The 72,089-nt window shown below is 36.1% G+C and overlaps 3 protein-coding genes across 13 annotated transcripts; 1 reads left to right on the top strand and 2 right to left on the bottom strand.

Moving 5' to 3' along the window:
* The first annotated feature begins 12,735 nt into the window (after positions 1–12,735).
* Positions 12,736–15,951, top strand: LOC107827458 (trihelix transcription factor DF1). Of its 2 annotated transcripts, XM_016654598.2 has the most exons (3): positions 12,736–12,855; positions 12,939–13,200; positions 13,837–15,951. In XM_016654598.2, exons 2-3 carry the CDS (start codon positions 13,142–13,144, stop codon positions 15,455–15,457), a joined length of 1,680 nt encoding a protein of 559 aa, XP_016510084.1. In that variant the 5' UTR covers positions 12,736–12,855; positions 12,939–13,141; the 3' UTR covers positions 15,458–15,951. The 2 variants fall into 2 exon arrangements, with proteins under 2 accessions (XP_016510084.1, XP_016510083.1); XM_016654597.2 differs by having other exon boundaries at positions 12,780–13,200.
* Positions 15,952–29,731: 13,780 nt separating this feature from the next.
* Positions 29,732–32,638, bottom strand: LOC107762828 (actin-104). Of its 3 annotated transcripts, none has more exons than XM_075239852.1 (6): positions 32,514–32,638; positions 31,660–31,729; positions 31,157–31,550; positions 30,465–31,078; positions 30,276–30,342; positions 29,732–30,002 (listed from the first exon to the last, which is right to left on the bottom strand). In XM_075239852.1, exons 2-5 carry the CDS (start codon positions 31,717–31,719, stop codon positions 30,277–30,279), a joined length of 1,134 nt encoding a protein of 377 aa, XP_075095953.1. In that variant the 5' UTR covers positions 31,720–31,729; positions 32,514–32,638; the 3' UTR covers positions 29,732–30,002; position 30,276.
* Positions 32,639–35,446: 2,808 nt separating this feature from the next.
* Positions 35,447–57,803, bottom strand: LOC107762829 (DNA (cytosine-5)-methyltransferase DRM2). Of its 8 annotated transcripts, none has more exons than XM_075239904.1 (16): positions 57,671–57,803; positions 57,467–57,532; positions 56,506–56,555; positions 49,124–49,188; positions 43,796–43,842; positions 43,482–43,628; positions 43,246–43,345; positions 43,118–43,161; positions 42,447–42,593; positions 41,663–41,789; positions 41,267–41,358; positions 40,400–41,128; positions 39,760–40,211; positions 38,260–38,307; positions 38,048–38,151; positions 35,447–35,679 (listed from the first exon to the last, which is right to left on the bottom strand). In XM_075239904.1, the coding sequence occupies exons 5-13, from the start codon at positions 43,796–43,798 to the stop codon at positions 39,774–39,776; spliced, it is 1,827 nt and encodes a 608-aa protein (XP_075096005.1). In that variant the 5' UTR covers positions 43,799–43,842; positions 49,124–49,188; positions 56,506–56,555; positions 57,467–57,532; positions 57,671–57,803; the 3' UTR covers positions 35,447–35,679; positions 38,048–38,151; positions 38,260–38,307; positions 39,760–39,773. The 8 variants fall into 8 exon arrangements, with proteins under 8 accessions (XP_075096005.1, XP_075096006.1, XP_075096011.1 ...); XM_075239905.1 differs by lacking the exon at positions 56,506–56,555 and adding an exon at positions 38,786–38,852; XM_075239910.1 differs by lacking the exon at positions 56,506–56,555 and adding an exon at positions 38,786–38,852 and having other exon boundaries at positions 38,048–38,146.
* Between the last annotated feature and the right edge of the window lie 14,286 nt (positions 57,804–72,089).

Raw genomic sequence — 72,089 nt, 5'->3', positions numbered from 1 at the left:
ACAAAATAATTTTTTCCATTGTTTGCAATTTTGTGGATTTTTGTGACATTTTTTGTCAATTGTTTGCATTTGTCTCGGTATGTGTATTTGGTTTAATTAACGAAAAATACAAAAACATGTTGCATTTGCATTTAGGTTTTTACTTTGCATTTTTAAGAATTAATTAGTAATTAAATTGCTTTACAAAAATGAAAAATTACAAAAATAGTTTATTTTGCTTTTTAGTTTTAATTTTGATTTTTGGTAATTCTCCCTTTAATTTGGTATTTAATTTAGTTGTGATAATTATAATTTAGAGCTCCATTAATTTAATGTGGTAGGATAATTTGTTTTAGAAATTAATTTTTGTCTTATTTTTAGTTTTAATTTTTAAAAAAAGAAGAAGAAAGAAAGAAGAAATGAAAAGAAAGAATACAAAGGAGGGAAGCCTAATTTGGGTGAAGTTATTTCAATCTTCCCAAGCCCAAACCATTTGTCCCTGATACCCGCCCAAAATCTGCCCCAGCCCAAGCCATAACCCGGCCAGCGCCCATTCTCTACCAAACGACCCCGTTTTACTTAGGGGACTGATCTGGGCCGTCAAGGTTTCTTAATCGAACGGTCGAGAACATGGGGGCCTTTAGTACTTATATGTCCGAAATTACTTACCCCCCCCCCCCCATCGTTACTCATCTCTCCCAACTCAGCCCCTCAAAGACCCCATCAACCCTAATTCACCGCCCCTCTTTTCCCCATCTCAAACCTGGTGGCCCCATCTTTAAACGTCACCAAAATCACACCCTAGAGCCTCCTCACTCCCCTCTTTCCAAAACCCCACCTTGTACCCTTCGAATGAGGCCAGAACTCGTCGAATCTCAAAATTAGGGTTCGAGCTTTAGAAGCCAAGTCGGAGTTATGCAGGCAAGAATCTTCCTCCAATGTTTCCTCAGTGTTCAAAGTCGATTTGCTCTCAAAATGACGTTGGTCATTTGTTCTTGGCAAAGAACAAGCGAGTGACGCCATTTGGAGATCGAATCAAGGTCAGTCGAGTTCAAGCCGAGTCGGTAAGTTTATTCTTTCATTTTGCTTTCTTTATTTTTCTTTTCTTCTTCTCCTGGGTTAATTCAGTCGAAAGTCGACCAAATTTCAGGCCAAGCCAAAACCCCGTCCATCTGTTCTCTTTCAGTTGTTCTGTTCCAGGTTTAGTCGCTGATTGTGTTTTGTTTGTTCCCCTTTTGTTAAATGGCTTAATTCACAGTCTTAATTTTTTTTTTGATTTAACTTAATTAAAGTGATGTGATAATTTAGTTTAATTCTACATTAACGGGTAAATTAGTGTTGGTTTAAATTTCTTTGTTTTAGTTTTTGGGCCGTGTTGAGTTTTTTTTCACATTTTTGTTTGGGAATCCAAATTATTTCTCTTGTTTTCTTATTTTTCATGACTGGCAGGGTTGGACCTGGGCATAAGAAAAGGTTTCAGCCCAGATCTTGCCAGAGTTAACTTATTTTGAGCCTTTGGGTACAACTGGACTCATTCTGGGTAGGCTAAAGTAAAAATAGGGGTATGGGGGGTAATTTGGGTAGTCTGCTTAGGAAAATCTTTGTATAACTGAAATGGAAGCTTCCTAGAAGCTGGGGTAGGGACTTAAGGGGAAAATCTGATAATTGCCTAGGGATATCTAAGCTATATTGAAAATTTAAAAAGGGCTGAAATGCAAATCTGATCTCTCTATTGCTGCCCTATTTCCTTGCCTATAAAAGCACACTTCCTTGCTATTCAAGGGAGGTTTTTTTCAGAGAAAAAATTCAGAAAAAAACAAAGACGGCTAAAATTTGAGTGAAACTTACTGTTTTATTGAACTCTTTCTGTGATTTCTTAAGTTTCTAATTCCTGAAATGATTTCTGATTTATCTGGGGGCTGAAATGGTTTGAGTTTGGTGGTTTAAAAGTTTGGTTTGAAGTTTTGGTCGATATTTTGTTGATTGGTGCATATCATTTCTTAGTTTAAAGCTGGTTCTCTTGGTTATCTCGGCTGCTGACCACTGTTCTTGCTACTGGCTTACTGTTGATCCTCTCACCTCTCTCTTATTTTGCTTTCCAGGTAGCTGTCCTTAAAATTGTAGAGTTGATGCTCAAATTGGAGTTGAAATGGAAATGGAAGTTGTTTTTTTAGCTTAACATTAAGTTGTGATTCATAATATAGCTTTACTTTCATGGGTCTCTCTGTTTCATGCTTTCATAATTAGGTTCTTCATGTGTAATTGAATATGACATTAGATACTGTCTTTTATATGTAGGACTTTAATTGGTTTTGCTTGAATGTAAGAGGCTCAGAGACATTTTAGACTTTATGGATCATCAATCGTTGGACTCTATGCTTAATTATGTAAACTGAGTAACGGGAAATTGTGTGTCACAGGTTATCCCATTGAATGTTGTTTCAAGCTATGATCATCTTTCTTTTTCTTGTAAGCTATGTTTGAACATGAACCATTAATAATATATAGAGTTTTTGGGTATATTAATTATGGGTGGGATTGAGATTTATTCAGTCGTGTTTGAGTACAAAATGCTGATTTAATATGGTTCAATGTGGTTTCTGGATAATTTTAAACAATTGGTTTTTAGTCGTTCATGAAAATGTTTGGGTTCTGAGACCTGGGCCTAGTACTGACCCAATCAATAAAAAGTAAAGACCAATCGGAATAAGTATGACATCCATGTTGTTAAGGAAATTAGGATCATGTCAGCACTTCATTAATTTGATATTTTGTGTGCTTAGGGGTTCAACCTCGAATCCCACCCCTGCCTGACGCTCAACCCTTAGCATTTTGGGACTCACATTGGGATGGATTGGAAAGCAAGCCGAATTTCTTTATGTACAAGGCTGTGTAGTCAAGCCCAATAGTTTGCTCTCATGCGTCCGCTATATGTTCATCTCGTCTAGTGCTGGTTCATTAAATTTTGAAATCGGTTCAAATGCTTAACCCAAATTTAGTGACAATCTTTCCTGCTCCTTTGATTAGTTAGTGGAGGTGAGCCATACTAGACAACACCAATAGCTTATGGCCCTCCGAGTTTAATGTGAATTCTTTTAAAATTAGATTGGAGGTGTGCCATGCCAAATAAAACCATAAATTTCACGGCCCTCATTTAATTAATATTTTTATCCTTAGAACTCGAGGCGCGCCATTTAGCAAATTTCTCATGGCCCTCGCAAAGTTAAAAACGTGCAGTTGCTTTAGTCACGATATTTTAATAATTTACCTTCCTAAACTCGGGTGCGCATTTATGTGACCCAAAAATCCTAATAACGTTATATATAATATGTTGTGAATTGCGGGTGCATTTATGTGACACGGTTCAAAACGTATTTTATGTGACATTAAATTTTCTTAAAAATGATTAAAAGCGGTTATAAAGTTAAAATTGCACATAGGCTAAAACATGTTTAAAATCAGATTGAGCCGATTATAATAGTTGAGCGACCGTGCTAGAACCACGGAACTCGGGAATGCCTAACACCTTCTCTCGGGTTAACAGAATTCCTTACCCGAATCTCTGTGTTCGCGGACTGAAAAATAGAGTCGATCTTTCCTCGATTCGGGATTCTAAATCGGTGACTTGGGATACCATAAATTATCCCAAGTGGCGACTCTGAATTTTAAATAAAATAATCCTGTTTCGATTGTCACTTAAATTGAAAAAAACTCCCTCACAACCCTTCGGGTGGTGTGTAAAAAGGAGGTGTGACAATTATCATAATAATTTATGGTTTATTAATATTAGTTTGTTTACATAATAGTTATGTTTTCATTTCAAGAAGATTATTATAAAAGATTGGAAGAATGACAACAAACTCAATCTCCTTCAACTCAACCAACTCCTGATGATATGACTTCATTGTGGACAGAGGTAGCGGGTGGAGTAAATAAAGGCAGAGTCTACGAACTTGGTGTACGCCGACCTACATATCACTCAAACCCGCTCTTAGTCGATTCTTCTTCTTCGCAAAATCAAGAACAGATGGAAGATATGAGAAAAGAAATTCGAGATTTGAAGCAACAATTGGACTCACAATTTGAAACATTTGTTAAGAGGCAGAATACATGAGAAAAAACGGGCATGCTCTATCTGATGATGAGGATGAAGAAACTGAATATGATTTGTAGTAGTTTAGGTGTATGGTATTGGTTGATTGGTAAACTTGATTGTGAGAGACAAGTTTATGTTTTGTTTTAAAACTTGAATGTGGGCTATATTTGGATGTTGTTATGCCCAAAATTGTTAGGTTTAATAGATTTGTTGGTTTAGACTGTGTTAATGATTGGGTTTGTTAGTTTAGATGTTATATTTGTTGATATTTGTGATTGGTTGTTGGCGTTATTGTATTGTAATTATTTAACAGGTGGTGTAGCTCAAAATTGAGTGGAATTCTGCCCAGTTTTACAAAACACTTTGACTGATTTCCAACGAAAACAGTGGGACAGTTGCCTAGTTTTTTCCAAAAAAAAACACTTAGATTTTCGACCGATTCGGTCGGAAATGATAAAAAAATTAATTATTTTTGACAGTTTTCGACGGATTCTATCGGAAAGTTAAAGAAATTTTATTTTTAATTATTAATTTCTGATCAAATATGTCGGTAAATATTTATTTTTATTATTTAATTTTAAATAAATATTATTTTTATTTAAATTATTATGACTGATTCGGTCGGTAAAATTCTGACTACTCTGGTCGAAAATTTAAAAATAATTTGGTTGTCTGATCTTTTGAACGTTCCGACTATTTGGTCGGAAATCACGGACGGATTCGGTCGGAAATCAATTTCCGACCAACTGTTTTCCGACCGACCAATTTTGGTCGGAAAGTGTAAGAAATCTGTGATTTCCGACTGATATGACGGTCGGAATTCAGCCATTTTCTAGTAGTGCCATTTGGTATTTTGTGAAATTAAGTTCCACGACCCTATAACTATGTCGAATTTTCAATTAGATTCTTCATGTCTCACGATCTATTACCGTGAAAATTCCTTACACAATTATTTAGTTTGCTTTCTTATCGTTTCTTAAATTTTTGAAGATAAAGTAACATAATACAAGTTAACAAAGTTCCATCGCTGGTAAGATGCCGGTGACATGGAACCAACTCTTCTGATTTGTTTACTGGGGAATTATAACTTTGAATTTTCAAAGTTCAAAATAAGAGGTCGTGGTATGAAACTGTGAATCAACAACCAAAGCGTCACACCAATTATACATGGCAGTACTAATGCGACGTCAGAATTTAAAGTTTAGGGATTTCGATTTGTTATTGAACCCTTAGCTCCTTTTGTTAGTAGGTTCGCAATTAAAAATTACACATATTTAATAAATATTCTATTATAAATTTATGGTGTAAGTAAAAATTATTGGATTTGTCCGAACCCGTCAACAAACTCTCCCTCTGCCCCTGGATACTATTATTACCCTATAACAACATCAATCAAACTGAAAAATTGACCTAAAAAATTATTGCAAGATTAACGTGGGGATATATATTAATCAATTAAAACTAGGGTTTGAAAATAAAGCAATCAACAACAAGTGATTCGGTTAAAAATTAAAACAAAATTTGAACTACAACTGTACAAAAGATGTTTATCAAAGTGTCTTTGTAACAATTTAAAATATGGATGTTGACACATCATCTTCATCCAACTCATAGCATTAACTTCTTCAATAATATATTTATGGGGCTTGGAAGTTGGAATAGTATATTTATATTACAATGATTACAATCTCATATATGTATTATTATTACTAACATAAATACATCGCCTATTCCATTCTGTATTTTCTATAAGTATGCTAACAAGAGCCATTTTCACACTGTCATCAAGGATTTCTAATTCAGATTAAATCATAAATTAAATTAATTAATAATGTCACTTAGAAGAATCTTTTTTTGTTGCCAATAAATTGACAGTAAGTAGTGCTTGGCATCAATTATTTCAGTCTACCTTACACCTTTATCTACATAATACTATATCATATAATACATCATTTTCGTCATTAAATGCCAAGTTTATTAACCAATAGTGGGTGCGTGGATTAAAATTAATTTAGCAGCGTTTGCTCTCATGGAAACAGTCCGTTCAATCATAAAAAAAAAAGAACTGATTTTCTTTTTATGGTTAAAATCAAATGCCAGCGTTTGAAACATAAAGTTCGAAGTATCCAATCCTTAGTTTATAATTTTCTTTTTTTTTAAATGAGAATATATAATAAAGAATTGACGACTCGACTGGTCGTTTTGCTTTCTAGAATCCTGTTCCCCTAAATAAGACTTCCCGTACTTGCTTTTACTGATTTGTGACTTGGGGGATGGTTGGTTCAGGATTTGGAAGAGTTTGGGTTGAAATCGGAACACTTGGTTCCTTAAGGTTAGCTTAAAAGGCCAAGTTTGACTTTGGTCAACATTTTGAGTAAACGGCCTCAGAATCGGGTTTTGAAGGTTCCAACAGGTTCGTATAATGATTTGGGACTTGGGCGTATATCCGGATCGGGTTTTGGCAACAATAGTGAAAGTTGATTCTTAGAGGATTTTGGAGTTCTTTAAATTTGGTTTGGAGCGGGTTTTTGTGATATCGGGGTCCGAACGGGATTTCGAGACCGGAAATAGTTTCATAATGTCATTTAAGACTTGCACGCAAAATTTGGTATTATTCCGAGTAGTATAAGTACGTTTCGGCACAATGAAAGTAGATTGAAGAAGTTGAAGTTCATAAGTTTGATTCAATTGATTTTAGGGTGTGATTCTTAGTTTTAATGTTGTTTTGGGCATTCCGAGGGTTCGAGCGAGTCCGTTTTATGATTCAAAAATTATCGATATTTTCGGGAGGGGCCCCGAGCGCCAATCGGACGAGGCTCGAGCTAAGTTAAAAATTTGAGAAGGAGCTGAAGCTCTAGTTGCTGTCATAACCGCACCTGCACTTGGCCAGCCGCATGTGCGAGCTCGCAGATACGGTTGAAGCATCACAGATGCGGCCCAAGGAGGGGAGCCCAGGTTCCGCAGATGCGGCCCCTCTTCCGCAGAAGCGGAACCGCATGAGCAGTTACCAGTCCGCAAGTGCGGCCCCAGCTGGCCCGGCCCATTTCCGGAGAAGCGGACAATCATCCGCAGAAGCGAGACCGCATATGCGGTCAAGGCACCGCAGGTGTGGAAATCGCTGAAGGTAGTGGCCTTCATTTAATACGGGAGTTAGTCATTTTTTACTCATTTTCACTCCATTCTTGGACGATTTGGGAGCTTCAAAAGGGGAGATTTCAACCTAGCTTTGTGAGATAAGTAACTTCTACCTAATGTGCGTTTAATACATAATTTATGGGTAGACTACAACATGTAAAATATTGGAAATTTTGATTTAGAGTAAAACCTAGGTTTTTAATAAAAATGAGATTTAACCACGAAATTTGTTATGGAATGTAGTAGAAATCATATATTCTTGATCCCAACGTCATGGGTAACAACTTTCTTCAAACAATTTCGGGATCCGGGCCTGGGTCCGGTGATGAATTTTAGGAACCTTGCATTTAGGGTTGGAAAATTACTTTAAGAGTTAGAATATGAACTCTTGAGTATATATTGACTAGTTTTTACCCCATTTGAATAGTTTTGGATCGTTCGGCTCCGAATTGAGGGTTTGAGCGCATTCTTGAGTTTGGAAGTAAGTTGTGGGGCAAGGCAAGTCTCCTTTTTTAACCTTATAAGAGGGAATTAACCTCATAGGTCAATTAAATAAATGTATGTACCTATCTGTGGGGGCTACGTACACACGTGGTGACGAAAGTCCGTACGTAGCTACTATTATGCTAATTGTCCGGGTAGTTTAGGACTCATATCATACTATACTTGCAATGCTTGCGTCCTTACTTGTTACTATAATCACTTAAATCTTGCTGGAAATTGGTAAAACAAATATAGACGGTTGTACTCACTTATTCAAGAATTTGTATAAATTACTTGACGGTAAATAGGCAATGTGTGTTTTCTTGAAAATTAATTGTTGTTTGTGAATCGGGCCGAGCGCCTCGGTAATAAATAGATGTATCTATGGTCCGCACCATTCGACCATCTGGCAGTGCACAGTTTAATATTATATTGGACCGGACTGTACGATCTCGGCATAATCTGCGCATGTTATTTATTTGGAACTTCCTGTGATTTATACTGCTTAAATGCTTTGAAATATAAGTTGTTACATGATATGACTAAAATTGACATGTTGTTTATGAAATAATATCTTACTTCTCCATGTTCTTAAACTGTCATTATTATTCATACTATTTATGCTTAGCGTAACACTTAATTTATATTATTATTGGCCTTAGTAAGTGTTAAGTCGACCCCTCGTCACTGTTTCTTCGAGGTTAGACTGGATACTTACTGGATACATATTGTTTATGTACTGATACTATGCTTTTGTACTTAATTGTACAGGATCTGAGGCAGGTGCATTTAGTTATTCGCCAGGCGTGCATACTTGATTCGGACTGAGACTTATGGTGAGCTGCCCCCACCCTAGCCGTTCAACAGCATATCGGAGTTTTTCTCTTTTGCTTGTATTTGTCTACTTATTTCAGACAGTAAGGTAGTCTTCTTTTGTATATTCTACTAGTTGCCCACACACTTGTGACACTAGATCCTTGGCACTTATTAGTAGACTTGATTTTTTGGTGGTATTCCTATAATTATAATTTCTTTTAGTTATTTCCGTTTCAGTTGCCTTAAAAATTCATTACTCATCGAATGTTTTAAATTCAAGTTGAGTAAATGTTGGGATTGTTTAACAAAATAAATAAGAACCCACTAATTAATCAGTGTTGGCTTAACTAACAACGGTGTTGGACACTATCACGACCTATAATGGAATTTCGATCGTGACAGGAATGGCTTAAACAAGTTCGACCACTTAATCATATAATATGACTTTTGCAGTTTTCAGAAGTTCGTTTATTTAAGTTTTATAAATGTAGACTTTGATGTTTTATTTTAACTATCGATTAAAGTTACAACCGTTAGTTGAGCGTTTTTCACTATCATTTACTATATCATAAGTAAATTAAATCAGAATACTAAAATGTAATTCGAGTACAGTGAGAGAAGATTGCGGCTAGGGATGTACAAAGGAAACCGACAAACCGCATCAACCCGATAATCCGAGTCTAATCGAGAAAAAAAATCTGACTATGGTTTGGTGTTGGAAAAAAAACCGACCATAATTGGTTTGGTTTGGCTTTAACTAAAGAAAGTCAAAACGAAACCAAACCAACCCGACATTACATATATAGAAATTTTAGATATATTTAATAAATAAATATACTTAAAAGATTTCATAATTTTATCTTTTGAGGTATTATTTCAAGATTGGACTTAGAACTTTTAAATGTTCCAATAAGTTTTATAGCCATTAACATTAATAAATTAAATAGTGCTAACAAAAGCCCAAACCAAAATCAAATCAATAATAATGCTAACAAAAGACATTCAATTCAATACTACGAACGAGAATGTATTAAATATCTATTTTTTGTTTTGCAATAATTTAGATAAAAATGCATAACCTATTTTTATTTTTTCTTTAGCGTTTAGTCATGTAATTAATACTCCCTTGTTAGTCTACTTATTTTAGCATGACTTAGTACTTTTAGAGTATGTTTATTTTTATTATGGCTTTTTAACTAACAATATTTATATTACATAATTTTATTGTCTTTATTGTTGAATATTTTAGGATAATGTCATGACATATCTCATATTTTGTATTATTTTCTTGAAAAATACTTTATATAGTTGTATCTTACTAGGACTAAAGAAATACGTTGAGCACAATTTATATGTTTTGTTCTACGAAGATTTTATCGGAAAAAAACCTGAAAAACCGAGAGTGAAAAACCCGAATTTTATTGGTTTGATTTGGTCTTTAGATTTAATAACCCGACACAATTGGTTTGGTTTGGTAATTACAAAATCTGAACCAACCCGACGCCCCTAAATGCGGCTAGTCTTCTCATCATCAATTACGTGCCATTCACCTCTTTTTGCTGTCCTCTCCCTAAAAATATACTATGCAACAAAAGAACGGTGCCCCATTTTGCTTCTCATACTTAACAACCTTTTTGTATTTTCACTTTTATATCCTTTTGTCTACAATATCTTTTTATATTCTTATAATAATTCACTTTCTTAGTTTAAATGACCAATATAACACTAAAGCGCACTTTATCTTTTTAATAGGAATTTCCATCTTTTAACTCTCAGAATATACGTTAAACGGTTAAAGGGTGTTAATTCCTTTTCGATGTTTTATGTGATGGCCCTACTCTTCTCTTAAGGGTAAATGCTTGTGCACAGCATAATGTTATGTACCCTAAAGTTTGCAATTTGTTTTACAATTGTCTTCCATTTGCTTATTCCGTTCACCAAAGCCCTCATCATTATCTTTCGTCTCAAAAATACCCGTCCCGTAATGGTTCTCCACCGCAAGAGAACTATCAAATGATGGGAAAGTATGTGAAAAAGGAAAAACTTGAAAAAAGGAACTTATACCATCTTCTTGTTCTATTTTTTCTTTTTTTTTAAAAAAAGAACTTTGCTCCCTTTTTTCCCTTTAGGCTTAAAATAATTAGAAAAATAAATGATAAGAACGTTCTGTGTTTGACATTTTCTACCATTTATTACGGTAGGTTGCAGGCCTAACGGAATTGGACAGAATTTACTTGATTTCGATATGTTTGCCTATGACCTACATCTAACTAGTTTAATTTAATTCCATATAAATGGATCCCACTTTTTAAAAAGACCTCTCGTAAGTTCCACTTGAGTTTTTTTTTTCCTCTAGGTTTTTGGACAAATTACTACTTACTCCCTCCGATTCATAATAAGTGACTAATTTTTTTATTTTATTTTGGTCCAAAATAAGTGTCCATTTATATAATCAAGAAAAAATTCAATTTATTTTTCCAAAATTACCCTTATGTACGTATTCCTAAAAAGTCTTTTACTCCTCATATTAAATTATGATGCAACATTTAATTAAGGATAGTTTGGTCAAATTTAGTCACACTAACTATTTTTGTCTAGAATTTTGTATTTCCTTAACGGGTGTGTCTAATACAAATTGATTACTTATTGTGAATTAGAGGGAATATAACCAATTTTTTTCAAAGTCTTTAATTGTCATCCTCCAACTATAGGGTCCCTAACAAGTAACAACTACGTGGCTAAAACAAGCACCACGTTAGTCTTACAAATTTACTTGCTCAAGAAAAAGTAAAAAAATTCTCAAAAACTATTACTAGTCGGAAAGAGCTCTCTTTAACTTACAACTGACAATAATTCTCTGGATTTTTAATAGTGAAAAATATTTATATCAGTAGAAACGAATTCAAAATTAAAATTTGATGCTTTCATCATTTAGGTTTATTTAGAACATAATTTGATATTTTCGAAATTGCGGATCCAGATCTTAATAATTAATATATTTGCTGAAATTATTGCGATTTTTCATTTGAACCTGTTGAATAACACCTCATCCGTCTGTATACACAATCGTATAATTACAGATAAATTAATCTTTATAATGAAACATTATTTTTTACTGAAACAAGATAACATAAATCTTACTGTAATTAAATTATTTCTTTATCTTCTAAACAACCTTGAAGGATACTTTAGGAAATTCCCAGAATTAAACTAATCAAAGGATTTATAACAAAGGAATCTCACATATCATTCATCAAGTGAACTAATATAAAATTAGTCAGATTAGCATCTACATGATTTAAAAGGTCAATGGGATTCATGTTAGGGATACTTTTGCCTTTTCATAGCCCCCATCTACCTCTGTAAACACCCCCCCCCCCCTCCCCCCAACCATCTTTTTTCCTTTTTATTTGCCTTTTTTTACAAGTCTAGCCAACAGCCACTGAAATCCAAAATGCCTAAAAAGTAAAGATGACCTACTTGGAGGCCGGCTTTTAACTATATTTAGCTGGACAGACAAAAACCAACTTATTATCTCCATCGTCGCTATCTGCAGCTTTGCTGCTGCTTCTAAGAGATTAAAAAATAAATATGCATAAAAGATAAAGTAAATTTATTTAATATATATACATAAAAAAAATTGACCTTATTACTGTGGCATAAGTGAAAAGTTTAATAAGTGGTATTAATATTTAAAGATATAAGCAAATGAATAAATTACTATAACAGCAAGCAGTATTATTTTTTTATATTTATACTTAATTTTTAATTTTGTTATTGTTATAAAAAAATTAAACGAAGCGATATGACATGACATCGTTTGGACAAGGTGTCGATAACCCTAGTGTAATTTTCTAGCGAAGAAAGTCAGGATAACTCCCTTTCCACATCCTAGCTCCGCCACGTTCTTACTATTTATAGTTGCTGTATATATACTCCTTTTCCAATATATACCGAATATATGAGTATAAGCCAGCCTGTACATACACATTATTCATTATGTATTTTATATATATCACTAATATATCTTTGTTTAGAAACAATTATTTTATGATTTTTTTTTCCAATTTATATTTGTACCAGCTTGAATGAGCCAAAGTAACCCTTCTGGTTCATTATATGTTGATAATAATAAAGAAAATAAAATTCGCTTTTGTATTCTTTTTCTTTTTGTCTACACTTTTTCTTTGTATTTTAAGGGGTGTGAGATTGACAGACAGATCCCACCGAAATAAATTACTAACAAATTCACCACATCCCATCTTCATAAAACCCACAGAATTCACCATCTTTTTTTTGTTGCTGATATATTTTTATTATAATTTCAGCTGTAATAGAGAAGAGAGGTGACTCCTCTTTTTTTCTTTTTTTAGTTCTTTCAGAAAAGAAAGAAAGATGCTTGGTGGTCTAATGACTACTACTTCAGCAGGTGGTGGAGGTGCGGCCAGTATTTCAGCACCACCACCACCACCACCACCACAAGAAGCTCCGGAAAGTGGCGGAAGTAGTGAAGGTGGCGGTGGTGGTGATGTGGCAGCTGCAGGTGGCTTTAGTGAAGAAGGAGAAAGAAATTCAGGTGGAAACCGATGGCCAAGACAAGAAACTTTAGCTTTACTGAGAATTAGGTCGGAGATGGATGTTGTTTTCAGGGATTCAAGTCTAAAAGGACCCTTGTGGGAAGAAGTCTCCAGGTTCTTCATTTTTATTTTGTTATTAACTCCTTATCATTATCATGCATCAGATTCACAGTAACAGAATCTTTATTGGAAAAAATAAAATTAAAGATTTATTTTTTTGGGAAACTAAAAGAGATCCATTGAAGTATTGCTTTTTGATGTAAAGTGTCATTGTTTTCAGTTATTTATCAGGAATTCAGTAGTTTTTGGGGAATTCAGTGTCCAGTTTTTTTGGTTATTCAGTTTTGTTGTTATGCATTTTCCTGCCAATTTTTGCATCAAATTTAGCATGATTGGAATTCCAGTTCTTTTGTGTTTCTCTCTTTTCTTCAAAATTCAGCAATGATAGAAAAGAATTCTAGTATTTCATATATAGATCTTGGAAGATGACTGTATTCATTTTCTTTCTCCTAGTGTTTTAAATGGATTCTTTCCAGCTATATATATGGGATCTTTCATTTCTTATAATTTCTCGTTTGTTACATCTTAATTAATTAATTACCTTAGTATTGATTAATGATTTCTTAATCTTTATGTTTATTTTATGTGGTAAATACAAGTATGAGATGTTGTTTTATTAAGATGAGGTGTTAATTAGATTTGTATCATTGTTTAATTATTCCAATTGTTTTGATTGTTATATATCTGCAGGAAATTGGCTGACCTTGGTTATCATAGAAGTGGCAAGAAATGTAAAGAGAAATTCGAGAATGTTTACAAGTATCACAGGAGAACTAAAGATGGTCGTGCTTCTAAAGCAGATGGCAAAACTTATCGCTTCTTTGATCAGTTAGCCGCTTTCGAAAACACTCCATCTCACACTTGTTTACCACCACCACCACCTCCATTGGCAGCTACTCCATTAACAATGGCAATGCCAATGCCAGTGCGACGACCAAATTCTTCTGCAAATCCTCCAATTCCAATGTCACAAAACACATTCACTGTATCTCAGAATAACGCAGCAGCACCCACTGTTAATCATCCCTTGAACGCGTCCTCGCTGCCACCAACACAGCCGATAATTACAACAGTGAACCAGATAAATCGGCCTCAAGGTAACACCAGCAGCTTGCTGTCAAATTCGACATCTTCTTCATCAACTTCGTCAGATGAGGATATACAAAAGCGGCACGGGAAGAAGAGGAAATGGAAGGATTTCTTCGAGAGGTTGACGAAGGATGTCATTGAAAAGCAAGAGGAATTGCAAAACAACTTCTTGGAAACACTTGAGAAGCGGGAGAGGGAAAGGATGGTCAGAGAGGAGACTTGGAGAGTACAAGAGATGACCAGAATGAATCGCGAACATGATCTTTTAGTCCAAGAAAGATCAATGGCAGCCGCCAAAGATGCAACCATCATTGCCTTCTTGCAAAAAATTACCGAACAGAAAAACACACCAATCCCGAATATTACTAATGCTTCTCTAGCTCAAATACAGTTTCAATTGTCCGAAAAGTCCCCGAGTGTGCCACCACATTCCCAGCCACAAAAACAAACACAACAACCACCAGCACCACCAACAACAATACCAGCACCAGCGACAACACCAGCACCAGCTACTGCGGTATCACTACCGATGGCAATACATGCCCAAGTACAAACACAAGCACCGTCATTACCCTTTGAAGCGCCAAAAACTGATAATGGTGGCGAGAATTTGAGTCCAGCAAGCTCTTCAAGATGGCCAAAAGAAGAAATTGAAGCTTTGATTAGGCTTCGGACTAGCCTAGATCTGAAGTACCAAGATAATGGACCAAAAGGGCCACTGTGGGAGGAAATTTCAGCTGGTATGCGAAAACTTGGATACAACAGAAATGCCAAGAGATGCAAAGAGAAATGGGAGAACATCAACAAGTACTTCAAGAAGGTTAAGGAAAGCAACAAGAAAAGACCAGAAGATTCCAAAACATGCCCATATTTCCACCAGCTGGAGGCATTGTACAAGGAAAAAGCCAAGAACGAAGTTGTACCAAATACTGGCACCGGGTTTGGATTAAAACCCGAAAACAATAACCCAATGGTTCCCATTATGGCTGAGCCGGAGCAACAATGGCCATTTCCTTCAAATCAACCACAGCAGCAGCAACAACAACAACAACAAGGAATCATGAGTAATATTATTCAAGATCACGATAATGAAAGCGACAGCATGGAAGAAGATGATTACGACGATGATGAAGATGAAGGAAATGCTTATGAGATAGTGACAAACAAACAACCATCATCAATGGCGGCTGCCACGGCCACTGCTGCTACTACTGCAGTTTGAATAATTACGAAAACAAGAAAGGATAACAAATATAGAGAGAGAGAGAGAGAAAAGCAGCAGTAGTATTATGGAGTTAAAAAATGTTGGCAAGTGACTGTGCATTGGGAATGGTAAGTGGGTCAACAGATTTTGCAGAAATTTGGCGTATTTAGAAATTGCTGTTGGCGAGAGAAGACGGTGGCTGCAGTGAAAATATCATCTGGAAATGCAAAGGCATGTAATTTACACATTTGGGGTTTTACATATTTTCATTTTTCTTTTTTACTTTTGGTCCGTAAGGGGTATAGTTTTTGTGGTACAAGTTTATTTCATTTTCATTATTTATTTATTATTTGAGAAATAAAGTTTATTGAGGGATGGGCGGAAAGAGAAGTGAGACATAAAGGAATAAATGCAGGGATAGTGTTTGTACTTTTTTTTCTTCATTCTTATTTTGTTCATGGTTGTAAATGTGAGAAAATGGTTACTACATTTATAATTTTCTTCTCTTTTCTTTATTGTTGCCCTTTTATTTAAATGATTTAATCATATTACAAGTTCTTGATAATTTTTTTGAAGAAAAACCCGCAGCAGCTACATCCTCTGCCCTTCAAGTGAGCACTCTGTGCGCACTGGATAAACTCCACATTGTGTAATAGCTTGCAAACAACATAAGGGATGTAAACTGCGGCTTGACCCAGAAGGCATTGAAGGGGGATCGATGTCATTTGTATGGATCGGATGACCGCCCTCCAAACTAACTGGGTCATCCCCGAAGTGATAAGTTCTTGATAATTGCTTATGCAAGATACGAGCAGTGGCATATGGATGACCACCCTCCAAACTAACTGAGCCATCCTCGCAGCGATAAGTTCTTTATAATTGCTTATGCAAGATACGAGCAGTGGCGCAGGATTTTCACTTAATGAATTTAAAAAAAACACGTAGAAGCAAAACCAAGAGAATTTAACATTTAATATATATATATATATATATATATACATACATACATACATACATATATATATATACATATATAACTTAATCTTCTACTTAAGGGTGTATGCACCTTATATATTACGATGTCATGGGACGCCGCTTGGTCGAATTTTTTTACTAGACATGTAGAAGAAAATTGAAAATATTGGGAATACGTATAGAAAATGACACTACTTGTCATTTTACTGATTTATGTTTATTTTTCTATTTTTTTAAATTATGATATCGTTTATGTTAAATTCTGTATATGTCACTGCTTTCACCCCTAGCTCCGCCCCTGAATACGAGTTAAATCAGGAGGTGTACGTTGATACTTATTAAAAGAATTAAAAAAAATATATATATCTTCTTTAGTTCAATGAATGGAACATAAGTAAAGAACAAAGGCAACATAGAATAATTTTCATACACCAACTTGTGAGACACTAGAAAATATATTACCCAAGTTGCAAATACAGCTAGCGCCTAGCAGTAGAATTTCGTACATTGTGATTCTATCTCTAAACTAAAAAAGAAAGAGGAGAAAACAACAACAATAAATTAAACGGGATCACTGCTAATTATGGCTAGTGATTGTCAAGTTATTCTTGGTACTTGGTCGACTTATCACTTGTTCTTTTCATTTACTTATTATTTTTGCAATCTTAATTAGTAGTTTTTTTCAGTCCTGATCATATGATAGAATATAACTTGAGAGTTGAATAGCGTAACTTACTGATAGACTATACCTTGGTGTTGTACAGGTTACTACCTTCTATTTCTCTTAAAGATACACCAGCTTCCTCCATCCACCAAAAAGAAAAATCTTTTTAAAAAAAAAAAAAAGAGACTTATTTTACAGTATAAAATAAAAAATAAAAAATGGGCAGGCAAAAATTATCATAATCAACCTTGATCATGATCAGCAACAAATTTAGGAAATATCGGGTTTGTTTACACCTGTAACTGATGAGGACTAATTATGTTTTAAAATTGTATAATATTTCCACCATTATTGTCAGTGTAAATCTTTTAGGGATGGAAGTTATTAGAATATATAAGAAGGGGGCGAGCAGAACCTGTGCTCTGATACCAGTTGTTGGGAATAAACCCCTACCAAAATAATATTCACGATAATAAAAGCGGAATAATAATGTAGCACCGAGATACGGTAATTAACAAGAATAAAAGAGTAACAACGACACCAAGATTTTTACGTGGAAAACCCTTTTAATAAGGGAAAAAACCACGGCCCCGAGAGGAGCAACTGATATCACTATAGTAAGGAATTTTACACTTTGTAGGTCGGAGATAAATACTCCAAAGACCACTACAACACTCAAAAGAAATAACCCTCTTTTGATATTCCCACCTCACTACAATATCGCTCACTCTCTATTTTCCTCACAGACTATTTTCTTATACCTTGTCTGTGAAACCTCACTCTTTCTTTCTCTCTTTGTTGGTGTGTAGAAATGAGAGTTGAAGCTCTCCTTTTATAGCCAAAGTTTCACTCTCTAAAGCCTACCATATTTGACAATTTACACACACTTTTCACAATTCAACAAAGTTGGCTACCAAACCAAACTAATTCAATAAGGTTGGCTACCAACCAAACAAAGTCAACAAGGTTGGCTACCAAACCAAAGAAAACTTTTATTAGGCACATGTCTAATACTTCTTCAATGAGATGGACCTCATCAATCTCCCCCTCCAGTCTCATTCATCTAGAGGAGGTAGCACTGTCTTCTAGTTTGAGTGCATGCCGACAAGTTCTTTGCATAGCTCGAACTTGTTCCTTGGTACCACCTTGGTCAGCATATCTGCGGGATTCTCACTTGTAGAAATCTTCAAGACTTTTAGAGATTCATTATCTACCATTTCTCGAATCCAATGATATCTCACATCAATGTGTTTGGTCCTTGCATGGTACATAGAGTTCTTGCTAAGGTCTATTGCACTTTGACTGTCACAATAGACGACATACTCCTTCTGATGCAATCCAAGCTCTTGAAGGAACCGTTTGAGCCATACCATCTCCTTGCCAGTTTCTGTAGCGGCAATGTACTCTGCTTCAGTTGTTGAAAGTGCAACACACTTCTGCAACTTAGACTGCCATGATATAGCTCCCCCTGAAAATGTAAACAAATATCCAGTAGTAGATTTTCTGTTGTCAATGTCACCTGCCATATCAGCATCTGTATAGCCCTTCAAGATTGGATCAGATCCTCCAAAGCACAAACAATCTCCCGTGGTACCTCTCAGGTACCTGAGTATCCACTTGACTGCTTCCCAATGTTCCTTTCCAGGATTTTCAAGAAACCTGCTGACAACACCAACTGCGTGAGCAATATCAGGTCTAGTACATACCATTGCATACATCAAGCTTCCGACTGCTGAAGAATAAGGAACTTTAGCCATGTTCCCTTTCTCCTCCACTGTTGTAGGACACATCTTCTTACTCAACTTTAGATGACCAACAAGAGGTGTGCTGATTGGCTTAGCATTTTTCATGTTGAAGCGTTCTAGTACACGTTCAATGTACTTCTCCTGAGATAGCCACAACATTCTACTTGTTCTCTCTCGAACTATCTTCATCCCTAGAATTTGTTGTGCTGGGCCCAAGTCCTTCATATCAAATGACTTGGACAGATCTCCTTTCAACTTTGCTATCAACGCCTTGTCTTTTCCTACAATTAACATGTCATCCACATACAACAACAATATAATAAAGTTATTCTCAGAAAATCTTTTGAAGTATACACATGGATCAGAATAGGTCTTTAGATATGTTTGACTTTTCATGAATGAGTCAAACTTCATGTACCACTGCCTTGGTTCCTGCTTCAATCCATAAAGACTCTTATTCAATTTGCACACCATGTGTTTCTTTCCAGCTACTTCAAATCCTTCTGGCTGCTCCATATAAATCTCCTCTTCCAAATCTCCATGAAGAAATGCAGTTTTCACATCCAACTGCTCCACTTCAAGATCTAGGCTAGCTGCTAAGCTCAAAATTGTTCGAATAGAAGTCATTTTGACAACAGGTGAGAAAATTTCGTCAAAATCAATACCTTTCTTTTGTTCGAAGCCTTTAACCACCAATCGAGCTTTGTATCTGACCAGCTTGCCATTTCCATCTTTCTTGAGTTTAAAGACCCATTTGCATTTGAGTGGTCTTTTACCCTTTGGAAGTTCAACCAGCTTGTATGTGCCATTTTTCTGTAGAGATTCCATCTCTTCTTGCATAGCTTTCATCCACTGGTTCTTTTCTGGATGGGACATCACCTCCTTAAGACTTTCTGGCTCCCCCTCATCACTGATGAGGACATACTTTGTGGAAGGGTACCTGCATGACTCTACCCTTGGCCTCTCTGATCTCCTCAAAGGTTGAGGTTGTTCTTCTCCCTGAGTGGGGTGCTCCACTTCCTCGACACCTTCATCAAGTTGCTCCCCCTGCTCAATAACCTCACCAGGTTGCTCCCCCTGATCGGCAACCTCGTCGGTCGTACTTTCTGCACTTGTGGGATTGTTAGAAGTAGAAGGAATAGTAACAAAGTTAGGAATTATACCATTCTTCGCCTTTTCTGACATATCAGCAGCAGTTCCAACTTCACTTTCTCGGAAGACTACATCTCTGCTTCTGATGACCTTCTTCTTTACAGGATCCCACAGTCTGTACCCGAACTCTTCATCTCTATATCCGATAAATATGCAGGGAACAGATTTATCATCCAGCTTTGTTCTCTGCTCTTTTGGTACATGTGCAAAAGCTCTGCAACCGAACACCTTCAGATGCGAGTAGGACACCTCCTTGTTAGTCCAAACTCTCTCTGGAATTTCAAACGACAACGGAACTGATGGACTGCTATTGATCAGGTAACAGGCTGTCTGAACTGCTTCACCCCAGAATGACTTAGGCAGTTTAGCCATTCTGAGCATGCTTCTCACCTTCTCCACAATGGTGCGGTTCATCCTCTCGGCTACGCCATTGTGCTGTGGGGTTCCAGGAACTGTCTTTTCATGTCTGATCCCATGACTTGAACAATACTCTTCAAATTCCCTTGAAGTGTACTCACCTCCATTGTCACTTCGGAGACGCTTTAGCTTTCGACCCGTCTCCCTTTCTACTAGAGCATGAAACTCCTGGAAAACTTGAAACACCTGATCTTTGGTTTTCAAAATATAAACCCATAATTTTCGTAAAGCATCATCAATAAAAGTAACAAAATATTTGTTATCGCCCATTGATTCAATTTCCATTGGGCTGCAAACATCAGAATATACTAAATCAAGTATATTCAATTTTCTTTCAGACGATGTCTGAAATGAGACTCTATGTTGCTTACCAAATAAACAGTAGTCACAAGGTTTTACCGTTGTACCTTTGGCATAAGAAATGAGTGATTTCTTAGCAAGAATTTGCAATCCCTTCTCGCTCATATGACCCATTCTTTTGTGCCACAAATCTACAGAAATCTCATCTTGTGTCGCGTTCAATTCACCTTGGCATATTTCTGCATTTGTCCTGTACAACGTGCCACAAGCAACTCCCTTTGCAATTACCAATGATCCGTTAGTGAGTCTCCACTTTTGATTTGCAAAATAGCTATCGTATCCATCTCGGTCTAAAGCAATTCCCGAGATCAAGTTCATCCATAAATCAGGTACATGCCGCACATCCTTTAGAACCAATGTGCATCCGACATTTGTCTTGATACAAATGTCACCAATCCCCGCAATCTTTGAGTAACTTGTGTTACCCATTTTCACTGTGCCGAAATCACCTGCTACATATCTGCAAAAAAGATCTCTTACCGGTGTGGCATGGTGAGATGCCGCTGTGTCAACCACCCATTCCGACTCTGGACCTGACAGGTGCATGCATTCCTCTTCCTCATTTATAGAGAGGACAACATTATCATTATTTTGCATTATAGCGGCTGTGTTGTCGTCATTCTTCTGGCCACTGGTTTCACCTTTGCCCTTCCTTGGATTTGGGCAATCTCTTTTGAAGTGACCTGGTTGATCACAGTTGTAGCAATTTCTGGCTCTTGATTTGGATCGGTTCTTTGATTCCCACGAGCTCCGGATCTACCATAGTTTTTCGAACTCCTTTGATAACTCCTGCCTCTACCTTGTGTGATGAGAGCATGTCCTTGATTTTCAGGCTTCTTTCTCATCCTTTCATTGAGTAGAAGAGCCGATGTGACATCTTTCAACTCAATAGTAGTCTTACCGTGCAAGATGGTTGTTGCCAAATTATCGTACGAAGATGGCAACGAGTTCAATAGCAAGATGGCTTTATCTTCTTCCTCGATTTTCACTCCGAGGTTGGCAAGCTGTGTGATTAGTCCGTTAAACACATTTAAATGTGACAAAAAATTCGTACTTTCACTCATGTGTAGGGCGTATAACTGCTTCTTCATGTACAATTTATTTGTCAGCGTTTTGGACATGTATAGGCTTTCCAACCTTGTCCAAATTCCACGTGCAGTGTCTTTATCAATGATGTTATTTACCACATCATCTGATAAGTGCAACCTGATTGCACTAGCAGCTCTTTCATCCAAGTCAGCCCAATCCTCAGCTTTCATGGTATTAGACTTTTTGGAATCAACATCTAGATCCTTGTGTAATCCTTGTTGGATGAGCAGATCTCTCATTCTTCTTTGCCATGTTGAGAAACCGTTATCTCCGTTGAATTTTGCTACCTCGTACTTTACTCCGGACATTTATTTTTCACCGAGTATAGTAGTACCGATAGTGAATAGTATTTCAGTGAACGAGCAGAACATGTGCTCTGATACCAGTTGTTGGGAATAAACCCCTTACCAAAATAATATTCACGGTAATAAAAGCGGAATAATAATGTAGCACCGAGATATGGTAATTAACAAGAATAAAAGAGTAACAACGACACCAAGATTTTTACGTGGAAAACCCTTTTAATAAGGGAAAAAACCACGGCCCCGAGAGGAGCAACTGATATCACTATAGTAAGGAATTTTATACTTTGTAGGTCGGAGATAAATACTCCAAAGACCACTACAACACTCAAAAGAAATAACCCTCTTTTGATATTCCCACCTCACTACAATATCGTTCACTCTCTATTTTCCTCACAGACTATTTTCTTATACCTTGTCTGTGAAACCTCACTCTTTCTTTCTCTCTTTGTTGGTGTGTAGAAATGAGAGTTGAAGCTCTCCTTTTATAGCCAAAGCTTCACTCTCTAAAGCCTACCATATTTGACAATTTACACACACTTTTCACAATTCAACAAAGTTGGCTACCAAACCAAAGAAATTCAACAAAGTTGGCTACCAAACCAAACTAATTCAACAAGGTTGGCTACCAACCAAACAAAGTCAACAAGGTTGACTACCAAACCAAAGAAAACTTTTATTAGGCACATGTCTAATACTTCTTCAATGAGATGGACCTCATCATTTCATACGTTCACTTTTACTTATTCGCAATGGATTTGTACTCCCTTTAAGAAATAACAAATTAAATACATATTTTATCATAATACCCATAATAATAATAATAATATTTCAAAAAGTCTACTGGTTAATAATAAGGATAAAATAGAAAAATTAATTTGCTAAGGTGGGGTCGTAAAAACTCCAAGATAAGGGGTTCCAAAAACTTTAAATCTAGTGAAATGAGCATAATTTTCATTCAAGTCATGTTGACTTTCATATAGCCCACAAATGTTGTTGCTAGAAGAAAGACAGATCGGAAAAAGGAAAGAATAATAATGATGATAATGGATGGTGCGAAAAAAAGAGAATTAATTATTGATAAGTTGTCGAGTTTATGGTGATGCCTTTTCTTCCTCTTCCCACATGAAGTGTTGGGTTAAAACAAATAAATCTTATCTTTCTTTTTTTACAACTTTGGTTAGTATTTTAATTTGTAGAATATTTTACGTACCTTTTTGGTTCAACCATCAAAAGAATTTTTCAATCCTTCTATTAATAACGTGACTAGAAAATTAATTATTGAATAAATCATAGCAACTCTATGTAAGTTTTTCTTTGATCATGTTCTTTTTAGCTCATACCTTCCAGGTTGTATTCAACTTGTCATAAGAAGAAGAAGCTCTATTTTACATGGTCAAGTCAATCATTTATATATGGGTGAATATATATGTATAAAATGTGGGGGGTCCAGAAAATGAGTGTTGAAAAAGATAAATAGAGATACACGAATGGACAAAAAAAGAGTTAATACTGTTGAGCTGTAACAGTAATGAAGTAGTAGAACGAGTGTATGACAGTGGACACACATGCAGGCAAAGCCACTCAGAGACAGCACCAGTTCCTGTTGCTTTCATAATTGCTTATCTTCTCCTTTTAGCTTAGTTTACTCTTAATTCAATTCAATTTCTTTTAATAATCGTCGGATATCCAAAACTCTTAGGGGAGTTTTGGAATAACGGTAAAATTATCTTCACGTGAGCTATAGGTTATCGGTTTGAGCTATGAAAGCAACCACAAATGCTTATATCAGGTTAAATTATCTACATCACACTCGCCGTTCCACGGACTCTACATAAACATAGAATACCTTATACACCGGACTATCCTTTTTAATCGCCGAATATCCAGAACCCAAGTAGTCCAATATTAATCCGAGTTCGACCTCGATCGCATCTCTATCAAGATTTTTTCCACTTTGAATGGTCAAATTCATCAAGACTTGTAATTATTGGTGAGGAGATCACATCTATTCCATCACATCCTTAACTCGGTGATTTACTAAACTCTAATTAACTAACAAAATCTCTTTTATACATTTTTCGTGTGGACTAGGAAAGGGTATGGCACTTCAACCCCCTGATCGATCGTATTAGATGAGTGTTGGAACTTTCCTGGCCTTATTGATTGAAGAGTATGGACTGTTACATTCTTATATGATCTCGGACTAACTCTCAAATCACAATTTACTTAATTAGCTTATTGAGTTTACTTAAGCCCAATGTCCATATTCTTAATAATAAGTGGTGAAAAAAACATGCATGTTAGTTTATGTTAAACTTTGCTTGCGACAATTATAAAATAACTCTTCTTACTATCCAATTTATTATTTTATCGAGCTTAAGTTTTGTGCACTTGCAGTGCATATGATTTTTCTTACACCATGAGATCAAATAGGTGACCTGTCACAAAAAGTAATTACTTTAATTTATAGCAACCTTGCTTTGAAATATGAAAATAGAGTAACTAATTATCATAATTTTGCTTATATTATCAGTATATAACTTATTTCGATATCCTTAAATTTAACTTGTTAAATACAGGGGCGGAGGTAGAGTACGGGATGTGGATTCGGCGAACCCAGTAGCTTTTGTTCAAACCATGTATTTATCTTAAGAAATTCATTGAATATGTACAATTTATTAATTTAGAATCCAGTAACTTAAAAGGATTACGTATAATTCCGAACCCATAAGGTTCAAATTCTGGCTCCGCCTCTAATTATATACTCACTCTTGTTCGGTAAATATACACCTGAAGAGAAGTGAACTATATTAGTAGTAATTACAGAGTTAAAGCTGACTTCATTGAAGCTCATAAAACTCGCTCAACTTTGATTTTTCCAAGTAGCCTGGATCATTTCAAACTGAAAAAAATAAATTAACTATGTTTTAACATTCCTTTTTCTAACTGCGGTTTGACATTCATTTTTCAAAAAGAAAATTTGTACACGAGTTTTAATTGGAGCGAAAATAATTCATGAGTAGAAATGATACCAGTTAGCCACTTTTTTAGCATGTTGTTTAAAATATATATACAATTTATAATATATTTAAAGATTAGCTAATTTCATTCAAACTTCAGGACACGAGTTCTAGTCCTAGAGTTTAAACCTTAAAGTTCAAGCTTCCGGACATCGTATCCTAAAGTTCGAAAATTGTGTCCAGAAGTTCCAATCTTATGTCCTGAATTATAAATTAGTAGTTTAAAAATTCAAGGACACTTAGTCCTGAATTTCCAAATTCAGAATATTTAGTCCTAAAGTTTGGGTGAATTAGCTAATCTTTAAATACATATAAATTGTAAATATATTTTAAATAGCGGGTTGAAAGTGACTATTGTTGCACTTTGCCCTAATTTAGGACTCAAATGTAACAATTTGGGAAACCCGCAAATATTTAAGTAGAAAGCAAAAAGTTATATGTATTCAATATATAAGTACTTCTATGCTATTAGCTATGAATCTATCATATGTGTAACAGCACATTTGAAAACGAAAGATTTAATTTGAAGAATGGAGAGTGGAAAAAGAGAGACTTGAAAATTTAGCAGCAAAAATCACTGAATAAGTAATTTAAAAAAATAAAAAGAAAGTTTGTAGGAACAGCGTTTGAGAGTCACTGGACCTTAGTACAATTTATGAATATAATGAATTGAAGTTAAATTCAGTTAATTGTACGGAAGCATCTTTACTTACTTCCATTTTTCAAAATTTTCAGAAGCTGTCTTCTGCCTCGTAAAATCTGGCTCTGGGTTTAGCCTTAAGATTTCAACCTGCTCGCGCACCCGCACCTCGCACCATTCCATACATAGTTTATAGTGCAATTCGAGGTTGTCCTTTTGGGTTTTCATACCTCAAACTGTTAGCTGTTTATGTACACTTATTTAATTATTTATACAATCGATCTAAAGAAATTCTTATAGTTTCAGATACTTAAAAGATATTTATGGGCAAGAGGCGGATCTTAGATTTAAAATCTATGGGTTCAATCTATAAGGTTTATAGTATTAAACATATTACTATATTTTTAAAATTATAGGAATTCATGTCATTGCAATTTTAGTAAAGTTTTACACATAAATTCATGATCGGCTTTGAAAATTATGGGTTCAATTGGACAGTGATACATCCGCCTTTGTTTATGGTAACTTTCCATAAAATTTGAGATTTTTAATCTTGAAACTATGGCGGATTTACCTGCTATACAAATAATATTGACCTGATAGTGTAAATATTTTTACACTGTCTAATAAACATACCGTTAAATGATTTCTCTTAATATGCTAAAGTGTACAAGTAAAAAGGAATATTTATTCTTCGTATACGAACTAGTAAATGAGAATATTTATTCTTTATATAATATATGAACTAGTAAAAGGGAACAGAGGAGGGAGTAATTGCAATATCTTCAAGGGGTTGCCATGAATGAGTTGCTATAGTGCTACTAACTTTCATGCAATTATTTTTGTGTGGCTGTGTCCTTGAAGTAATAATTCACAGAATTCATGAACTGCTATAATTTACTCCTTCCAGTCCAAAATAAGTGATTTTTTGGCTATTTTCACTCAATTAAGAAATTCAAGTTTTAACATTAATTAGCAATGAAATTGACCATATTAACCTTTAATATCTCTTTACGTAAACACTCCTAACACATACTCCAACACTATTTACTCCAAAGGCAATGTAGGAAAAAATATTTAATTCATTCTTGAAATCTGAAAAAATCACTTATTTTGGACCACAAAAAAAAAAACCCAAAAAATCACTATTTTGGACCGGAGAGAGTAACATTTTTCATTAACTCTTACGTAACGGCTTTTCCTCTCCTTTTTTTATTTTATTTTTTTGGTTCTGATAGTTACATGTATCAGTTGGTAATAGTAAAAGGATAAGGACTTAATAATGCACTATGAAAAGTCATAAAAAGGATAAGGACGTAATAATGCACTATGAAAAGTCATACTTTGACCCTTTATTTTATTAGTATACTATAATTTTGTCTACTGATTGATTATCATATAGGAAATTTTGTCTAGTTTTGGGCCTGTCTGAATTGGAACACTTGAGCCCACAAGTGGATAATACCCACTTGAATCTTCTGTGTAAAAAGTCAAATACACATCTACTTGAAATTTAGATCCTTTTGCGAATCAAATTACGCAAACTAGTGTTTTCTTCTTTTAATTTTATTTTTTATTTAGGTCAATTCTTAAATGAACTTTGTTTGATAAAAGTAAAGATCTAATTAAAATACAAATTTGTCCTACATGAAATAGATATTACCCCAACTCCATAGCATGTTTTGATTATAAATTTTGGACTTGATTTGACCGTGGATTTGTATCTATACCCGCTTTTTGGGTCACGTTTTAATTTGTGTCCGCTTTGCAAAAAAATTGCAAGTGTACCTACTTTTTCGCGTAACTTCAGCATACGGGGTTGAAGTAGCAAAGACAATCACGCAAAACTTCAGCATTCTAGTAGACGGGCCTGAAGTAGCAAGTGTGCTGAAATTTTTGTTTGTAATTGCTTAACTTAAGCATACTAGCTGAAGTTTTGTTCTCTATTTGCTGAAGCTTTTGTTTGTAATTCCACTAAATAAGTTGAAGTTTTTTTGTCCTGAATTCATTAGTTTTGTCATTAAACTTTTTCACAAACTTCAGCAGAAGATGCTGAAGTTATTTAGTTCATTTATAAAAACTTCAGCACTAAATAAGCTGAAGTTTTTTTTGTCCTGGATAAACTTTTTCAAAAACTTCAGCAGAAGATGCTGAAGTTATTTAGTTCATTTGTAAAAACTTCAGCACTAAAAGCTGAAGTTTTTTTGTCCTGTAATGTGTATGATCTCATTCAGATAACTGGTAATGAGCATGCCCTTTTCCATTTTTTTCGGTACCTCTGAGTCGGTGACATTTGCATTCTTTTGGCATGGCTAAGTAGAGCCCTTCTTTTAGGCATTCTGTAGTGTTCAGACAACATGATCATCGTTGTCTGAAAACAGAGAAGGTGAAAGGAAGAAGGGAAAATGAAGTTAAAAGAGCATACAACAAGCTTATTCCCCCTTAATACTTTTAATTTGATAACTAAAAGACATTCTCAAAAGACACTGTGAAAAAAGGCAGAAATAATCATCGCTTAGGATCAATATTGTATCGGTAAAAGTGACAATTTGTGGAGGCATACATACACATTACAGTACAAAGTCTCTCATGGGAGAAGAAGAAGAAGAAGAAGAAGAAGAAGAAGAAGAAGAAGAAGAAGAAGAAGAAGAAGAAGAAGAAGAAGAAGAAGAAGAAGAAGAAGAAGAAGAAGAAGAAGAAGAAGAAGAAGAAGGAGGAGGAGAAGGAGGAGAAAGGGGGCTGAAGTTGTTTTAAAAATGGGTACAAGTTAAAACGTTTTTAAAAAATGGGTATAAGTTAAATGGGGGCGACCAAATAGGGCGCCCCGTGCAATTTTTACTGTTACCGGAGTGAGGTAATTAATATAATGAAAGAACAAGAGACAACACCAGAAACCTATCCCGTCACTAAGGGGAAAAAATTAAAAAAAAATAGTCACATTTATAACTGGTAATTGCAAAAATAGCTACAATTTTAAAAGTAATTAAAACATAGCCACTTTTTCATGTAAAGATAAAATTTGAACAAAAACATCCTTAAAATCCGAAAATATTCCAGCATAATATAATGGAGTTTGAATTCTTTATATATGAGCTTTCAGCATAATGTGCTGGAGTTCCAACATAATATGCGGGAAGTTTACATGCAGGAGCTAGAGATGGCAATTGGGGCTGGGCGGGGCAAGCTTTGACCCACTAAGATGACCCGTTCTGCCCTCGCCTGTTTAGCCTTTTTCTAAAAAAAATCCTTGCCCTGTCCTGCTTAGCCTTTTTCGATAAAAAAATTCCCTGCCCTGCCCCGCCCTATTAACCTCGGCCCCGTTTAGATTTTCTTTTATTTATTTTCTCTTTATTTAAAATTGACATGTCAGTAAAAGTATTTTATTTACATAAAATAGTTTATTTACATTTGTTGAATAAAATATAATTTTTATCTGGCTAAATTTATTTAACCTTCAATTAATTGATACGTGTGTTTGTAAAAACTGTATATATCACCCTCAAATATGGAGTAACTAATATAGATTTAAGATAACTCATAGATAACTAAATTATGTAACAATTAATAATTTGTAAAGATTCACAAGCAAACCAATGAAAAAGACACTTCAATTCATTGAAATTTGAAGGTTAAACGCGTTGTTGCCACAAAGATCATAATCAGAATTTACCGATACTTACATGACTAAAACCGCAAATTCCCCTTAAAAAAAGACATTATATTGTTTCTAGTTAATTGCATTTTGTTAAAATTCCACCGAATCATTTCCTTTCCCCTCTCTGGTTTGGGTTGTTATAGAGCTTATCCAAAAGTGCAAAACCTTGCAAATTAACGTAATTAGAAGTCATGCGGATCAACGAAAATGATAACAAACTGGAGATGCCCCGCCCTATTTAGATCTTCCCCTGCCCTCGTGCCATGTCCATTTTGAACATATACCTTTCATAAAAAAACATATCAAAAGCTACATATAAATCCAATCTCTCACTCTTCATTACCATCATATGGACATAACATCTTGAAAGCTCTCTCTCACCTAGAGGAATATAAAGCACAATGACACCAAGTCTATCATTACATAGCACGTAAACTGGAACAAGGTCACTTCTCATGTATATAGAGTTCAAAACTGCAAGCAAATCCACATTCCACACTATTGCAAAACCTCTGAGAAATATATCCACAACTATCTCAACCTGAGAAGCAATAAAACATAAGCGTTAGTCTCTTCTTAAGACGGCTCTTCAACCATTTTCAGGGCTTACTAGCAAAACTACTTTATAGGAAAAATTAAAGCACCACCAAACTAGATATAGTACATAATGAAAGTAACCAAGCAAAAAAAAAATACTGCTCCCAAGATCACTTCAAATGCACCTCTTAAAATACGACCAACGTAACCCCCAAAAAAGAAGAAGAAAGAAACAGATTTATTATTAAAAAAATAAAGGACTCAAGATCCGACCAACCTTAGAAGCATTTCCTGTGAACAATTGCAGGACCAGATTCATCGTACTCGGCCTTTGAAATCCACATCTGCATATTAACAAGAAATTAGAGCTAATCCCTCAAGCTTGAAGAGTTAACAAGAGCAAATTCAAAATTAAATCTTCCTTTTTTCTTTTGGTTTCAGTCAAATAGAGTGAAGGAAAACTAACTTGTTGGAAAGTACTGAGAGAAGCTAGAATTGACCCTCCAATCCAGACACTATACTTCCTCTCGGGTGGTGCAACCACCTTGATCTTCATGCTGCTTGGAGCAAGAGCAGTAATTTCTTTGCTCATTCGATCTGCTATACCAGGGAACATAGTTGAGCCACCACTGAGTACAATATTTCCGTATAAATCCTTCCTAATGTCCACATCACATTTCATGATTGAGTTATAGGTTGTTTCATGAATTCCTGCTGCTTCCATTCCAATAAATGATGGCTGGAAGAGAACCTCAGGGCAACGGAACCTCTCAGCACCGATTGTGATGACTTGTCCATCAGGAAGCTCATAGCTCTTCTCAACTGATGAGCTACTCTTTGCTGTCTCAAGCTCCTGTTCAAAATCCAATGCAACATAGGCAAGCTTCTCCTTCACATCACGAACAATTTCCCGTTCAGCAGATGTGGTAAACATATAGCCTCTCTCAGTGAGAATCTTCATGAGATAATCAGTAAGATCACGACCGGCAAGATCTAACCGCAAGATGGCATGGGGAAGTGCATATCCCTCATAGATGGGGACAGTGTGGCTCACACCATCACCAGAATCAAGCACAATACCTTTTTGAAACACAACAATCATATTAGTAATGGATTATAAGCAATAAAGAACCAGAAGATAACAGAAATTATGCTTACCAGTAGTACGACCACTAGCATACAGAGAAAGAACGGCTTGGATTGCAACATACATGGCAGGCACATTGAAGGTCTCAAACATGATCTGGGTCATTTTCTCTCGGTTTGCCTTGGGGTTAAGTGGTGCCTCAGTAAGAAGAACAGGATGCTCCTCGGGAGCAACACGAAGCTCGTTGTAAAATGTATGATGCCAAATTTTCTCCATGTCATCCCAGTTGCTGACGATACCATGTTCAATCGGATATTTCAAAGTCAGAATACCTCTTTTAGACTGAGCTTCATCACCAACATAGGCATCTTTTTGCCCCATCCCAACCATTACTCCTTGGTGTCTAGGACGACCAACTATACTAGGAAATACAGCCCTTGGAGCATCATCTCCAGCAAAGCCAGCCTTCAAAAAAAGAATACGAGTCACTATATTTTGATATGTCACATAGGAATTAATGCAACAAACTTGAATATAATAAGTTAAAACTGCAAGCTATTTTTTTCTAGCTAACCTTAACCATTCCAGTTCCATTGTCAACAACGAGTGGTTGAATGTCCTCACCTTCAGCCATCTTCTAAGGACTACAAATATTAAAAGTACAAGTACAATTTAGATGAGAAATCACCGGTACAAATGCAGACTCAAAGTAAAGAATATCAACAATATCAGCATAGCTCAGTTATTGCAAATGATTTTGCGCAAAAATTGCTTCCTCTACCAATTTGCTTATTTCTTTTGGCAATTTCCTTTCAAGATCAAAGATAAATCAATTCCCTTTGTATAAAAAAAACCTGCTGTTACAACCAAAGAACTTCACCTACTCCTAAAAGGAGAAGAGAGAACAAAAACAACACTGCAGAGTGCAACTAAGATTCAAGAAAAACACAATAGGAAGGAGAAACAAGGGTCACCAGATGCAGTTGGAGTTCATCCATGATAGTACCTGGGGAAACTTGATATGCTACTCCGAATAACTCGAGTTGAGTTGTGTACATATTTATTCATAATATAAAGTCACAATAGTCGACAGCCCAAAATATATAAAAACTGTTTGAAAACACTTACGGTCAAAGAAAAACCTCTTTCGACTCATCAAATACTACCAGCGTCACATTTAAAAAAAAAAAAGAAAGAACAGATGAAGTATTCACTAAAAGATTAAAGAAAACGAGCCCTTGTATTGACAAATTTTGTATCCGAGCAAAGTTTCAAGTGAACTTGAACCCCAAAATTCACTTAGCAGCAACAACATCAAAAAATCAAAGCAAATAGCCACGACAACAGGGCGAAAGTGAACACAAGGAACAAAATCGTAAAATCAAAATATTAAACAACAGAATTATCAACAAAAATTGAAAAGCATACCTTGATGAAATCAAACCCTTTTTGCTGTTTGACTGACTAGCGGTAGCGGGTGAAGAGAAGAAAACAAAGAGAACGCGCGTGGGAAGAATATTTAAGGAAAAACGAATGTGGGCCCCCCTCCTCCTGTATCCTTGATTCCTTTAAAGAGGTATCAGGTAAATGAAATGCAAATGCAAATGCAAATGAGATTACTGAAATCAAAATTTTCTGGGTATTTTTTAAGCTTACACAAAAAGAGATATTCTTTTTGGTACATTATAAAAAGATATTCTTGCAATTAATTCTAACTTAATTACATTTATTTATTCACTACAAGCCTACAACTAGGAGTGTCAATAGATATTTAAAAACCGACCGAGTCGTATAACCGAATTTTAGGTTTTTTCTACTAAAACCGTAGGTTTTTATATAAATCTATAGTTGTACCGATAATTAAGGTAAGTTTTTAATTTTATAAACATAAACCGAAAGAATATTTAACCATACCGAATAAATTTACATGTGAAAAATATATTTATATATTAAGTTTAAAATTAATAAAGCATTAAATTTTTCCTTGGCCTTGAAATTATGAAAACGGTTACAAGCCAATAAGTAATTAAAATTCAAAATCCTAATTCTCAAACCTATTATGTTACTCCTATTAAAACCAAATTATTTCCAACATATTCACTAGCAAGACACAAGGTATTCTACCGATTATGAGCAGTAAACTATAATGTATCGAATAGTTTTCTTTCGTATCATTTAGATTTATCTTTTTGAATATTTAATCTTTTATAGACTGTATTCTTGAGTCTCAACTTGATTAATATCTTTCCATGCGTGTGATTTATATTTTTTTTTGTCTTTACTTAGTTTCTTTTATTCTGCTGTAGAATAACTGATGGATCTATACTCTGGCCATATTTCATGTTTTCTTAATTCATCACCCTTTAAACAGTAAAATTGTCCAGAGAATTTTGCTAAGTCCTATAAAAGTACGTATATTATTGCATTCTATTAGTGACTTTTACATGATATTTTTAAAAAATTACCAAAAAATAACCGAACCATACCGATACCGAAGAGAAACCGACATGATTGCGATGGTTACGAAAAGTCTAATTTTGATTATACATAATAGAATAACCGAAAAAATGGTATGATACATATTTTACAAAATAACCGGCTGAACCGAACCATTAACAACCTGTATAAAACACACACATTTGTGAATGTTGAATACTTAATCCTTACTTGAGCATATATCTCATGCAAAACTGTATTTTTTGTATCTCGCTTTTAAGACTTGTACGTTTTTGCTCTATTTTTTGAGTTATACTCAAAATAAACTCTTAAAATGCTCATATTCGACCATGTCTGTAATTTGAAACAGGAGTTCATTATTGCTCGGGTAAATTTGGAGGGCTAGAGGGCGGTCACATGAAAGAAAAGAATTTATGACAGTGCGGAGCCGATTTATGTATATCTCGACTATTCACTAAGTATCTGTTATCTATTACAGGTATTGTGTAACTCTCCATGAAGGCTTAAGCATATGGAAAAAAAAATTAATTTTATTAAAATCTGAATCTAATTTTCAAATTTTGAACTCACTTCCTTAACCACTATGTCACATCCTTGATTTGCGTAAAAAAGTAGCCACTCTAAAGAACTGCTATATAATAATTAGCCCATGTCGTGCTGAATTACAATTTTTCAGTTCAAATTTTCGAGACATAAATGTCCTAAATTGCCCTTAAGTTTTCGAGATATAGATTTTTAGTTTACAATTTTAGGACAAAATAAATACTGACTAATCTCTAAATAGCATCCATGAGAATGGCTATCTGTGCACTTGTCCCTTGATTTGCGCCACCGAAAGAAAAGAATTACAAACTCGGGGGAAGTCCAGCCACTAATAACACATGTATTTATTTAAGCCACTGTTTAAAATATTTTTAGTCTTTAGCCACTGCTTCAATAAACTTTAACTGCCCGAACGAAAATACCCTTCTGCTCATGTCCTTAACTTTTAAACTTAACTTCAGGACTACATGTCCTTAACTTTTGAACTTGGAACTCTAAGTTCAGGACTTCAGGACTACATGTACTTAACTTTTGAACTTGTAACTGTAAGTTCAGGACCAAGTATCCTTAACTTTTGAGCTTGTTAGGGCTTCTTAGCCTAAGTTCAGGACCTATTGTCCTTAACTTTTGAGTTTGTTAGTCTAAGTTCAGGACTTGAGGATCTATCGTCCTTAACTTTTGAACTTGTAACTATAAGTTTAGGACCTATTGTCCTTAACTTTTGAGCTTGTTAGTCTAAGTTCAGGACCAAGTGTCCTTAACTTTTAAACTTGTAATTCTAAGTTCAGGACCAAGTGTCCTTAACTTTTGAATTTGAAACTCGAAGTTTAAGACCAAGTGTCCTTTAACTTTTGAGTGTTTGGACATTACCAAGAGTGTAATTCGTATTTATTGGATTGAAGGGACACAATGTCGAGCAGCTTTGGAGATGGATATGCGACGAGATCGGATGAAGAAGGTTTTGGAGGCATCTATGGAGGAAACAAAGAGGATGAAGAAAAGATAATCCATGGAAAAGCCCCTGGTAATGGTTTATGCTCTATATTTATCTTCTTAATATGTCTTCTAATGTCAATTCATCTATTTTTTTATTGATAAAATAGAGTATGATACTAATCAAGGAAGTAAAGTCAAAGAGAAGGAGAAGGCACCTAATCAGCGTCAAGCAGCATGAAGAAAACTATCATTCCTGTTTATAAGAAAGGGTAACACAGTCTTTTCATATTAATATAAATAGACTAGTGGCTACTGTCTTTTCATATTAATATAAATAGACTAGTGGCTACTATTGCTAAAATGCTGGATAAAAAGTAAATACCACTTTAAAAAGTGACTACCCCACACAACTTTTACACACTAAGTTGAGGAAGTTAACCAGAATCATATTCCAATAATCCCAACATATCCAAGGTAATATCCAAAGAGTCAAAATGTATAATATTGTTCAATTCAAAAATTAGCATACATAAGTTTGAAAATGTTTGAAAATAAAAGATTTCTAAGAGATTTTAAGTTTCAGCAACAATCAATCGGTACTCTTAAGTCTTAAGTAAGGTCTCACTGCTTTTCTCTATCCTTTGTTCATTTGCTCCACCTACAAAAGATAGATAAATAAATGATTCAGTAAAAAAAACCTAAAAACTCTTTTAAGATGTCAAGCACTAAGATCAGGACCATCTTTCAATTATATGATGAGTCAACCGCATGGTACTAATACTAAAATAGAGATTGAGAGATCACAAAAACACAAATAAAAAGACATAAAAATAACTAGAATACAACATTTCTAAATGACTTGGTAAACATCAGCTCTATCTTCACCAAGTGCTGGTCAGGTTATAAGCTCAAGAATCACTTGAAGGCAGCCAACATTCTAATACACGACACACTTTAATTATTTAAAACGTACTGTCAAACAAATGAATTAAAATTTAGTAAGTCATGACCATTGGAGGTGTGCAACCTAAATGAATGTGTTGAATTTCATTATCCAAAGAAAGCTATCAAGTGTTTTAACTACACGGAATCACACGGAATGAGAACTATGAGACTGAACTGACCATCAAGGATTTTCAATTAACAACATGAAACAGATGCGCGCATGTAAAAATGCATGAACAGGGGGCTCAATGCAATGATTAACACAAGCAGACTCAGTAAAGGATCCTAATCATAAAGGCAACATCCATTGATTCAAGTGAATGATCATGAGAGACTAAGCTAATTCAAAGATTAACACTAATGAATCAAAAAGCACTGACAATGACTCATTACAAATTAAAATAGAGATGACCAAAACCCAGGCAAATCATGATTTATTCTGCAGAACTATCCTCTAATCATAGCAAGTAACTACTTTATTCATATCAAAGCACAAAAATTCATAGCCATCTTGATGTCCATAGTTATCACTTCAGACATAAAATCACACAAGCAGAATATAACAAGTAACAACTAACATGCATCACAGAATACATGAGCTTATGTTATCCAAGTTTTAAATTAAGATGATACAAAAACTTAAGAATGCAAGTCTGTCTCTTGTATCAAAGTAAATATTAAGATGCCAAACTTCGAAAAATTGGTAGGAAAAGGAAGTTCGACCACAGAAACATATAAAATTTGAGACTCACACATGTGATTCTTAAGATTCATTTTTGAACTGGAACATGTACCTTGCAATCATAATTTTCTTTTTCATGCACTTTTTATGCTGGGACCAGTCAGCAGTAATTTTACTTAACTTCACATTTTTCATCTTCTTAAAAGCCAAAGAAGAATGTAGAAGCCAGTGGAGTTATTTCTACAACTGTTATAATGAGTCTTGGAGGCCTAGTACAATCAGATGCCTCTAGGATGCTTCATAGAGTTTTTCAAGTGGTTTTCCTAAGATGGCTTCATCGAACCCGAGGATTACCAACTTGAAGTTGGTGAATGAAAAAGAGAGAAAAGCTACTAATTTTGCTGTTCAAAACAAAAAAATTGGCCAAAGGCTGCTTATGTTTTTGAATAATGAGAAATCACGTTATTCAGCTAGTTTACAGGTGCAAACCTAGGGTCTACATGAAGGAAGATATCCAACTCTAACTAGATAGAATATAGATCAACAAAGTTAATCAGTGGATCCTATAAGAAAACACCTTATTTAATCTTATTCGGAATTCCATCACTAATAACACCAGTAGAATCTTCTGCTGGTCAGACAAAAATGATGGAAAAGAAAATTCTTCTCATTTCTCGGAATGCCCCTTTGTCTCCTTATTAAAAAAAATCTTCTCACTGTTGCCTTCATTTTTGTTGACAACATAGAATAATCAACCAGTAGTAGTTGGATTAAGCACCAAAGAGTAATTCCATTATAGTAAAACCAGAACCATAGAAAGTAGAACTTTATTCCATTTGAATATATAACAGAAGAGGTCGCTTGAATCATAAAAATTGACAAACTTTAACACATACCTGAGGGGACTGATGATGGAAGGTGGAGCATTTGAAAACCAGGACAACAAGCTTGGAAACGAGCAATGAATTGTAGATGTTCAAGAAACTTAACGCTAAATTAGTGGACCACAAAGTCACCAGACAAAATGGTCCAAAAATTCTGATGGGACTAATTCATATATCCCTTCATGCTCATTATGAGAGTGGTCTTACTATATTTGTGTGTGTTGGGGGCAGGGGGTGTTGCAGTAACATTTTGCAGTAACATTTTGCTCAAGATTTTGATGGATTCAACAAAAAAAACGGTTTCCGTGATTTTATGAACAATCATGATTTCTATGATTTTATGGATGATCATAAAACCTGCAGACAAACAAATTAAACAAACCAGCAAAAATATGCCATCTTTCAACTCTTTCATTAACATTCAGTTTCAAGAAACCTCTCACATGATATGCAGAACACAAGATAAAAGAACACAGCGTAGGTCAAGAATGTTCAGCTAGCTTGCTCTAAATCACCTTCTTAAAGCAACGCACAGTTGGATGATGAATTCAATTGTTTAATCAAATGCCTCCTATTACTGCTGTCAACTACAATAGTTGGATTTACATTTACGCCTGCTCTGGAAAGAACAGAAAATGGAGGAAAACTATCTGTTAGGCTGGAAAAGAATGCTTCAAATAATTTACGTGTATCCAAAGACCTGAAAGAGAAGCTTCCTGCCACTTACTTGAACTTGTTAGTCTAGCATAAGTAACGGCAGTTGGGATGATATAACCTGTAAGAAGATGAAGCAATTCAGATTAGAACTTTAAGGGGAAAAAATAACACGAAAAATTATTAATTTTAAAGCAATTCAGAATATGATAGTTGCTCTCCAATTGATATTAGTCCCAAGAGGTTCATTTGGTTTCTCACACAAACTTGTTAGATGCATGGAGGATGGTCTAATAAGATTGAGACATTCTACGGTATGAAAGAGACTAAATCTACACAAACAACCCTTATCAAATAATAATATGCTGAAGTTGAAATGTAATAAAACTAACGAGGTTGCACATGCTTCTAAGCTGTCAGGAAATAGACTACGAGACTATGAGCATGTGCAGATTTGTTTGAAAGTTGTCAAGAAGGAAAGAAAAAACTGACTTCCAAGAAATGAGTAGATAACATCATAAATAGATGATTTTATATCAGTCAAGACATTTTCAAAGTTCAGTATGACTAAAAGATGTTTGTTGGACACAAAGACTCACGATGGAATGGAACCCAATGGTCATTAAAACCGTTAGATCATAAGACAGCAGCACTGTCAGAATGCCACTGCGATGAAATATCAAGGTGAAGATCAGCAGAAACCAATGTAGTCCACTTGTTCCCTAAACAGTAATCATAGACCTCATTTCAACCAAGATAATGCTTCTCTTACAAATGCCAATCACGGATTGAAAAACTGAAGTGGAGAAAATTGTCATCTGAAAAACCTCAAAAGTACTGTCAAATTGTAAAATTCTTGAACACGGAAAGAACCAGGATCTCTTTGGTTTAGATTTAAAAGAAAAACAAGGAGAGAGAGTGATTGTTTTTATCAGAACAAATATATAGCAACAAAAAAATCCAGGATTTCAATCTTGTTTCTATGTATAACATTGCAGCTCCTCTATTGGCGCCTATATAACGTTAAGCAAGATATAAGAGAAAAGCAACAAAGAAAAGTATTTTTTTCCTGGAACTTTAATAAAGAAAAGTCTTCGAGGACATAAACTAAACAGACACATAATTAAAAAAAAAAGACACAACTCATAGTTTTGACTAAATAAGTTAGATAACTTAGATCATGAACAAGCACAATTAACTTCAAATGCGAGAGTGAAACATGGCAAACCACTTAAAAAGTAAACACAAGAATTGCATTATCAAAGGCCAACCCTTCTCAATGTTCGATTTTAATATTAGTACTTTAATAAAGAAAATTCTTGGAGGACATAAATTAAACAGACACATAATTAAAAAAAAAAAAAAAAAACTCATAGTTTTGACTAAATAAGTTAGACAACTTAGATCATGAACAAGCAGAATTAACTTCAAATGTGGCAAACCACTTAAAAAGTAAACACAAGAATTGCATTATCAAAGACCAACCCTTCTCAATGTTCGCTTTTAATATTAGTAAGGGGGCTTTAGTAAATTAATTTGCAAAAATGAAGGAAAAACAAAGTACAGAACTTGCCTACTACTTGTCTACTAATGTCTATGTCTGGACATTATGGACTTGACCAAGTCCAATATCCGAACATAGTCATAAAATAGGGAAGACTCTTTGCCTTCAAGCCCATCCCTGCTCACTCTGTTACTGCCTGCAAGGTTATTGCACGGGCTTCCACCAATTACCAAATCAAATCCTCCAAATGACTCTATCAGTTGCTCCAAGCGGTCTCCATTCAGCTGCTGCACATCGTTAAAATGTATAAGATTCCCTTTCTGATTAGTTTGCTCCCACCAGCTTCTCACAATATCCCTGTTGACTTCAGATTTTTCCACAGAAACCACTGTGTTTAGTGGAATACCGAGACGATAAAGAGCAACTTCACCACCGCCAATTCCAGAGAAGAGTGATAAGACGTTGATACCATCGGGAAACAAGTTTTTCAATACCGACAAATGGTACGCCACAGTGTCAACCTAATCAAAATGACCGATCCAAGTATCATGTCAAAAATTATTCTAACAAAGAAAAGAAATTGAATAAGCCAATAAAAGGAGTAGCTTCACTATATTCAACAAACCCAAGTTCATGGGAAAAAGGAGAAGGAGGGAGAAAATAATAAGACTTATACTGCGAAATAAAAAAGAAAGAAGGTTAGTCTAACCTGGAACGAATTACCAAGCGACTTGTATCTATCGGTCCTACTTATACCACCTCCCCTGGTATGGTTCTTTGGAAATCCCAATAGCATTTCAACTTCATCAGGCTCCAAAGGAGCAACTTTGTTTCTCCCAACCCACACCAAATTCCACTTCCGACATTGATCAAGAACAAACTTCTGAACTCTCATTGGTGGCTCACCATCAAAGTCCTCCACGGCTTTCCTAATCCTATTCGTCAATTGTGCACTTCCAATGGCTGTTTGCAAACAATTTAACTTTGTCCGTGGATCCCAAGATGGCCACCATTTCTTTGACAGGGGAAGTGCCTCATGAATGGTACGTGGGGCAAGTGGAAACAAAGGAAATCTATTTTCAATCGGCAAATTATGAATATAACCCCTTTTTCTTGCAGCAGCACAAAAATATTTGGAGTCGACAAACTCGGGCTCAATATCGTACAAAAATCTAGAAATTGTGTCCCACACACCCTTTGGAGCTAGAGCAACATTTTCATAGTAGAAAAACGGGGGTCCAACAGCTTGCTCGGGAAGAGTTCTTTGAACCATTGCTGGAACTAGTTCGGTAGGAACCCCAAATCCAATCATAGGTTTGGGCAAACGAATTGTCTCTTCCTCAAAAATCGCCTTTGCCTTTTTTCTTTTGCACAATTCATTGTACATCTTTCTTTTCTTGTATCCACCACTACCATTCAATATATGGTTCAGTTTTGGCTGTCACAATGGAAGGAAAAAGGCATCAATCCTATGGAAAATGATACTGCGAAATTTGCAATTATAAATGCAAGTAAAGTTGGACAGATTGTTAGTTCACATGAGTCCATTTCAAAATACTGCGAGGGGAAAGCAGACCTTTACATCTTCTGGCAGATAGACATCTTCTGCTCTTGCCATTTGAGCAGCACATATGAAATCTGTCAATTCAGCAACCGATGCATCTGGACCTAGAAAGTTGTGAATAGGACATTAATAACCTAGAAATGAAATTAAAAAAAGGTGCTACAGTACTAATAAGATATCCAGGAATATGGTAGTGTGTCAGTAAGCAGATTTTGTTCTAAATACATAACTAGGAACTCAACAGAGTAGCATCTAACCTAGAACTTGCATGAATAAGATTTCTTCCGCCATTGATAAAATCTTAGCATAATTAATACATATCAAAAGCCAAACTAAATGTCTAATAAGATAAAAAGACTTAGATCACATTAGTTGTGTAGAGGACAATGCACTATTTAATATACAAACCACATCTCTCCATTGCTATGGAAGCCTCTTCCGCGGGGTATCCCATACTTGCCAGGAACGATAAAGTCTGCTCTTTTTCAGATGAAGAACTGCTCTCAACTTTCACATAGCATTGTTTAGCAGAATTCTATCACAGTTACAAAAGGAAAATGTTAGAAAAGCTTTATATAATTGTGCCCAGAAAACTTGTAACAAGATTCAGGACCAGCAAACATCTTAAGTGGTAAAAAAAGTACAAGTTGATGCATAAATATAAATATATGAAACAAAAGGTTCTTTAAGCCCCCAAAAATAGTGAGCAGCTAAAAATTAATTTCGAGTCACACTCGTCCAACTTCAGCACTACTTTTACAGGTCAACGTCTCCTCATTTGTAGAAATTACTCCCAAAGAAACCACTTCTATGTCTCCCCAAATCCTAAATTAGAAGGGGGAAAAAAAATATCTTGTGCATCCTCCAACTGGAAGAACCTGATGACTGTCAAAGCTGAAAATCACAAATACCTTTAATTTTATTTTGTAGTTGTCCGCAAATTTGTAAAACTAAACCACCTCATATTACTCGTATAATCTAGTAGGAAAAGAAGCCATGGGTGTTCAAAAATACCATTTCACTGACATTGCATTACATAGATGACGTGTTACAAAGATCAAAAAGGTTGACGATCAAAAAAATGGCTAAATGTATCTTTTGAACAGATAGAAACCAGATAGAATATTTCCTATTCCACAGTTAGACACTGAAAAGAAAAATAGAGAATGGTGTATGATTGAGGATAACATACTCTACAGCTGTCTGAGTCGGAGGACCAACTATCTTCCTCATACACATCATCCAGAAAGTTCTCGTTGTATTCAGAAGAGCTATCGTCAGAATTAATGCAGGGTTGAGGGCTAGCACTGGGTTGTTCTTCAGGAGAGTCTTCAAGGGCCTGCAACATCCGAAGACAAATGAAAAGTATGAATGTATGATTAATACTGCTAAAATTTATGCAAAGACCATAATTTTTCTATAGTTATTTCTTCTTCTTTATTGGAGATGTTTTTTTTTTTTGGGTGAGGGGGGGGGGGGGGGGTCTGTTTGGACTATTAGTATTAGAGGGTCATTACTTGTGAAAAAATGAAAGGAGAAGTCATGCATATTCTTAATACAGTTCAAGCTTGCTAACAGAGTTGTGCAGACCAACAAAGAACAATTGGCATCATTCATTGCACAGTCACATGGCCCAATCTCTACATTAATAGGTGTCACCATCTCATTCAAAACCCTGATTGATCTAAACTTTACTTGGAACATGTAAATGAGCTTCTCTCTATAAACCATGTTATGCAAGTGGTGGCATCTATAGGCAACTATTAGAAGAACAAAAGGTGGTTGCCAACTGAGGGGTGGATTGAACCATCTTCATTCCCTCAGACAGTGACCTTCTACTACAATGAGGCAAACATTACGCACCTTGAATGTCAGAAGAGCATCCAACACCAAATCTGAATTTTCTCCTGCGTCCCAAATCACATAACATAAATGCCACAAAAGAAAAATCAAAATTTTTAGTTGTATAAAGACTAGTCAAATTCAAATACCATTTTGCTCTATTGCTTTTGCAATAGATGCTTCAGGAAATCCCATCACTACAAACTGCTGAATGAACTTGGACTGACAGGGTACTGATGATGAGCTTGCCTTCAGGTAAGAGAACAAAAAAGACCATAAGTTGAGATGCAATGGTGTGAACTTTTTTTTTCCTTTTTTGGGTTAAAAAAAAGATGTCCTTGACAAGAAATATCAGTAGGTATCAACATAGGCTTAAAGCATTTACCTCCCCATCACATCTAACAGTATGTTGTCCAGTAGTTCTTAAATCCATGCATGAGGAAAATGTTGTGTCCTGTATTTCCTGTATTTCTAGTTCATCTTCGGTATCCCAGTCAATGTTGTCATTGTCTTCTCCAGAAAGATTGTTGTCCTGCACGGGATTGAAACAAGAAATACAAACAAAGAATAAATGTTTTTTCCTCCATTCATCAAATATCTGAATAAAAAGGGAACATATACTTTCTTTTCTGATTTATAAGACCAGCAGGAATTCGAAAACTTGCAGTGTAAGGGAATCGAGAAACGAGCTAAATTTACCATTTCTCAAGGTAAGCCTGAAAAAGAACTCCAAATTGTTAAGCACCCTACATAACACCAGAAGGTAAACGTGAATTACTGCCATTAAAGCTCCACAGACCAATCATCAAAGCTAAAGGTTAGCCCATCGTCTCTCACACAAAAAACTCAAAGACAAAAGTTTCTTTATGTCTTGACATTGAAGCAGGAGGAGATAGCACTTAAGTTCTTTCCTTTTGGACACGAAACACGACTTCAAAAGAATATATATGATACCTTCTTCAATTAATTAACATAAGTACAAAAAGCAATTTCCAATACCAAGGCCTATATCAAAAAGGAAATGAAGAGACTTTGCTCCTAGATTTTTTTCCTTTGATCATATGACTTTGCTCCTAAATTTAAGCATGTATCGTTCAGTATTACAATTTTCGCTATTGAATTATTTAACATGCTCTCTTAATCAAAGTTTTGATGACGAAAAGGACAAGTTAATTATTTGTGATGTTAGAATAAGAGGGATTGAAGAACTTATACCATGCCCTTTATGTTTTCACTTGGTAATCGTTCATGCTTTAATCTGGGTCCTATTTACATAATTTCCAATATATATGCATTTTTAAGTTCATATTTGATTTCAACTTGAATTGCATTTCGACTTAGCTTGCAAATCATCCAAATTTAAATAAGAGGCAGCCTCAAACAGGTTTTGTTTGATGGAATCAATGACACAAATCATAAGAGTGCAAGATCGTATGTCTACGACTGATTCCTCTTTGGCACCAGTGTTATCAAAGGCGTGCTTAAGCCCTGAAGCGAGGCTCAAAACATGTTGAGCGCTTCGCCTCGCTTAACGGACGCTTCAATGTTGTCATCAACGCTCCAAGGCATACTTTTTCTTGCTAACGAGCGTAATCCGGAAGATGCAACACTAAACAGTTGATATTTCACTTTATCGTAAATTTTCTTCAATTTCTTTGTCCATATATTTGGTATTCATGCTTATAAATATTAGTCTTGGACTACACATACATATTTGTAGCTTTTCTCCGTATGCTCCTTTTTTCGTTAAAACACACGCTTTATTTGTGCTTTGCGCTTAAAGCCCCACCAGACCTTAGAGCTTTTTTGCGCTTTTCGCCCTTTGATAACACTGGCACCAACATTGGCACCGACATTGGCAGTGGGATAATACTAACATCAATATGACCAGGTCTATGAAGACTTAACTTAAAAAGATTAGTCCTGAAGAACTCTCCATGGAATTGTTAAACTGTTGATTCTTTCCAATTTACTTCTGTTAGAAAAAATTCAAATGTAAATCCAAAACGACCCCAAAAATTGTCGAGCTTTCTCAAACCTTCAAAACCTCTTACTTGCCTACTGTTTCACCCTCAAAAATATGACAAGACTTGCAATATTTTTCACTATCATTTAGGTTCAATGATTATAGAGGAACCACAGTTTCCTACATCAATATGGTAAAAGTTCCCCAAATATTACAAACAGGATATTCATCCTCATGAAGAGCTTGAAGAAGTTGCAGAATTCTCATAAATAGCTTAAACTACTCGAGGGAGGGGGTAATTAAATATCCTGTGATTTGGACGAGCAGTCACGGTGAAAATGATAAAAAGGGATTTCATAAGCCCATGCTCACCTTTCAACAACCATCCAGCCAGAGAAGATAGAAAGTTTATCAAGGCTACCTCCTTGTTATTATCTTGAAAACTTAGGGATACAATTTTTCCTTTTCTAAGCTTGTTCTCTACAATATTCTAGAGATACCAAGAGTGCTAATAAGTACTCAACTCAAGATAGAAGCAATTTTGACACTGATTTTCTGTGGGGCAGACAGAAATCAGGTGCTCTATTTAAACCTAACTCTACTTATTTTTGAAGCTCTTTCAGGTTTGCATATCAACATGCTCAAGAGTGTGATTTACCCCGTAAATGAGGTGCATAACCTGGAGGAATTGGCAGTATTCCTGGGCTGTAGCTTAGGGACTTTCCCAACTACCTATCTGGGGCTTCCACTAGGGGCCAAATTTAAATCAGAAGCTATATGGAATGGGGTAATTGAAAAGTTTGAAAAAAGACTAGCATCATGGCAGTTGCAGTATATATCAATGGGTGGAAAATTGACCCTGATTAATAGTGTCCTTGATAGCATCCCCACTTACTATATGTCACTATATCCAATGAGTAGTACGGTCCTGAAACACCTTGACAAGATCAGAAGGAAGTTTCTGTGGGAAGGGAACAACAAGGATCACAAATTTCACCCGGTCAAGTGGTCTAAGGTTCAATTATCAAAGCACCAAGGCGGATTAGACATAAAAAACTTAGCGCTTCATAACAAATGCTTGTTAATGAAATGGCTATGGAGGTACACACAGGAGGAGCAATGTCTTTGGAAGGAAGTTGTCAACGCCAAACATGGAGTCCTGAATCATTGGTGCACTAAATTATCAAGAGCACCCCATTGAGTTGGAGTCTGGAAGAATATTTTTTTTTTTGATAAGGTAAAAGTTTTTGGAGTCTGGAAGAATATTTGTAAGCTATGGGAAAAATTCTTAGTGAACAAACACTTTGTAGTAGGGAATAGTCAACATATCAAGTTTTGGAAGGACAAGTGGTTAGGAAGCACTGCTTTGATGAATGACTACCCTGCGATATTTCAGATAGCCAGAGATCCAGATTCAACAATCTTGCAGTGTACGGAGGGAGACAACTGGAACATACTATGCAGAAGGAACTTGCAAGACTGGGAATTTGAAGAGCTAGTCAGATTACTAGCCACACTGAATGGCTGCTCCAGTAACAACCTATTTACTTAGTACCAGACCAGTTCAGATGGGGGAATGCACATGCAGGAAGGTACTCCGTGAAAGCAGCCTACAAGTTATCAGAAGCTCAAAAAGCAATCACCGACCACTGGCCTTGGAAGCTAATATGGAAAGTTACACTGCCACCTAAAGTTGCGTGTTTCAACTGGACTGCTCTCCATGGATCATGTCAACACAGGACAACTTAGTCAGAAGAAATTTTCAGATTTCAGATTGACAGTAGATGCTACATGTGCCAGAGGGAGGCAGAATCACATAGCCATCTCTTCCTACACTGCCCAGTTGCAGCAGGCTGTATCTCTGGAATATGTTTATTTCTCTTTTTGGACTCAGATGGGTCATGCCACATAACATCAGGGAGGCTTTTGAGAGTTGGAGCTTATGGAGTATTTGGAAGGAAAGGAATAGCAGATGTTTTGATGGACTATCAACTACTTTCCAATCTCTCAAAGTTAATTGTATTATGTTTTTATTCACTTGGGTTTATTTATCCCCCATAGATTCCCCCGATAGTTATTTGAATTTTGTTAGCTCCTTAGTATTAGCCTGAACATCTGTATTGGAGCTGACATTATTCCTTTTTGCTATAACTCTTTTGTAACTATTATGCATCTTCTTGATGCCAGTAATGAAATCAATTACTTCATTAAAGAAAAAGATAGAAGCAATTTTGAACAGGTTATTGCCACGTGAAGACACACACAGCATTGACCAAAATAAGTGCTGACAAGTAGCTTTTCTAAAAAATAGATTATTAGCTCACTGAAAATGGCTTCCACAGATATTTGAAGAAATTGAAAGAATCTAGTCCCAAACATGCAGATAACCGATATGATATTTTAGCAAAGACCTAGTTTTCTTTTCAAAGACAACAACACTGCAGTGCTTCTATTTTCGTCTCTCATCCTCCAACCAAAACCGGCAATATAGATTGTACAAGTCAAGGCACAAATAGAAAATATAAAATAAACCAACTTTACAAGCCAAGGCACAGTAGAAGAGCGACAAAAAGAAGCAAAACTTGTGAATTGGTTACAAAGTTGAGGTTCATTCAACTTCAAAGGACCAAGGAGATACAAATTGGACAAAGTCTCAAAGAATAAATCCACAATTTCAAGCAATCTGATACTGTGATATTGCATGTTTTGTATTTAATATGATTCATCTGAACCTTGTCACACTGTTACAACTCAAACAATCATATAGTGACATTCCATCTTTTGTATTACACCTCCTAAAGATTGAATATTTTCCTCAGTACAAAGAGTGGGACAAGATTCAAATGATGCATCTACATCTTTACAAGCACATAGTAATTAGCATGGCAACATCAATCACTTTGTACCAAAGTGTCCCAAAAATATAACATTGCAATTTTCAATAGCAACATTGAAAAAGACGGTATAAATAATCTCCATTCAATATGGTCCCTAAAAGACACATTAATTTGAACTATTCAAGGGGAGGCACGTAAATTTGGTGCAAACTATTTTTTATAATCTTGTCAATTTCTTATCCTTTTTGAAATGACAAACCTAACCCCATACCTTCAACAAGAAAAAAGGCAATACAGCCACAATAGTATAAATACAATTTTGTATCTTCTATTTAACTCCCATCTCCAGCCCTCCCATGCTATACATTTTTCTTCTGAATATCTATATATTTTCCTCCTGGCTTAAAAGAACGAAAATATCTTTATTAGAAAAAAATTCTTTTCTCGTATCATATTCATCTCATGCTATCTAGTAAAAGGAAGAAGAGAGAAAAAAATTTGTTTATGTAGTTAATATTGTGTGCTTGTATATGAAGAGTGATACACCCAGTGATAGACGAAAAAACAAAATAAATTGCATAGAAATATAGTTCTTAGAAAGCTTTGTTTTTCCTATCACAGACGACATGTTTGACATTAGACTTTTGGTGGCACTCTGATACCTAAGTTAAGCGGGTTAGGGTGCAAATTCCCACGAGGCTAAAATGTTAGGCAAGAAATGTCCTAATATGCTCATTATATATGTTATATACACTCATAATCATAGCTATGTCAAGGTATCTTTTTGTGTCTGTTTTTCTCATTATATGTAATCAGTTATAGCTGCAGTGAGCGTCCTGTTTGTTGTATTTTAACATAGATAATTTTTTTAAGATTGTAACATATCATTTTCTTAGGTCCATAACGTATTAGTTGCAAAAATAACACAAAAAATGCATAAGAATGCACCACTAGGTTCCAGTAGTCTCATTCAGCTTAAGCATTTGCCTTCTGCAACTCATACAAATGCAGATAGAACATCCGACAAGAATTTTAATGCAAAATTAGTTCTTTTTGGAGTAAACTTCTGCAAATGGGGGATTAGTTTTGTTTTTCATAACAATTTTGAAATAGAACTTCAATTGCCCCAAAAATTCCAAGCAGACAAAAATTAGGTTTTTGCAACATTCATCACCCATTACAAGCAAGAAGATGACCAAAAAGATTTTAAACCACTAAACTTACCTGAGAATCTTTGGCGATCAAGGTCGTCAAGCAACTTTGAGCAATATCAGAAATCTTCTTAATATCTTGCATTATCCAAAATCCCAGACCAAAAACAGTTAAAAATTAGGAAAAGAAAACCCACAGTTTAGGCAAATTCAAAACCCAAAAAAAAAAAAAAGGTTCTTTCGTTTACAAGTGAAAATGATAAGCGAAAGATATACATACAGGAGAATCAAGAGTGAAGGAAGAAGAGACTTAAGGAGATATTCTTGTAGTGTGAGGGCTAGGAGGACAGTGAGCCAAAGAGATTCGAATTCGATATGTGGAGTTTAATGTGATTATTTTACTTGAGTGGGACGAACAGGGGTAAATTTGAGAAATCATCTGCTTGACTTTGTGAAACTATTCTTTGCCCTATGTGTCAAAAGTATTTGTATTTTCTGACAGATTTTTCTATAATTTGTAATTTTGTTAGCAGAAACTGAACTGACTTTTGTCTATTTAACAGAAGAACCGAACTCGCTTTTGTCTATTTAATAGGAGAAACTGAACTCACTTCTGTGCTTTGTTTCACCTATCAGGGTTTTGCAATAGTGTTAGATTTCTCATAGGTCACTCACACAATGAGAAGCAGCTGATCCAGGTTCAATGTTAGTTGTTTATGTTGGCTTGGCAACTGTTTCTTCTTTTGCCCCCATGAGTTGCTACCTAATACACTAACGGATGCAATTGGGAAGGGGTACCAAACTTCAGTAACTTATAGTAAGCAAACAAAATTCTTCTCTTCTTTTTGCCACAGAGCTGATGCATCTAGGTTGTCGTATGGGTGATGTGTATAATCATGTCTTTTGACAATAGCTTCTTACAGTAGCTTCTTACTTTACTAATAACAAATTTGTACAATTCTCTTAAGCATCAACAACAAATTAAAAATTTATATTCTTCATGACTTTTAACAGTTCAAAATCAGAGATAAAAGATAAGGTTCGCTGTCATGGAGTTACTGGTTTCATGAAAGTTTCCTCTGTATCTACTTGCTTCCATGCTTCCAGTATAATTTAAACTAAAAGATGAATTGTACAAGTGAGCAAATCTTTAGCTGACAATTTTATAAGAAACCATCTCATCTCTAACCCTTTTTTGTTATAAGGTAATGTATTAATCACAAGGGAGAGAACTCCCGTATACAGGAACTATACCAAAAAGAAGAGAATTTACATCAGAACATGATTCTCTACAAAAGACGCTCAATCTTCTATACAAGTAGGGGCTATATGAGTGCAACAAAAAGCGATCAAAGATAAAAGACTATTCTTAAGATGTGAAAAAGGAGACTCAATCCCCTCAAAAGCTCTCCTATTTCTCTCCCCCAAACTATCCACATGAGAGCTAACGGGGCGAACTTCCACGCCTTTTGCTTAAATCATAAAAGAATCATAACTATAGAAATAACTGTGAGAAGGCACGGGAGAAAATATGATATATTGATATTGTGTGTTCAATACAATACAAGAGGTCCTTATTTATAGCTATACTATACAAGGACATACTACTCATATTCCAATGTGGGACAAGACTACATTATGTACATATCTAACACTCCCTCTCAAGCCGGTGCATACACATCATATGTACCGAGCTTGTTACACATGTAACTAATACGAGAACCAGTAAGAGACTTAGTGAAAATATCTGCTAATTGATCATTCGACTTTACAAACTTTGTAACAATATCTCCTAAAAGTATTTTTTTGTCTGATAAAGTGACAGTCGATCTCAATGTGTTTAGTCCTCTCATGGAACACCGAATTTGATGCAATATGAAGAGCAGCTTGGTTATCACACACTAGTTCCATCCTGCTGATTTCTCCGAACTTTAACTCCTTAAGCAACTGCTTAACCCAAACTAACTCACACGTTGACATAGCCATGGCCCGATATTCCGCTTCGGCGCTAGATCGAGCAACTACATTTTGTTTCTTGCTCTTCCACGAGACCAAATTACCTCCTACTAGAACACAATATCCAAATGTAGATCGTCTATCAGAAGGTGATCCTGCCCAATCAGCATCCGTGTACCCAACAATCTGCTCGTGGCCTCGATCCTCGAATAGTAATCCTTTGCCTGGAGCTGACTTTATATACCGAAGAATACGAACAACTGCATCCAGTGACTATCACAGGGAGAATCCATAAACTGACTTACAACACTCACCGGAAAAGAAATGTCAGGTCTAGTCACTGTGAGGTAATTCAATTTTCCAACCAACCTCCTATATCTCGTAGGGTCTCTAAGAGGCTCCCTCTGTCCAGGCAGAAGCTTAGCATTCGGATCCATAGGAGAGTCAATAGGTCTGCAACCCATCATTCCAGTGTCCTCAAGAATGTCTAAGGCATACTTCCGCTGTGAAATAACAATACCTAAGCTAGACTGAGCGACCTCAATACCTAGAAAATACTTCAGTCTACCCAGATCCTTAGTTTGGAAGTGCTAAAAGAGATGTTGCTTCAAATTAGTAATACCATCCTGATCGTTGCCAGTAATAACAATATCATCAACATAAACCACCAGATAAATACACAGATTTAGAGCAGAATACTGATAAAACACAGAGTGATCAGCCTCACTACGAGTCATGCCGAACTCCTAAATAATTATGCTGAACTTACCAAACCAGGCTCGAGGGGACTGTTTCAAACCATATAGTGACCTGCGCAATCGGCATACACAACCACTAAACTCCAGCTGAGCAACAAAACCAGTTGGTTGCTCCATATAAACTTCCTCGTCAAGATCATTATGGAGAAAAGCATTCTTAATGTCTAACTGAAAAAGAGGCCAATGACGTACAGCAGCAATGGACAAAAAAAGACGAACAGATGCTACTTTAGCCACGGGAGAGAAAGTATCACTATAATCAAGCCCAAAAATCTGAGTATATCCTTTTGCAACAAGACGAGCCTTAAGCCGATCAACCTGGCCATCCGGGCCGACTTTGACTGCATAAACCCAACAACAACCAACAGTAGACTTACCTGCAGAAAGAGGAACAAGCTCCCAAGTGCCACTCGCATGTAAAGCAGACATCTCGTCAATCATAGCCTGTCGCCATCTAGGATGAGATAGTGTCTCACTTGTAGACTTAGGAATAGAAACAGTGGACAAAGAAGATATAAAAGCATAATGAGGTGACGACAGACGATGATAACTTAGACCAACATAGTGGGGATTAGGATTAAGTGTGGACCGTACACCTTTGTGGAGTGCAATTGGTTGACGGAGCATGAGATTGTATGAGTAGGGTACGAGCAGTTTCAATAAGATGTCTATTCTTTCTTAAAGCTACCCCATTTTGTTGAGATGTGTACGGACAAGATGTTTGATGAATAATCCCATGAGATTTCATAAACTGCTGAAATGGGAAAGACAAATACTCTCGGGCATTATCACTACGAAATGTGCGAATAGAAACCCCAAATTGAGTTTGAATTTCAGCGTGAAAGGTCTAAAAAATAGAAAACAACTCAGATCGATTTTTTATCAAAAATATCCAATGAAACTAACAAAGTAGCGGAATCCTAAGGTAGAACTGACCCAACTAGGACCCCAAACATCTGAATGGACTAAAGTAAAAGGTGACTCTGCTCGATTATCAATACGTCGAGGAAAATGAGAGCGTGTATGCTTACCGAGCTGACAAGACTCACACTCTAGAGCTGACAAGTGAGATAAACCAGGTACCATTTTCTGAAATTTTGACAAATTAGGATGTCCCAACCGTTTATGTAATAAATCTGGTGAATCAGTAACAGGACAAGTTGTTGAAGGAAGACAAGATATGAGTCCATGTGATTTAGCAAGGATAAGGTAATAAAGTCCATTTGATTCACGCCCGGTACCAACGATCCGCCCTGTACTGCGTTCCTGTATAAAAATATGGTCATCAAGAAATAAAATAGCACATTTAAGTGATTTGGCTAGGCGACTAACAGCTATGAGATTAAAAGGACTATTAGGGACATAAAGAACTGAATCTAAAGGTAAGGAAGGAATTGGGCTGGTTTGACCTATTGCAGTTGCCATGATTTGAGACCCATTGGCCATTGTGACTCTTGGAAGAGATTGAGAGTACGAAATAGTAGTGAAAAGAGATTTGTTACCAGAAATATGATCTGATGCACCTGAATCAATGACCCAAGACTCAGAGGATGAAGATTGAGAGACACAAGTCACGCTATTACCTGTTTGAACAACGGAAGCTATCTCCGAAGATGTCTGCTTACCTGCTTTGTACTGAAGAAACTCAAAATAATCCACTAAAGAAACCATCCGACTATTCGAAGTATCGGTTCCCATGTCGCTACAATTAATAGTAGTAGGGTTAACTTGAAATAGTGAAAATTAGTAACTCCTTTGGGAAAACTGAAGAAATCGCTGAGAAAACACTGTTTACACCAGGAAAACAGAACACTGTTCTGCGTCGGAAAACACTGTTCACGCCAGAAATACTGTAGCTCTCGGAATATTACTGTAGCAGCCGGAAAAATTCAAAGTGGTCGGAATGAAATAAAAACAGTAGGGGGTAGGATCGGAATTACCAGACGACCCAACTGTTCTGGAGAAACTTTTTAAAAAAATGGTCGGAAGTCCACTTCTGAAATCATTGTTCACGCCGGAAAAAATAAAAAAGTGGTCGGAATTTGGTGTAACCTGGATGGGTAGGCTCGGAATTGCAAGGGGAACAATCTGTCCTGAAGAATCGTCGCCAAAAAATGGCCGCAAGGTAGCCCACGCGACGTCAGAACGCTGGAAAATTTTCTTCCAACCACTACACTACTCCTGTGGTAGTGTTGGATTTTGCACAACACTAACCGAGACAAAGCAGATGCAAAACAACTTTGAAAAGTCGCCAGAAAAAAAAGGGTTCCGGTAACTAATTTCACTTCCCGAAATTGCTGGAATTTATGCACAGCGATAAATCTCTCACGATAGCTCTGATACCATGTGAAAAGGCACGGGAGAAAATATGATATATTGATATTGTGTGTTCCATACAATACAAGAGGTCCTTATTTATAGCTATACTATACAAGGACATACTATTCCTATTCCAATGTGGGACAAGATTACATTATGTACATATCTAACAATAACATTTCCTTTACCGTGCTAGGCATCACCCATTGAACACCAAAAAGATTCAGGATTGCCCTCCACAAAGCCGAGGACACAGGGCAATGCAACAAAAGATGATCAACTTATTCCCCTGAGCTTTTACACATGTAGCACCAACTAACAAGTGTAATTCCTCTCTTTCGCAGATTTTCAACAGTCAAAATCACTCCCCTCGCCGTTAGCCATGCAAAAAAGCACACCTTCGTGGGCGCCTTAGGAATCCAAATCGAGGAGTATGGAAAAGTGGCCTCCTCTTTCACCAACATACTCTGGTACAAAGGACTTTACGGTGAACAAACCATCGACGCAAACCCCATCTCCAAGAATCACAATATGGTTGGGGCCTATCTTGCCCATATAACAGTGTCAACAAATCTTTGAGCTCCGCAATCTCCCAGTCTTGCATGTTCTTTCTAATTGAGAGGTCCCATACTACCCCCTTCATGCTCCTTACGAATATGTTGGACCATCAATTCTTTCTGGTTTGAAACTCTGAAGACGTGGGGGAAGGAGACCCTCAGAGTATCCTCTCCACACCACCTATGATTCCAAAAGCTGATTCTCCTTCCATCTCCCACCCTGTAAGTGATGTTGCCACTGAAGACTTCCCAATTCTTCATGATGCTCCCCCACATGCCACACCCGAAAGGTGCTATGATTGCCTTGGTCCTCCAACCCCATCCCGTGGAATCGTACTTTTCTACTATGACCTCCATAGAGCATGCTCTTCTACCCCGAATCTCCACAGCCACTTCCCCAACAAAGCTCTATTGAATTCGCTAAGATCTTTTACTACAAGTCCACCCCACTTCTTTGGGGAAATGATTGTCTGCCAATTTACTAGATGAAACTTTCTAGTTCCATCCGCCGCATCCCAAAAGAAAATTCTTTTGAAGCCGCTCCAGTTTTTCTGTGATACTCACAGGAGCTTTTAATAAGCACTTCCTTACCGCCGCATCTCATCTCTAACCTTGTAGCTTCCTTTGGTGAATGTTTCTAAGAATCTACTATTGGCATACCAAAGTATGGGGGTGGTGTATGGGGATTTGAGCACTTCACCACTTTAGGTCTATACGAGTATGTGAGGTTTAGAAGGAATTTGCAAGACTGAGAGGTAGATGAATTTCAGAACTTGCTCGGACTGCTTCATAGCCAATAAGTGTCACAAGATAGACATGATGCATGGAGATGGGTCGCCGGGGAAAATGGCATTTTTCCCATTAAGCCTTATGATGGATAGCTACTATCTAGGGAGGAGTCGCCTTCCCACATAATTCGGTATGGATTCCTAGAGTACCAAGAAAGTTGTGCTTCTTTACTTGGCTAGCTACAAAAGGGGTGATTTTGACGGCGGAGAATTTGAGAAAGAGAAAGGTTACTCGTGTTAGTTGGTGCTTCATGTGTAAAGAATCAGGAGAAGGCGTGAATCACCTCCTTTTACATTGTCGGATAGCATCTTATTTGTGGGGACAAATTTTGAGTTAGTTTGGTATAGAGTGGATGCTTCGGGCACAGTTAAGGAAACTATGTTTAGTTGGGCCTTTAGAAGATGGAAGAGAAGATGAAGGGCTTGGAATGTTGCTCCTCTTGCACTCATGTGGTTTGTTTGGAGTGAGGAATAGTAAAGCTTTTGATGGAGTAGAAAAAGATCTTGTATACCTGAGGAGTAGCGTCTTTTCCCTTATTTATTTTTGGTTGCACCCATGAGGTTCCTATTTTTATAGAAGATTGGGTGTCATTCGTAGAAAAACATGTCCTTTTGTAAGGTTTTCTATTGTTGGTGTTGGTTACTCCTTGTATATTTTCGCTTTTGTTTTAATGAAATTATTACCTTATCAAAAAAAAGGTCTATATATTTGTGAGGAAGTTGTTGGATTATCAGAGTCCAAAAGAGTTACAAGAGTTACAGTGCATTTTGGTTAAACATATGGACAATGTCTCTCATTCAGTTATGCCTTTGCTAAAACATGTATGTTTCTATTGATTGCAAATGGCAATTGTGAAGATATGTTAAAAAGAGGACTAATTAATGCCTGCCAAGCTTGATCGTGTTTGATAATTGTGTTAGACTCTTCCCGTTTGTTCTGTACTTTCTGGTTTGTAGACATGCAAATTTTAGTCTACTGCCCGACCAATAAGTGGCTGATGGGCTGCTTCATCCACACCATATTTAGCATTAAAGAGATTTGAGGAAGCATAAGAAGTCAGGTAGAGTTCTACTTACAGTTGTATTACTGGGGGCTTGCATGGTTATACATGATAGTATTCTAATGCCTGCATTTGTTATGTTGGTATTTTAAAAGCAATTGCTTTTTTATCATCTCAACAACAACAACCAAAAAAAAAAAAAAAGCAATTGCTTTTTTATGTGTTCTTCCAGTTGAAGAATGATTAAAACGTAATAAAGAATTTCCCCATACTTTTCACACCCAACAAAAACTTAAAACGCAGCCCGGTGCACTAAGCTCCCGCTATGTGCGGGGTAAGGAAGGGCCACAAGGGTCTATTTTACGCAGACTTACCCTACATTTCTGCAAGAGGCTGTTTGCACGGCTCGAACCCGTGACCTTCTGGTCACATGGCAACAACTTTAGCAGTTATGCCAAGGCTCCCCTTCCAAATAATCATCATAACTTATCCCCCCCCCCCCCCACACACACACACACACAAGAAAAAAAGATAAAACAGAAGCTTGTATATCTTGGATAAAAAAAGATTCTTGGTTTCTTATAAAAACATACATTTCCCGGGTTCATACTTTAAGATTTAAGAAGCACACAAAAGACTGGATATGTAGTATTCTTCATGTGAACTAAACATAGATTTGTATCTTAAAATCTATGTTAACTTTCTTATAAAATGAATGGAAAATCTCCAATAATAGCCTAATTTTGATCAGTGTTCACTCTTTAATTTCCTTTTTAGAGTAACCTTCATATTTCAGTTTGCGGGCATAAGCACTTAATGGGAGAAATTTGGGGCTGTTTTTTCTCTATATAATCCTATATATTTTGGAGTCAATTTCTGCAATTGAGGGATTAGGTTTTGTTTTTTCCTATCAATTTTGAAATAAAGCTTCAATTGCACCTAAAAATTTAACATGCAGACAAAAATTAGGTTTTTCGACATTCATTACTGATTACAAGTAATCAAACGACTGAATATTTTAAAACCATAAAAATTACCTGAGAATTTTTGACGATCAAGGTCGTCAAACAACTTTAATCTATATGAGAAATCTTCTTAATATCCTGCATTACCCAAAAACCCAGACAAAAAAGAAAGTTACAAAATTAGGATAAAAAAACCACAGTTTCAGCAAATTCAAAAATCCCCCAAAAAAAAGGTTCTTTCGTTTACAAAGTGAAAATGAAAAGAGAAAGATATACCATTAGAGAATCAAGAGTGAACAAGGAAGATGAGTCCTAAAGGAGATTTTGTTGTGGAGAGAGTTAGGAAGAGATTCCTTGAATTCGATGTGGATTTTAACGCATGACTCTTTACTTGAGAGGGACGAACAGGGGTAATTTTAAAAAATCATCTCTTCAGCTAGGGGCAAGACAGTCTTTTGTCTTTGTGACAATTCTTACCCTATGTGCATGTGTAGGGGTGTCAATGGATATTCGAAAACCGATTAAATCGATCGAGCCGTACCGAACCGATTTTTAGGTTTCTTTTTAAGAAATCGTAAATTTTTATATAAATCTATAACCGCACCAATAATTAGGATAGGTTTTTTATTTTATAAAAATAAACCGAAAAAATACCGAACCGTATCGAATAAATTTTACATATAGAAAAATATATTTATTTAGTAAGTTTAAAAATAATAATGCATTAAATTTTCTTTGAGCCTTGGAATTATGAAAACTATTGCAAGCCAACAAGTAATTAAACTCAAAATACTAATTCCTAAAACCTATTATGCTACCTCTACTTAAACTAAGTTATTTCAAGTATCTTTATTAGCAAAACACAAAGTATTCTAGCGATTATGAGTAGCAAACTACAATGTATTAAATATGTTTCCTTTCATATAATTTAGATTTATCTTTTTGAATATTTAATCTTTTATAGACTTTATTCTTGAGTCTCAGCTTGGTATATCTTTCAACTCGTGTGATTACTATTTTCTTTGTCTTTGTTTGATTTCTTTTACGTTGTTGTAGAATAGTTGATGGATCTTTACTCTAGCTATTTTTTTTTAATTCATCACCCTTTAAACAGTAAAAATATCTAGAGAGTTTTGCTAAGTCCTATAAAAGAACGTATGTTATTGCAATTCTACTTCTACTAGTGAATTTTACAAGATATTAAAAAAAATACTGAAAATTAACCGAACCGTACCGATACCGAAGAGAAACCGACATGATTGGGACGGTTTCGAAAAGTCTAATTTTGGTTATACATAATAGAATAACCGAAGAATTGGTATGGTACAAATTTTATAAAATAATCGGCCGAACCGAACCATTGACACCCCTATGTATCTCTATCCGTTCCATTTTATGTCACATAATTATTCAGATGTCTACGCCGACTAAATTATCCCCAATTATAAACTAACTTATCCCACCTCTCATGTGGGATAAAATAATACTACCAAGTTTGATGGGATAAGATGAGATATTCAGGATTAAATCTCGAACTAAATTTATACCAATAACCAAACATGGTATAAATTTAATATCATACTTTATCCCACCTTATCCCCGCGTACCAAACGACCCTTCAGAGTACTTGGGTCAAATTAACTAATTTTTACTATAAATTCTAATGTTTTCCTTGAATTGAGGATATAGGGGAAACACCTTCTCTGTCTTCATAAGGTAGGGGTAAAATCTGGTACATACAGTCAAATCTTTATATAACAGCGTCAATTTCTTAGACTTTATAGCGAATGGTTGTTATATACCTATAACAACATTTGACTTTTAAATATTTTTTGGCTGTTATAGATAAACTTATCCAAAAATTAATTATTTTTTTAATGTTATATATAAAAGATAATAAAATTCTTCAAATTTAAATTTAAAATCTTAGAACATATGCATTTCACTAGGTATATATTGAAGAAAGCTAATGCATTAATAATAAATTCATTAATAAAATGTACAAAGATATAAACTCTATGGCACACATTTTAAAGCTACTAGAAAAATAATTTTTTTCAAGATTGATAGAAGAACTTTGTAATTGTAGCTGTTTCGTACATTTCATTCTCTTACTATCGATATAACGCTTGAAATTGACGAAGATTCGTGTCCAAATTTCTATCAAAAAGGTATTTAATGAAAAATATATCATGTGCAAATCTTCAAATCTTTTGCCTTATGCAAGATAGAAACTTTGTTCAGTTAAAAAGATTGTGTGGAGATTTTTAGAATTGTCATTAGCAATCTTAAAGATTCTTATAACTGTTATAGAGGGATAATTTTACAAATAGCGTTCTACTATAAATATGGTGGTTGCTGTTATAAGTAAAAAATTATTATAGAGAGGTATAATATAACTTAAAAATTAGTTCTAAGAAAAATCTGGCTTTTATAGTGAATGACTGTTATATAGGAATGTTTTTATAGAGAGGTCTAAATGTACTACTTCATACTTGTGGGATTACACTAAGCATGTTATTGTTGTAAATTCTAGCATTAAGGGTGTGTTTGGTATAACGAAAAATGTTTTCCGTGAAAAATATTTTCTTGGAAAACAAGTAGTAATTTTATTCATTTTCCGGTGTTTGGTACGCAAATTAAGGAAAATGATTTCTCAAGAGTATTCATAAATAATTTAGATATACTAATGAAACCATAAACTTTCAAACCAACAACCTTCCGAACCCACATTTTTCATAAACTTTTGAACCGCTAAACTTTCGAAACCGCGGAATTTCGAACTCATAAACTTTATAATTTCTAAACCCGTAAACTTCCAAACACATAAACCTCTTAACTCATAACTTTGAAACTTATAAAATTTTGAACCTTTAAACCGATAAATAAAAAAACTAAAACTGAAAAATATATTTAAAAAATATTTTTTCCGGGAGGGGGGAGGGGCGGGGTGGTGGGGTGGGGGTGGGTGGTGCAGAAAAACGAAAAAACAGAAATTTGAAATTGCAAAAAAAAAAAAAATAATTTTTTGCTGGAGGGGTGGGGTGGAGGTGGGGTGGAGGGGTAGTAGGGTGGGTGGTAACGGAAAAACTGAAATTTAAAAAAAAAATGGAGAGAGGGGGTGGGGTGGGCTGGTAAGGGTGGGGAAGGTTGAGAAGGAGTTTTGGAAAATATTTTCCCTTCTCTTGATAAGGAAACATTTTCCTTCAATTAGAGGAAAATGAGTTCATAAGGAAAATGTTTTCCAAAACATTTAAGCCAACCAAATATGGGAAAATTGGAAAACATTTTTCGGAAAATGTTTCCTTCATACCAAACACACCCTAAATCTTTAAATCTTTTCAATAAAATTTATATAATTAGAAATCACATAAAAATAAAATATGCCATAATAATTAATTTTTCAAAGTATTTATAAAAATATGATCAAATAAAAACTTTTTAACTATGTCACATCAAATGAAACAAAGAAAATAAAGTATAAGAATTCGTGTGTTATAATTCCTAATCTACACACCCAACTCAATTTCAAATAAAAGATGATTTTTCGCTTGAGAAAGAGTGTTGATGTAACAATGGCCATGATTATGAAATTGATAGTGTCCATCATAAAATCCCAATTCTTACTTTTGAAGTTGTAAATCTTCAAATAAAGCCCCAAATTCATTATGGCTATGCACAAATTCGTGTAAGACCTTGAAGATATCACCTTTAACATTTCTTCGATGCTATTTCCGTTTGGTAAAAATAATGATATCTTCAAGTGGGTGAATTTAGGAAGATTCTATATTTATATAGTCTACTAGGTGAGGTTTGCACGTGCAAAGTACGAGCCCAACGCATTACATTTTCTTTACCTGTATTAGATCTTGCACTACATTGGTACAAGACATTTGAAAAATAACCTTGAAAAACACAAAAGCTAATCATAAAACAATCATTAGCAGATAGAAAAGGAACATTCAAAGTCATACATTACAAATACGCAAGAAATAACTTGAATCATATGGATATCTGAAGCTTGATAACTTTCTTATATTACATGGAAGATTATATTACATGAAAGAACAAAACTAAAATCTGATGTTCCTAGCATAATTTTGCATGCATACTTTTATGGAGGATAAATTTTTAACCAAAAAATAGCATTGTTTAGTTGAGAATGAAGAACAAGTTCATATCCTTCCAGCAATTAGAAAGTAAAAGAAAAAATGAGAGTGATCAAAATAATCTAGAATGATAAATAACTTCAACGTTGTTCAGAAGTTGAACACGAGTTTTTGAAGCACAAAAGAAAAGCATCCTAACAATTCAAACTCAAAAAATTGAAAAAGCAGCTTGGATCATCAGTTGTTGACAGAGTTCCAATAGGTTCCAAATCTCAGAGATATGAAAGTTATTGCTCCACTTAGTTCTTACCCTCTGCAAAATAAAAGAATTGAACAAGTTCGTAAGTTCGAAGAACTGAACAATGATCCAGAAATGCTCCTGCTCGTGGGAATTTTCAAAGCAAGATCAACCCAATAAAAATAATGATACAAAACAAGTCGTAATAATATTCCATGCACTAGTTTTAGCCAAAAACAAAAAAGCTCCACACATTAAATTGTTGTAGTGCTATTTACAAATTAAAGCCAATGAGCTAAAAGATTTACTTAGCCAAGTGAAAGTTCAATAGTACATTATTGCAAAGAAGCGATCCTCAAAGAAAAGATACCGACAAAAACAAATTTAGGTGATGCCTTCAGGCCTTACGTTACCTAACTTCCATGTCCTTTATTTGAGAAATATGTTATTTTGTTTTCACGTATCTACTTCCAAAATATATGGAAATATTGCTCTAATTTTTCAAATATTTAGGTTATTAGCTAGCTACTATAAGTAATAAAACTTCTTTTTTATTGTGTGGTTCTTTCTTTCAAGCAGGCTTGATCAACATAGACTTCTATACACAATTCAATCCATGAGATCCCAAGCCAATTCATTGCCATAAAAGACCCAAAATTCTAATATCTTAGAGACGTTGCCGAAACATTCCAATTTCTTAGAACTCTCTTCTCGGTAGTTTTACCCTCTTATCATGATGGTTATCTGTAATGTTCTAGCTCTTTAGGTAAAGCAAATTATTTAAGGTAAGTTGATGAGATTTGTTCTAGGAAGTTATGGTGAGCACATGACTTAAACAAAAAAGCAGAGGAAGTGTAGACTTTTAATCGGAGAAATAAGAAAATGTAGACAAAGAGATGATCTTTGGATTACTGAGATACTCTAAACATAGCTTTAGAGTGAGGGATCTAGCAAAGAAATAAACCAGTGTAACTTGGCAATTAGATCTCGCCAAACCTGTCATTCACAATACAGACTTTCTTATGATTGATCTTTTGAAAATGAAAATGAGAAGGAAGAATATTAGAAATTTCAACTCGAAAAGTATTTTCTATTTGGTTCTTTGAACAACAATATAAGACAATAGTTCTAGCCTAAAGGCTAAAACAACTTCTCGATGTGAACTATGCATGAAAATCACGAGAAATTGTGTTTCAAACATTAAAACTTATTTGATTCACAATTTGAGGTTCAATCATTTGATAAAATGAAGTTATCGTAATGTACTAATATGAAGATTGAGAATTTTGCTTTTGATTTGACAAACCACCAACTACGTGCAACTCTTAAATTAACCAAAAACGTTTATCTTCCTGGTGGTGTAGAAGCAATCAGTCCCTTAAGGTTTGATGTTTGTGGTCCCGGAATAGATAGATCTCAGTACAAAGCAGCATGTATTGAGACATGAATATCAGTCCAAAAATGACAATTTAGGGACCAGACTTGCATAAAGCAATGTTGTAGTTTCAACCGTTCTAACAACATTCTAGAATTCAGCTAAAGCTGAGAACTATGAACTTAAAATATATGAAATAAAGGAACATATCAAGATGGTTAACTACCTTGACTTCATAAAGTAGTTGAAGCGCAATAATCCGGCAGGCTTCTTCTCCGTGATTCAACAATAAGACATTGCTCCAATTGAGCCTTGTCACAAATATTGTCTTCTGAACTACCCAAAAATATTTGAAACAACAAACCAAGTCAACTCCAACAGCTAACATCAATTACATGGACAATCACTGACAGTCAAAAGACTATTTGTCTCATAATAGCTACGCACAATATAGTTCTAAATGGTATACAAACACAAATATCAAAAAGGAAATGAAAAGTATTATTTTCTTTAAAGGTGTCTGTAACGACCCGACCGGTCGTTTTGAGCTTTTGCACTTTGCTCGTCAGTTCTCGGGCATGACTTGCCCCGTGTGATGGATTATGACTTATGTAAATCGTTGGTTTTGGTTTTCAGGGTAATTGAAGTGAATTTGGAAGAACAGTTCTCAGTTTGAAGCTTAAAATTTAAAAAGTTTGACCAAGATTTGACTTATTGGTATATGATCTCGGATCAGAATTTTTATGATTTGGTTAACTCCGCTAGGTGATTTGGGACTTAGGAGCATGATTGGAATGCATTTTGGAAGTCCGTGGAAAGTTTAGGCTCGAATTGGCAAAATTGAGATTTTGGCGTTTTCCGGGTGATAGGTGAGATTTTGATATAGGGGTCAGAATGGAATTCCAGAAGTTGCAGTAGCTCTGTTATGTCATTTGTGACGTGTGTGCAAAATTGCAGGTCATTCGGATGTGGTTTGGTTGGGTTTTTGATCAAAAGCGTAATTCGGAATATTTTGGGATTCTTAGGCTTGAATTCGATGCAAATTTGGTGTTTTAATATTGTTTTGAGTGTTTCGAAGGTTGGAACAAGTTTCAATGATGTTATGGGATATGTTGGCATGTTTGGTTGAGGTCTCGAGGGCCTCAGGTGAGTTTCGGGTGGTCAATCGGGCCATTTCATGATTTTAAAAGTTGCAGAAAACTGCTGAAGGATTTCAGGAAATTTGACCTTCGCGTTCGCGGGTAGGTCCTCGCGTTCGCGAAGGGTTAGCTGGTGAGGTTGAGGAATTAGACTTCGCGATGAAAGCTCCGTGTTCGCGAAGGGCTGGAGTCTTGTGCATCGCGTTCGCGAGGTTCATGCCACGTTCGTATAGAAGAAAGATGAGCAGCTGGGTCCAGGGTGTGTGTTCTTCGCATTTGTGTCACGTTCGCAGTGAGTAAGAAAGTCAGGCTTTCGTGTTCGCGTAGTTGTTGTAGCGATCGTGATGAAGGAAGAATTGGTCAACTTGAGTTTGTGCTTCGCGAACGCGAGGCTTTGACCGCATTCGCGAAGAAGGTTTTTGATGCCTGGGCAGAATGTTTAAATAGCTATTGTCCGTGATTTTGAGGCTAACTTTCACCATTTTTGGGTGATTTTGAAGCTTTTTGAGAGGATGTGAAGAGAGATTCAAGAGATAACACCTAGAGGTAAGATTTTTGAACTTAATACTCGATCCTATATTGATTCTAACTTGTTTAATCATGAAAAATGTGGAAATTAAAAGCCTAAAATTGGGGAATTTGGGCTTGAATTTAGAGAGTGTAAATTGGGAGTTTGAAGGGGTAATTGAGGTCCGATTTTGATGTTCTTGGTATGTATAGACTCGTGAGAGGATGATGATTCTATTGATGTGACTTTTATCGGATTTCGAGACATGGGCCCGGGGGTCAGGTTTGAGCAATTTTGGGATTTTTGATATAAATTGGATATTTTCGTGTGGGCTTTGTTCCCTTAGCATATTTTAATGGTTATGCACTGATTGTGGCTAGATTTGGAGCATTCGGAGGTCGATTCATGAGGGCAAAGGCATCACGGGCTAGAGTTTGGATCGGATCGAGGTAAGTAATGATTGTAAATGTTGTTCTGAGGGTTTGAAACCCCGGATTTCACATTGTTGTGCTACTTGAGGTGACGCACATGCTAGATGACGAGCGTGGAGTCGTACACCATTGGGGATTGTGACTTGGTCCATCCCGTATAATTGTTTAGTCGCGTATTTGATTTGAAAATCTTATGATATTCCTTATTTTAGAGAATTATATTATATTTGGGCGGTATGCCATGTTTGGGGCCTTGTGCCGACCTGTTGAGACCCTTAGGGGCATTTTTACTATTTTTCCTCACTCTATTTGTTTTGAAAGCATATCCTCAGTCATGTTTTACCTGTTTATTGTTTGAATCTGGTTTTATAACTTTACTTCTTAAAATGTGAAAACTGTTTGGGCTGAGTTCCTTGTTTTACTGATGGTCCGAGTGATCGTGAGGTTGATGACTGAGATAGACCAAGGTTCTGATTGTGAGGTTGATGACTGAGATAGACCGAGGGTCTAATTGTGAGGTTGATGACTCAGAGAGGCCCAGGGCCTGGTTGTGGGGATTATATATCTATGGATCGGGCTGCACGCCGCAACAATATGTATATATATATTTACACACATACACACACACGCACACACACATATACACACACACACAGATATATATATATATATATATATATATATATATATATATATATATATATATATATATATATATATATATAAATATATATATATATATATATATATATATATATATAGCGCTTGGGCTATAGGAGCACCTCTAGAGTCTGCACACCCCCAGTGAGCGCAGTCGACTATATATATGGATCGGGCTGCACGCCGCAACAATATATGGATCGGGCTACACGCCGCAGCGGTGTTGGTACTGTTCTACGTGTTTACTTTACCTATATGGTACTTATTGAGTGTGAATGGTGAGTGTGAGTGCTGAGTGTGAGCGCTGATCGATGAGAGTTGAGTCTTGAGTGACTGAAATGCTTGCCCGAGGGGCTATAGACATACATGTACATGAGTGATGCTTTGCATGAGGGGCCTGTTTATGAACTTACTATTTTTACTCCTCCTTAAAGTGAGTTTTTATCGAATATATTGATTTAACTACTGCTTTCACTCATCTTTAGATTGAGCCTTTATTAAAAATGTTGAACAAATGCTTTAAACAACTTTCATTCAAACTGAAGTTTTTAAGTTATGAAATGGGTATAAATTTCTGTCTTGCCCGAGGGGTTGTACACGAACTATGTTTTGCCCGAGGGGTCTATTATGGTTTTCATCTCTTTTATTATAAATGGTATTGAACCCCTACTAAACTGTTGGAAAGTATTTTCAAATGATTTTTACCCAAAAGCTAGATTTTAAATGAGACGATTGACTCGCATTTTGATTTGGAAGCCTGTTATGCTTATTGAGTTTATCATAAATGTGGATTCATTGTTTCCTACTGCTCAGTCTTTATTTACTCTTATTACTTACTGGGTTGGAGTACTCACATTACTCCCTGCACCTCGTATGCAGATTCAGGTATTTTAGAACCCGGTAGCGGGTGTTGATTGCTTAGACGCAGAGTCATTAGAGTCAGCAAGGTGGTTGCACGATGTTCGCAACACCGCTTCCTTCCTCTCATTTTCATTACTGTACTTAGTACATTTTTTACTGTTTTTGTTATATTCAGATCTTGGTAGATGCTCATGACTAGTGACACCCCGATGTCGGGCTTGTGTAATTATTCCGCACTTTTCTTTTAAATTTTCATTATGAGATTATTGGTTTATAAATGGTATAAAAACAACTTTTATTGGAAAATGGTTGATTCGGGAGTTGTGTCAGCTGGCCTAGTTTCACGATAGGCGCCATCACGGTCGGGTCGGTTTTGGGTCATGACAAGTTGGTATCAGAGCATAGGTTACATAGGTCCCGCGAGTCATGAGCAGGTTTAGTAGAGTCTCGCGGATTGGTACAAAGACATTATTTATCCTCGGAAGGATGCGAAACCTTTAGAAAAAACTTCACATTCTTGAATTCTTATCGTGCGTCCTTGATTCAGCTTGAAAAGTAACTCTTTGAATTCCTTCCATGTGTTCATATGCGTGCATGAGCACTCGGTATCAGATGTGCATCGATGGTTTATGATTCCCTGAGCGAGGGGCGAGATGTGATCTCTGTGTGTTAATGTTGGGCCAGTCTGGAGGACTTGAGGCCAGGTTTTTGCCTGCAGCTTGAGCACCGAGGTGCTGATTGAGTGAGCACATGTTTTTGAACTTATATATTCGGTAGTGTCCCTATTGATAGAAGTGATGGCTGGATGGCTATGCGATGAGTATGTTATGACTACGAAATGTATTCATATAATTTAGAAGCGACCAGAAGGGTCTGCTAGAGGATGGAAGAACTATTAGGTACTTGATGTTATCTTGAATTGAGGTATAGCCACGAGCTATGGGCGTGTGAAGAATCTTTTCATGTTTCCTAGTTGGGAGTGAAGTAAATTTCATGTTGCGGTATGAGTTTAGACTCGAGAAGACTAAGTGACTACGTAACGTTTATGACGGTGGAAGGTATACAGAAATGTTAGTTGGAGGCAAAGCAGGTGAGTTATCTCCTACGGAGTGTTCTGAGGTTATGTGATCCTTATGTTGTCTGTTAGGAGCTCTCATTTACAAGTGTAATATATGTGTTGCAATTTAAATTTGGGTTGCTTAAGAGAGTGAGGTTCAACTGCTACGAGAGTGAATGAGAAATTTGCATAAGATTTAAAGTACCAAGTGGTCTGTGTTTCACGAGTGTATGAACGGTTGAGTTTAAATCTCACTATGGTATTATGGCAGCAATAGAGTATATGCGTTACGAGTTATTGTGTGTGTTTTCGTCTATGGCTTCGAGCCAAGTGGGGGAGTCTGCTATTGATTAGTTTATTGCGCGGTTATGTGCTATATTGGTTCCAGTTTGAGGCGTACTGGTGAATCAGTTATGGCCTACGAAGATTGAGACCGAGGATGGCTCGAGTAAAGGAAATTTTTTGACAAAGGTTGTAGTATGCTTCATAGGAGTGTAAGAATCATAGAATGTCTTGAGTTGTTGTTGGTAAAGGATGCTCGATGCATAGAGCAGGAAGTTGCTTGGTTATATCGGGATGAGGTTGCATTCTGCAGTGTCTGAAGTGCTAATGAGGCATAGGTTGTTCGGTTCTTTTGATCAGGCTAATTGCTGTTTGAGTATAGTGGATGGCTCTCGAGAATGGTTCTAATGTGTTCAAGATTTTTCATGTAACAATTGGGTATTTTCAAGTTGTATATATGGCTAGAAACTGAGTTTTCATTAGAAGATGTCAAGACTTGTGGTATTTTCTATATTAATTATGGGATTCTATGTATTAGTATCAGGAAGGTAAAGGTAACGGATTTAGATTCGCAGGAAGTCTCTTCAGAGTAAAGTATTTTGAATGTGGTGCGTTTGGGAATATTTAAGAGAGTATTCAGCGGCTTATGAGTCTTAGACGATGTGGTTTTGTGCTTGGGTCTCGTGTGGTAAGTCTGGGTTGAGGAATTGTGGTGTTGTAGCAAGAAGTGTTAAGCTGATGGTAGATCAAAAGGAAACTTGAATAGATGGGATAGCTTGGTAGTAGGCCGAGTCGGTATGGTAAGGATATGATTAGTTCTTGGATGCTTACAAGGTAATGAGTTTCTACAGGTGTTTCGCGGCAATTCTTTTGGGTTCTAATGACCTGCATAACTCGGTTGAATTAGAAGGATTCAGTCCTGACGGTTTAATGTTGTGCAAATGGAACTCGGAGAGTTTTAGATGGTTTCCACCATAGTTAGAGAGGTATATTTTTCCTATTGGCAAGAGGAGCATGAGATGTATAATGATCTTCTCCTAGATTGGATCGAATAGAAAAGTTCTTGGCTGGTTGAGTAAGTAGTTGCTTGTAGCTTGGAGTGGATTACGAAGTTCTCATAATTTTCATTTAGGTGGTACAGTATATGCGGTATGTTGTGTGGGGTTGAGGTTTGCATGTGTAAGGTCATGGGTCAGTTTTGAAAGAAAGGTCATAAATTCTTAATTAGCATAGGCAGCTTTAGGTGACTAGATAAATGAGATCACTGATTGGTGTGGCTTGATGAGGGTACACATTTCAGAAGGGGCGATGTGTTTGAGTTATGGATGCTTTATTGGTATTGCGGCACTATCTTGTCTGATCGACTGATGATATTCGAGTTTGTTTGGTATCACAGAAGAATTATAGGTGTACCCCTCATGGGATGATTGAGTATTAGAGGTGTGTTGTATATTCGAGCGGCGAAATTGGCATCAGATATGGTAATTCGTGTGCCTTAGGGACTTTTCAGATGTGTTTCTTGTGGCCGGGCATGTCGTCAGGCAGGGTTGTTAATTTCAGTATTGATTTAGTGCTGGGCACCGTATCGTATGGCACCGATAGAGTGAGAGGAGTTGATGGAGTAGCTTCCGGAACTCCTTGATAAGGGGTTCATTGGTAGACCTATATGGATGTGTGTTCTGCATCGAGACGGCTTTGTTGACTTCGAGTCGCTATTGGTGAGGGATGTGTTGATTCAGTTGTTATTGAGCTATTAGTGTTCGGAGGTGATCTATGAATTAATTTTCTGTGTTGCGAGACGTTATGCTTTGTTGGTTATAGGCACAGATGGTGCGGTTCCATTGGGGTTTCATAGTGGAATTCAAGCGGGAAGAGCACTGAGTATTGCTCGATGGATGGCATATCGGTTATGTCCTTTCGAGTTGTGTGGTGTTATGTAATTGCCTCGCGGTGGTTATGATGATTGACATCATATTGCGCACGGTTGTTGATTTTGAGCATAGTACTTAAGGTGTCTCATGTGAACCAATTTTGGATGAGATCGTGCATTGGAGCGAAGTTATGTGGAAGTATGATCCTGCGAAGTAGATTCGTGTGTTCTGTTTATACAATATGTGGCTGGTTCTCAGCCTTGTGTTGTGGTAGTACTAGTGAGATTGCGGTACAGCTCTTTCATTTGAGTCATTTTCATGATTTGAGTAAGTTCAGATTGTGGCTTATTAGTGCACGGATTGCACAAGTCGTGGCTTTAGTCTTTATTGATGTGTCATGTCACCAGAGTAGTTGTGTTGGATTAGATGAGATCATTGGGATATTTAATGACCGCAAATGGATTTGATTTCAGCATGTTGGAAGGATAATATCGAGGTTCAGCTCAGAAATTTGTTATGATCTTTGCCACGGAAAAGTGGCTTCATGAATGGTTGATATGAGAAAAAAAATGGTTACGGCTTACTGCGTGTTTCATTTATCATTGGCAGTATATGAAAGTGTTGGAATGAGACTTTAGTTGATATAAGGTTTCCTATCGATATTCGGTTGTTGCGTGCAGCTGCTGTGATTAGAAGTTATCGCTGCAAGCATTTGAGTTATATGGTATATCATGTAATCGCACCGAGGTTGCGGGTGTGGGTTATTATAGCTTGTTCGGGCTTAGTCAGAGTATAGGTATGAGATTTTGGTCTTGTGAATGATTTCAGAAGTAGAAATGTGGTTCTACGGTTCATGGGCTAGGTTGGACTGTGAAATTTCAGTTACATTGTGTTATCGAACCTATACGAGATAGGGTAATGTGGGATCACCCCCGAGTATGTGCATGGTAAGGTTATTCAGCGATTGGTTGGCTTTTGGAACAACTCTAGGCGCGTTCGAGGACGAACGTATATTTAAGTGGGGGAGGATGTAACGACCCAACCGGTCATTTTGATCTTTTGCACTTTGCTCGCCAGTTCTCGGGCATGACTTGACCCATGTGATGGATTATGACTTATGTAAATCGTTGGTTTTTGTTTTCAGGGTAATCGGAATGAATTTGGAAGAACAGTTCTCAGTTTGAAGCTTGAAATTTGAAATTTGAAAAGTTTGACCAAGATTTGACTTGTTGGTATATGATCTCGGATCAGAATATTTATGATTTGGTTAGCTCTGCTAGGTGATTTGAGACTTAGGAGCGTGATCGGAATGCATTTTGAAAGTCCGTGGAAGGTTTATGCTCGAATTGGCAAAATTGAGATTTTGGCGTTTTCCGGTTGATAGGTGAGATTTTGATATAGGGGTCGGAATGGAATTTCGGAAGTTGCAGTATCTCCGTTGTGTCATTTGTGACATGTGTGCAAAATTTCAGGTCATTCGGACGTGGTTTGGTTGGCTTTTTGATCAAAAGCATAATTCGGAAGATTTTGGGATTCTTAGGCTTGAATTCGATGCAAATTTGGTGTTTTAATGTTGTTTTGAGCGTTCCGAAGGCTGGAACAAGCTTCAATGATGTTATGAGATATGTTTTCATGTTTGGTTGAGGTCCTGAGGGCCTCGGGTGAGTTTCAGGTGGTCAATCGGGCCATTTCATGATTTTAAAAGTTGCAGAAAACTGCTATAGGATTTCAGGAAATTTGACCTTCGTGTTCGCGAGTAGGTCCTCACATTCGCGAAGGGTTAGCTGGTGAGGCTGAGGAATTAGCCTTCGTGTTCGCGATGAAAACTCCGCGTTTGCGAAGGGCTGGAGTCTTGAGCATCGCGTTCACGAGGTTCATGCCGTGTTCGCATAGAAGGAAGGTGAGCAGCTGGGTCCGGGGTGTGTGTTCTTCACGTTCGCGGAGGTTGTGTCGCGTTCGCAGTGAGTTAGAAAGTCAGGTTTTCACGTTCGCATAGTTGTTGTTGCGATAGCTATGAAGGAAGAATTGGTCAACTTGAGTTTGTGCTTCGCGAACGTGAGGCTTTGACCGCGTTCGCGAAGAAGGTTTTTGATGCCTGGGCAGAATGTTTAAATAGTCATTGTCCGCGATTTTGGGGCTAACTTTCACCATTTTGGGCGATTTT

The sequence above is a fragment of the Nicotiana tabacum genome, chromosome 20, assembly GCF_000715075.1.
Source record: "Nicotiana tabacum cultivar K326 chromosome 20, ASM71507v2, whole genome shotgun sequence".
Taxonomy (NCBI): domain Eukaryota; kingdom Viridiplantae; phylum Streptophyta; class Magnoliopsida; order Solanales; family Solanaceae; genus Nicotiana; species Nicotiana tabacum.
Note: the sequence above shows the minus strand (reverse complement) of the source record. Positions and strands in the feature narration are given on the sequence as shown.

Excerpts from the sequence above, each read along its gene's own strand:
- LOC107762828 (XM_075239852.1), bottom strand. The coding sequence starts at position 31,719 with ATGGCTGAAGGTGAGGACATTCAACCACTCGTTGTTGACAATGGAACT. Across the intron at positions 31,079-31,156 it reads TGCTAGTGGTCGTACTACTG|GTATTGTGCTTGATTCTGGT; the intron begins GTAAGCATAATT and ends TGTTTCAAAAAG. Across the intron at positions 30,343-30,464 it reads CTCTCAGTACTTTCCAACAA|ATGTGGATTTCAAAGGCCGA; the intron begins GTTAGTTTTCCT and ends GTTAATATGCAG.
- LOC107762829 (XM_075239904.1), bottom strand. Across the intron at positions 41,790-42,446 it reads CCGACTCAGACAGCTGTAGA|AATTCTGCTAAACAATGCTA; the intron begins GTATGTTATCCT and ends TAACTGTGATAG. Across the intron at positions 41,359-41,662 it reads CATAGCAATGGAGAGATGTG|GTCCAGATGCATCGGTTGCT; the intron begins GTTTGTATATTA and ends ACAACTTTCTAG.
- LOC107827458 (XM_016654597.2), top strand. The coding sequence starts at position 12,905 with ATGCTTGGTGGTCTAATGACTACTACTTCAGCAGGTGGTGGAGGTGCG. Across the intron at positions 13,201-13,836 it reads TTGTGGGAAGAAGTCTCCAG|GAAATTGGCTGACCTTGGTT; the intron begins GTTCTTCATTTT and ends ATATATCTGCAG.